The sequence below is a fragment of the Akebia trifoliata genome, chromosome 3 (genome assembly GCF_017979445.1).
Source record: "Akebia trifoliata isolate Shusen 1 chromosome 3, ASM1797944v1, whole genome shotgun sequence".
Taxonomy (NCBI): domain Eukaryota; kingdom Viridiplantae; phylum Streptophyta; class Magnoliopsida; order Ranunculales; family Lardizabalaceae; genus Akebia; species Akebia trifoliata.
The window spans coordinates 5,596,075-5,668,163 of NC_141377.1; the positions used below are offsets into that span (position 1 = coordinate 5,596,075).

A 72,089-nucleotide genomic window follows, 5' to 3' on the forward strand; every position below is an offset into this window, starting at 1 on the left:
CGTACATTGCTAGTACTCGGGGATTTGGGTGAGATATGGTACTCTAAGAGGCCAATTGCCTCGCTCTTGCTAGTTGGGCCTATGAGTCCAGAACCCCACCACCAAAAAAAAAAAGGGGGGGAGAAGAGCTTGATTTGTTCAAATGAATGTGATTTCTCTTGATTTGACCGACTGAATTAAAATCTCCTAAATTTTTTTTTTTTTAAGAAAAATTTTGTATAATGATATTTAGTAATTTTAGTTCCTGGAGGATATTTTGAATAAAATCAAAATTTCACTGTTAATTCAATGTCATTCAGCAACATTGATTTTTGATCAAGGGGGTAAATTCCCAAAAGGAGTGTGTGGTGCCATCGGTGTAACCCTAATTAATATTGCCATTTTCGTAGAAGGTAATACTAAAATTCTCTAAGTTAAGAATATTATGTGTCCATTTTCCAATTTTCGAATTTTGGTGCAACCCGTTATTTCACCTCTCACTCATGTATTCAAACCTACATAGAAGTTAGATATATATTGGGAGCCGTTCGGGTGCCAATTATTTTGACCATACATGGGTTAGAAGTTTCGGAATGGGCTGATTTTTGGTGAGGATGATCTCTAGGACGAGGAGATCATCTTTACCAAAAGTCAGCTAATTCCGAAACTTCTAACCCCGTGTTTATGAGTTGAAAGACCGCCAATTTTTTGTAAACCACTTTTTGAGGGGGTTAGAAGTTTTGAAATTGAGTGATTTTTTATGAGGATGATCTCATCATAGAGATCATCCTCACAAAAAATCAGCTCATTTCGACTCTTCTAACCCATGTAGGACAAAACATGGTGGCCAAAACGTTGGCACCCTATATATATTAGAATTTGCCCGCGCCTTGGCATCCTTTTTGGGAGTTAAAGGGGTAAAAGAGGAAAAAATTGGAGTATTATTAAAAAAATCTTTGAGGTTGAAGGGGTAAAAGAGAAATGATAGTAAAGTTAGAAGGATATATCATTGAAAAAGGGTGGGGGTGGGGGTGGGGGAGGAGGAGAGTAAAGACAATTAGGGCTGGCAATGGGTCAGATGAAGTTATTTTCACAATGTGAAAAAATCCAAATTTGATGGATCAAGTGGTTGAATTTTTCATTATGAATTTTTTTTTTTTTTCGACGGGCCAAAATTGTCAAATTAATGAAGGGTGGGAGAAATTTGACGGCTCTAAGCCGTCGAATTTGGGGAACACATCAAGAATTTCGACAACCCTAGATAATGAAAATTCAATTTCTAAAATTTGTGGGTCTTAGCCCGTCGAATTTTCTAGTTTGCCCGTAGTATTCCATATCCTTATCCAACTCTATATCCGATTATCCAATTTTTTACCCACTTATATTAAGGATATCCATATTTTACAATTTATTCATTTTTTAAAAGGATATTTGTATCCAAATTTTATGGGAACCGTTTGGAGGCAAAAATCAGCTCATTCTGAAACTTGTAACCCTAGTTTACAAGTTGAAGAATTGTGGACCGTCTAATTTTTGTATGTCACTTTTGATGGGGTTAGAATTTTCAGAATGAACTGATTTTTGGTGAGGATGATCTCTTCATCCTAGAGAGCTCATCCTCACTACAAAACAGTTCATTTGAAAACTTCTAACCCATACATTGAAAAAATGTTTGGCACAATATTTGGCTCTCTTTAAGGCTTTCGAATGCCACCTTATATATATATATACCTCATTGTGAAGATGATGGAAAAACCTTAATTTTGGGTTACACATATATTTTATTTTGAATTTCCCATATTAAATTCGGATAAACGAATATCTTGGTTGGATAGGATGTATATTCATATCCGACCCTAAAAATATTTGGATAAAAATAATTACAGTTAAATTTACCATAATTCTTAATAAGATGAAAAAATTGTACCCATACCTGAATAAGTCAAGTTGGATGAGTCGGGTAAGTGGATATTATCCAACCCAGTCCTAAAAACAATGAAATTGAAGAACAGGGGGAGGAAAGCAATTATAGTGGACCACTGTAGCTAGATCGGATGTTTATCCCCACCATTATATAGATATATTAAAACTATGATTCATTGGAATCAATTTCACAGAAGACCATGTAATCCTCTATTCCACTCGAAACTAGGTCAAGTTGACTTTGATTACGAACCATGGTGATTCAACTCAAAACTTGATGGAATCAACTCATTGAGTCAACTCAAATTATCAAATGAACTCAAAGTAGGACATTCTATCAAGTTATTCCGCTATCTATATAATGTTTTTGTGGTGTACAAAGAAATAAATATCTTTATTTGTTTCAAATACTAAAACCAATTTTTAAATATTTATAAATTTAATATATTTTTATTTGACTCACCTAGTTGACCCACAAGTTTTCAAATAGACTCGACAAAGTGCACATCCGAGTTTTAGAGTTATAATTAGATAATGACCATTCATCAAAGACTAATGATTTTTTAACTCAACTTGACAGCCAGACTCAAAAACTCATTGACATGTCATGTGCAAAGAATCGTAGATTTTTTTTGCTCGGGATACACAACGTACCCTTGGAATACACAACTGTAAATGACGGGTCGGTTGTATATCCCGAGCGACAGAATCTATAGTTCTTTGCCCATGCCATGTCAATGAGTTCAGGCTGAGTTAAAAAATCAGCACCTTCATCAAAACATAAAAGTTATTTATTTATTAAAAATGGGCCAAGCTATTTGCACTCACCATTTGTGGTAACCGCACCAACTTATAACACATTTAATTTTGAGGTGGGATGTACAGAGATGAGTGCACTGCGAATAGAATGACCCTACGGCAAATGTTGACGCTGCCCTACCTATCTTTACATGCACTGTTATCCTTTCTATAAGGACTAACCACTAAAAAAATAGACGAAATAACCCTCTTAACCATAAACCGTTTTGTTAGCTAAAAATAGTTTAAAACAAAAGAAGTGCTTGAACAAGAAAAAAACATGAACATATGGTAAATCGATCGATCAGTTAATGACTACGTTACAGAGATCATCAGTTTCATTTCGGAGGCAAGGCTCTTCGGGTCACATTTGGGATGATCGGCGTCAAGTCCTCGACTTGAATACTGGTGCCCAAATCTCCAATTTTGAGAGGCACAAATCGGAGAAATTTCACCAGAAAGAGAACGTCTCGCCTCATTCTTCTGAGCCTTCTACATCTTCGTCTTCGTCTTCTAGGCCTCATCAAGTCAGGCCACGTGGGTGTGCTCTATCGGCCGTGTTTGGGAAATGTTTGGGATCTTCTCCAACCTCCTAACGCCCGATGTAATAAATAGTACTATATATCATCTTTTGTATAATAATCATTTTTTTTCTTTGTTTTTGGGACAAGTATTGTTCTTTATCGTAATGTAATATATTCGATAATCTTTATCAAGGTTCATTCAACATCTTATTCTGAGGTATTGTCTAGGTCAAGAGAAAAATTGAGACGGTCTCTGATTGAAACATTTCAAGACAATCTAAAATATCCTAATATTTTCTTTTTATGAGAACGATTGAGATATTCTAAGATGGTACGGAACTTTAAATCATAATCCTTATTGCCTTGTCAATCCATGGCATTTTCTTTTTGGGATGGTGTCAAGTTCATGGTGCAATTGGTGTACCAATCCAAAAATAGAAGTGCTTGGTGCAAATGAGGGTAGCGTCGTTGATTGGATTTGACTCACCCTGGATTCGACCGATTAACAAGCTTACTCAAGAGGCCAAGTTTAAATTAGTATTAAATTTCTCGAAGTCATCCATGTTACTCTATTTGATTTAACCTCACGGGAGATCATAAGGTGAAGGTGGGTTCAATGGGATTTGCACCTAAGCCATGAGATCAACACTTCTCAAATCTTACCGACCTAGCTAATTTGACACATTTTAAATTTTTTGGTATTGTCATTGGGTAAGCCTATTTTTAATGAGATCAATAATTTAGTGTCAACGAAAATTGAACTCAACTCAATGGGATCATCACCCAAAGACTTTACCAATTAAACTAATTGGTACTTGCAGAGAAGGAGGTGGAAGAAAGTAGTTGGGCAACTGTATGCACGAGGGTACATTAGTATTCTGGGAATTGGCAACATTGACAGAAAGGTCCAGCCAAAAAAAGTGAGCGCTCCTGCGCGAGACGGAGCAAACTAAGGCCCAGCAAACAGAGGATCTGAAAGAAGCCGTATCTTGCTTGGCACGGATCTGAAAGATCAGCTAAAGCGAGGATCAATGTAATATGAGAATGAAGAGAGAAAGATCATAAGCTGCTGAGTGAAGTCTGATTCCACGCGCTAGCCCCGGCAAGAGTAGGCTCAGCCAAAAAGCCGTATCGCTATTGAGCGCTCTACTTCATCGATAGTGTAGTTCTGAATCATAATTTCTCTTTCTTATTTAATTTAATTCAAATTCTATCATGTTGAGGAGAGGTCTTTTGTATTCACTTTGATTTAGATCCCAGTGTTCAGATTGTTGAACATTAGGTTCTCAAGCGAGTGGGAGTACAGGGAGCATAGACCCTGGCTCAAATTTTTTAAGGAAATAGTGGGAATTATTTATTTTTCTAAGGGTATTTATGTAATCAGGTAGACGTGTAAATATATAACTTTGACCAAGGATTTTCTAGTTAAAGAAAAAAATTCATCTATGAGAGAGGAGACAAAGGCCCACGAATTTTAGAAACTGAATTTCGACGGTTTAGGACCGTTGAAATTCATGATGTTCCCCCGATTCATAAACCTAGAGCCGTTGAATTTCTCCCATCCTTCATTAATTTGATGGTTTCTGATCGTCAAAAAGAAAAAATTGACAATGAAAAATTCGATGCCAATTCAACAATCTTGGGTTGTCAAATTTGGGTTTTTTTTTTTCTTCTCATTGTGAGCTTACAGACTCTCACCACTCATTGGATCCAAAATTTCCATTGAGCCACCCCCTCTTGGTTGTAGTCTTTGCATCATTTAGTAAAGAAAGATTGTTGCACAGAAAAGGATGTACCTCTTAAATCTTTCTTTTTTTCATTGTGTGTTTGTTATTTTTCTTTGCAAGGCCATCCAAGGTACTAATGTGGGTGGTGACTCCTTCGATCTCATATCCCAACACCCCCCAAAACATAACACTTTGGGAGTTGGGAGGGGTAATTAAGGATGTACGAGTAATGAAACTTAATTCCCAAATACGAGGCCAAGTTAGTTTAATTTGGGAAATATTCAAAAATAATTTAGGTATTTCAAGACAACCATATAAAATTTGGTATTCATATATTTATTCTGACTCTCTCATCGAGGTCAAGGGATATATCATCATCAATTTGAAATTTCAAGGTATCTCAAATATTCACCCCAAACCTTGGGTGATAGTGATATGGCTAAATTATCCATATTATTAGTTAGGGCCGACTAGTTGCATACCACCCATTACCAATTGCACTCCATTTAGATGATTACAGTCCAAAAATAATAGTAAAAGATTGTATTAATTTTCTTCTTCTACTTCTAATCACCATATATCCGAATTGATAAATCAAGGAGGGTTGATTTTGACGATTTTAAAGACATCATGAGGCTTAAGAAACTCGTTCGAATTCATGTTGGCACTTTGGGCTGATGAGTGATCATCAAATTTCAGAAGATAAGATTGAAACATAGGCTTTTATTAATTTCTAAACAAAATTTAAATATGGATTAGAAAATCAATACCTTCAATTGATGCCAATGAGAACATGAGTAAAATCAATCACAAAACAAATAGAGCACGCACATAGAAGAAGCCCTGGGAAGATGAATAAGCCCCTAAATCATAAAGTTAACATAGTGAAGTGCAATTAATAGGTGAAAGTTGAGGGTTTTTTATTATTATCTTAAAGCATGTTTTTAATGTTAGAGTGCAACCAACCACTAGTGACGTGCAACTAGCCGACCTTTTTATTTATTTATTTTAAAAGGGAATGACTTTTCAATGATCAATAATCTAAAACATGTTAAAGTCTTTTATTTTAATTTCTAAATTATACGACATTCTGCAGTGCGCATATTAGCATATATGTTAAACATATATTTCTTTGACTACAATTTCATTATATTAAACAAAGTAGCAAGCTTACGTCATGGTTTTAAAAAATGTGTCGAGTCACTACATTTCGATTAATACAAGACAAGATGACTTGAGCGAGTCAACTCCATATCGGGGACAACATATTTTTAAACCATGGATTGATGTGCTTAACATCTTCCCCTCTCTTTAACCGAACCCTTACCTAGATCTTATGTGGATTGGTGTCCTATTCCGTACGAGAGTCACCACAATGCTAAAATGATATCTTTTTTTAAAAAATATTTTTCGAGTGACCATTCATACCATTTATAAAAAAATGGTAGTAACTCCAAATCCACGTAGAGGAGACATTCAGATTCGAAAATCACATATCTACATCTTGCCCGAGTCATCTTCATATTGATTAGCAACGAAATGGGTGTAAATGATTTCTCACCATCTTGCAAGATAAATGAAATGTCTCGAACGATATTTTAAAAGTCTTGGCTAAGTTAATCAAAGTTTTGATTGAAATAACTATTTTTTAAGAATTTAATTATTTATTATATAAATAAATACTAATGATAAAATGACTTTGTAAAATGGACACAGTTGATGTGGCAAGTGCACAGAACCGTAAATCTTTTTCTATGTGTATCCCAAAAAAAGATCTTCAGTCCTATACACTTGCCATGTCAACCACGTACAAACAACTTACATTTTAGAGTGTAAGTTTATCACGACTCAAAAATAAAACATATAAGGTTTTTCATTTAAATATATATATAAATCATTATAAAATCGAGTTATAAAAGATTCATCTTGTCCGACATAAATTGACTCATCCGAGACAACTCGGTCTCATCCACGTACGAGACGTCAAATCAAGTTTTGAAACCATGAAGCCAATAAGTGTTGAGTTTAACTTTGAAGAAATAGGCAGGTTGAAGGAACTTTCTTTATTACAAGACACGTAGTATTTTAAATTTATTTCATACCCTATATTTCCATCAAAATTGAAATCACCTCCTTGTAAATGCCACGTGTAATTCATGAGAGAGGGTTCATAATTTTGAAGCGGAATCCGCTTCAAAGTTTTTTTCCTCAGGTGTCGTTTACCAATCGGCATCTCAACTAAGGTAGGTAATTAACTGCCACACACAACAACCACCAATAACAGTTACTACATCCGACGTGGCACACATGATCCACAACTAAAAATTACCGAATTACCGGGTCTTCTTGTGCGACATTTCTACAAACGAATCAAAAGCTGAAACACAGAGCAACAATGGAGCGTCGAATGCGCGCAATCCTCCTCTGGTTATTAATGAGTTAGGATTTCTTAAAAAAGGAGAAAAAACGAACCGAAAAAATTGCAGAAAAAATCGAAACGAATCTTCTCTCCACTACACCTTGGTCCGAATTTTCAGTTAGTTCTGCTCTGTCGATCAATCGATTGGAGAAGGTTAGGGTTTTCTAAAATGAGCGGATGGGATAGGGTTAGGGTTTCAAGATCAGGGTTAGGTGGAGGGAGAATAGGGACGAGAAGAATGCAGAGCGAGCGACAGCCTTCCTCTCGAACTGTTCGGCTCGGTCGGGTTCAGCCCCAACCACCTGGACATCGAACCATTTATTGTAACGATCGAGAGGCTAATCTTCCTGTAAAATTCAAGGTTAGTATGTAGGATTTGTCTTTGATCTGTTGTTGTTCTAGTTTTTTTTTTTTTTTTTTTTTTAATTTTTTATGGTGATCATGATTTTTGAATGATTGAACTCTGTTGGGTTTTGAATTGGATTCGATGGTTTGAAGAGTTTGAAAATTTAATTGAAATTTGGGTGGGTTACTATGGTTAGGGGCAGAGTCAGGATTTCTTGTAGGGGGGCAAACTATAGACAATTTATAATGTTAGTAATTGATTTACTGTTGTGTTTTAAAACTAATGTGATGTTGCATTGACCTCGGTCTTATCTTATAGATTAATTCTAAATGATATAAATACCCTCATCTTCAATCTCTAGCAAAAAACAAACCCTCAATTTTTCTTCCCGAATTTACCATATTCAAGTTATTAAACCTCTATGATAAATTATTTTTAAATCTATTTAAGTCACCTTTTATTAGTATATGAAATTAACGTGATAGTACGCATTCCAAAATATTTACCAAATCACTTTTTACTATTGTGGTAATTAATTTTAAAAAAAAAACAGTAAGATAACAAGGCCAAAATATGTAAATCTCCATTATTAGGAGAATTTAACCTTTCAAAAAAATAATTTATTTACCAAAAATACTTTATACCAATTTTGTAAATAATTTGGAATATGTATTGTCATAGGTTTAAAAACAGAGGGATTTATCTCAAATATTAACTGCAATAAGTGTATGCATAACACTTAAAATTTTGATTATTGCCTAAACCACGTGGAATGGATGATTGGTTGCTGTTTATGTCAAGTGGACAATGAGTAAGAGGGTGTTGGAGCTAAGGGGCAAGGAGATAAGAGAGGACAGGTGAGTTGGCCTTATGGCTCTTCCTCATCCTCAGGTACTGTTTGTACTTTAAAATTGTACAAGTTAAGTGTTAGACGCAACAACTTTGAAGTCTCTAGGTAACATACTTGAGTGTTATCTTGTAGAATCCATTTTGTGAAAAAGATGTAAAACGTGCTAATTGGTCAATTGCAACCCATGGCTTGTGGGTTCTAGATTTTTTTGGGAGATATTTGAGTGGTGCTATTTTTTTAATTTTGTAGAGTGACAGTAAGGGTGACTTATCTGTCAACTTTTCCACTATCACCCCCAAAAAACCAAACTCTGCCTTACGTAAAGTTGCCAGAGTACGATTAACCTCTGGATTTGAAATCACTGCTTATATACCTGGTATTGGCCATAATTCACAAGAACATTCTGTAGTCTTAGTAAGAGGAGGAAGGGTTAAGGATTTACCCGGTGTGAGATATCACATTGTTCGAGGAACCCTAGATACTGTTAGAGACTCTGAGTAAAAGTTTGTCAACAAGGGTTTTCTGGTGCGTTATCCTTTCTTTATTTTCCAATCGCCTAGAAGGGACGAAAGAATCATTTTGTTGCTTCTTCACCAATTGTGATCTTTATTGGACCTCTTAGTAGAATTCAAACCTTAACCATCCGTCGGAGAAAAAAGAATGAATCCTTCTTGTACATTCCCAAAAATTCTTCGATTTCTTATGGAAGCAGATGATTATTAAGCATCTGCTTCTCATGTTCCATGAATAGCCGGGACATTGAGGAATATCCAAAAAGGCATTTTCGGGAATTGATCTGATTCTATCTCCTGTTTGTTCCATTCGAAGAAGGGAAAGATCCTAAAGAACTGAAAACTAGTTGAAAGCATATGTTCACGTCATTAATAAATGTTGTCGATGTGGTTGTTTTATGTTTATTTTCTTCATCGAGATGGTTTGATGTTCGGTGTACTGTATTGTATCGAAAAGAATATGTTGTTTTCCACCTAGTGCTGTGCCCAAGATCAAAGGAACATGGGGAAGAGTTGATGAAGAATCCAGAAATTCTCAAAGGAAAAGTGTGACGAGAATTATCAACTCAGATAAGTATGACGCAATAGGATTTTCTAGACTTTATTATTTCTATGGGATTTTCTATGGGAATGAGTATTGTAATTGGGATAAAGCCTAACGGCTTCATGGTCTCACTCAAGAGAATTTTGCAGAAAGGTTGACGATATGGCTGTTGATACCTTGAAGGAAAAAGTTTCAGAAATTTTTGAATCTTTATTTCAAGATGGGAGCATTGGCATGCTTCATCAGTGTACAATCCAAGATGTCACTGTGCCACTCCAGATGGACTCGAAGGATATGAGATTCCTCCACATCATTTGGGTCGATTTATCAACTAATGGAATGCAAAGTGATTATTTCAGCGAAGCCGTGCACTGTAATTTCTTTCAGGGGAGCAGGATGAGTGGCGGTGACAACTACAATTGCTTCAGCAGGAGCTGCTGTCTGTACTGGAAAAGTCCGTAGCAACTCAATCCATTCCGTGATGCGAAATCCATCATTGGATAAACAATCATTTGGTTATGCCATTTTGGACTTTTCTCTAACTGAAGCTATTGCCTCATTTCTTCCAATGATGGCATCTCTGATCTCATCCATTTTCCAATCAAACAAAGAAAGAAGGTTGAAGTTTCTTTGACCACTGTCGGCTGCTCTTCTGTAAAGGATTTTTCCTTATCCTGTTTTTGTCTATTTTCTAAATTAATTTCTCCATATTTAAACTTGAAAAAAAAAAATGCTTTTGCACTTAGGGCTCCTTTTTGTTGTTGCTGATAAGGCCTTAATTTCATGGTTGTTGTCAATCTAAAAACTGTGAACAATTGTATTTCTGGAGTTTATGACCTGTTAACTTTTCATGGAAGTGTGTTCAAGAATGCTTTGAAGGTTCTCGCATCAAAGATCTAAAGGTGATACCAATCAAAGTGCAGTTTTTATTAGTCGTGAAAATATTGGATGGATGGGATCATTGGTCCCCTGCCTATAGAACAATGCCTGATGGTTTGGTGGTCATGCATGTCTGAACAAAGATTATGATTGAAATGAGTAAATGTTTCTTGATCATTGTTAATGGAGAATAAAATCAATCTACTGTGGTCTTGAAAATGGCTGGGTCAAGGAGACGGCCTATTCTGGGTAGTCTGGTAATCCTGTCTTGGTGTTGAAATTTGTTCTAATGGATTGGAATTTTTCTACTTGCAAATTCTAGTCTTTTTTGACATGTCTTGGTTTGAGAAGCCACTCACTAGTTCCATATAATTGTGGTTCATCGCTTCCCTTTTTTTTTTTTTTTTTTTTCCGTTCATTAAATAGTAAAACCCTTCGTTACTGTGCTTTGACATTGATGCACAAGGTCATACCTTTTAATCAACTTTTTTTTTTTTTTGGGAGGGGGATTTTAATCAATTTTCTAATTGGCTTTGATCTTAGTTTTGTTCCCCTTGTGTTCTGACCCCTGTTGTCTTGGCTTGGCTTGCTAGATCTCTCATCAAATGATTCATCTTATCTTGTAAATCAATTTTGAATCACAATTTAGAATGGAATCCATTATATCCCTATGTGCAACACATCTCTCATGTCCATACTCTTCCATATTGCTTTAGTTTGCATATGTTTTATTTATATATTCACACACTATGTATATAAACTTGAATCTACTTTGGTTTCTTTGAATTGAAGTTTACGATCTACTCGCCGAAGATCATCACTTATATATTTTCCTTTTAATGTTCTATATGTTATCTTTTACTTTAGTCTTGCTCTTAGAGTAACAAAATTTGATAATTATTCCTTAACTACAGTTGTCACATAATTGATTTTTTGATTGCTCTTGGAACAATCTTTTTCAGGGAAATTCTATATCAACTACGAAGTACAACATTCTGACCTTTTTACCGAAGGGGTTGTTTGAACAGGTAACCCAGTGTTAATGAAATTACAGGCAATTGGAGGGATGAACCTAGATAATATTTGATTTGGAAGGATTATTTTTCTTGATATGTAGTTTATATACTTTGAAGGTCTTCACAATAGTAATCTGTCTTTGTTTTATTCATTATCTTCTAAAAAGTTTCCTTGTTTACACTGACAGTTCAGGCGGGTAGCTAATTTATACTTTCTTATGATCTCGATTTTATCAACAACACCAATCAGGTACTCTGTGGTTAGTTAATATCTTTGAACAACATTTATGTGCTGGAGCATACTTCATTCCAGTGACAAGTTTAAAATAGGTTTCTTTCTTTAAGTGACCAGTTCTTTATATCTAGAAAGGACTAGCGTATTGTAGTGTGTATTGCTGGAAAAAAAAACTGATTCGGAGATACTAACCCATTTTGGATTTTCTCATCATATCGAGCGTGTTTTCTTTTCCCCTTTGGTTTTGATCTTAGCAGATTTTTGGTATCATGTTGTGAGACAAACAGAGTGATAAATAGGCTTTTCTTTGTATGCTGTATATCTGAAAATCTTGTTTCTGCTGTTTTGCCATCTAATAATTCAATTAACAAGGATTCTTACACATATACTCAAAAAGCAGCATTGCGAGAATGAGGGATTTGTGGTTATTATTTTTGATAATTTTATGCAGTTATAACTTTTTTACTGAAGAATTGTTATTTTCATGCAGTCCTGTGCATCCTATTACAAATGTGGTCCCATTGAGTCTAGTGCTTTTTGTCTCTCTTGTTAAAGAGGCATTTGAAGACTGGGTGAGTATCATAAGCTAGTCCACAGTTTAATGCACTAGTGATCTTTTTGTTCATGTTTTGAGGTTGTATTTAATTAAGAGATTTTTTTTTTTTGGGGAAATTATATTGACACGCCAAAGAACTCTAAGGGCCTTCCAATTTTTAGGGACACCTCTAAAAATGCAAAAAATGTTGTGGGCACTCCATGTCAAAGGGCACCCCTCTCATCTCCAACGATTCTGACGACTCAGGTGAGGAGGAGGAGGAGAAGAAGAAAACCACAGAGAGAGAGAGAAAGAGATGGGAGGAGAAAAACAGAGAGAGGGAGAAGGAGAAGAAGAAGAAGAATAGAGAGAGGGAGAGAGATCGGAGGAGGAGAAGAAGAAGAAAAAAAACAGAGAGAGGGAGAGAGATCGGAGGAGGAGAAGAAGAAAAAAAACAGAGAGAGAGAGAGAGAGAGAGAGAGAGAGGAGGAGGAGGGAGAGGAGGAAAAGTGGCCGGTTTCTGGCGTGTTGGTTCACCAGAGAAGACGAGGGTGCCCTTAAAACAAAAATTAATTAATTTTTTTTATACTGGCCTGCCCCAAGATATTGTGGCGTTTCAATAAGATTTCCATTTTGTTTTTTTAATTTATAATTTATAATTTTGGGTCGCTGCTTTGTTTTGGTCTCGACCAAAATTGGAATGTTTCACATAAACATTCCAAAGCGGTACAAAACTTTGAACCATGATAGCACTCACCCATTTTAGAGAAACTACAAGTAGTAATTTGGAAAGAAGACAATTTATCAAACTCGTTAAACTTGATTACAAATGATAATCAACCCCTCATATAGAACTAAATAGGTGATATTGATGTTCAGGATGAGCCAAATGGCAATGATCCAACGATAATGGAATTCGTCATAAAACTTCATTAAACTCTACTACTTTAGATCCTTCTTAGGACCTTGTCGATAACAAATTTCACAAATCTACCTCGAGATTCATGAAATAAGATTGTAAATGATTTTATTGATTTTGATGAAATTGAGATACAGATCTCAACATTTTCCTTTGATTAAAAGTCAAGTACAAAAATAAAGATGACGTGTGTAGTTTTCTTTTCTCTGGACTTCGCGCTTGATTGACTGAGAAGGTTGCTTTGACGGTGGCTTTGTTAGTGCTTGATTTTCTGTAGATTTTCTTCTCTTCGGACTTCGCGTTTTATCGATTGAGAAAGATTTTTTGATTTTCGGAGAAAAGGCTTTAAGCTTGATCTTTTGTTCAATTAGAATTCGAGTCTCTTAAAGAGTTTTGCTTTGTCTCTGGAAGAGGGCTTGAGAATTTCTTCTTCTCAAGAGGGAGAGCTTGTATCTTCTGAGAGAAAGTGATTCAAATCCCCCCTCAAATGAGGGAGTCTTTGATATTTATAGATTTAAGATAATTTAACTTTCCAATTATGCCCCGACTTAAAGAGTTCTAATGGTTCATCTAAAGGTTAAATTCGTCCAAATCCAATTTTAAGGATTCTATGGATTGTTGGTGGGTCAAGCTCATTTACTTGGGGCTATGGCCCAATACTTAGTACATGGATCACTTGATTTTATTTTAGATCATAGGCTTTATCTGCCAAAACCCAAAACCTAAAGCCCACTCTTTAGAAAGCCTATTCCCAATCAATGGCCCCAATTTGTGGCTTATTTATGACTTTAGGGACCTCATTTTTTTATATAAAATTTGTGAAGGCGCTTTCATAAAAATTTGATGCCTACAAACCTATCTAGACTACTCTAGGAACTCACAAGACTTTATGTGCAACTCTAATGGTAAAGTAAAGGAATTCCTGAGGCTTATCCAAATTGAGCTAGTACATTCTTGAGTTTTACAGACCCTTTTGTAACTCTATCCTTCTCTAGACATGGTGAAGGGAGAAACTTCTTCCTAAACATTTTCCTTGTGACACTAAGCACTTGTGTATTATATTTTAGTTTTATTCATAATCACATCTCATGGTTATTTTGGGCATTACAAAGTGGAGCAATGGTTTGACATATTTGATTGTTTTTTTTTTTTTGTTTTCTACACCACAGAAGCGCTTGCTTAATGATAAGGTGATAAATAGGACACGTACAAATGTATTGCAAGATCAAAATTGGCAAAGTATTTCTTGGAAGAAACTTCAGGTTGGGGACATTGTTAGAGTAAGTTTTCCCAACCTTATACATTTTGTATGTAGGATATGATTTGATGTGGTATGAGACAGGGTGATCATTTGTTTAGTTATATATTACGGAAAAAAAAATTTTGTTGGGGCACATCATCGGATGAGGTAGATCATCCTGGTTAGGGTTTCGAATGTAAGCTACATGATCAAAGTGTTGGTTGGTTTTGCTGAGTTGCCATGCATTGGTCGTTCTTACTTAGGTCCAAGTAATTTATTTTTGTTTGGTACAGAATTTATTAATATTACTACTAATGATTTACTAAACCTAACAATTAATAAAAAAAATGAAAAGATAGGAAATACACACACTAGCTACCCTTCAATTTTTACAATAAGATCCCATTTGCAAGACAAAATCCTAGTAAAATAGCCCTTTGCATTCCCTAGATAACTTAAACTATAAGAAAACAAAAGCCTTAATGTTTAATATAATGTCTTAGGACTCTCTTTTTTCATCAAAAGTCCTCTTATTACATTCCTTCCGAGGACCTTGGCATACTGGAAAAAAAGAAAGCAATCTCCAAAGTACTTACCCTCTAGATGAGAAAGTTGATACATATCAGCTTTGGAAAAGATCAAAACATGGAACATGTCAAAACTTTAACAAACTTCAAATACAAATCTAACAACGTCACAATGATTGATCACTTCCTTAGAATTCATTGATCTAACAATGAATATACCATTACAATTATGTTCTTTTGTCGTCAACTGTGGAGGATATTTCTTGCTAGGTACCAAAGGACGACACGTGACACCTAGGGATTCAAGTCAAGTACAGAGATACAAGGGTAAGCTCGGTGACTCGGTTACAAACCAACCATGGGTTTGGGTCTTGGTTGGAGAAAAGTGGGGAATAGATCAAAATGAATTAAATCGTCCCTCATTCGGATCATCCATTTGCAATATCAACACATATTCCGAGGTAAACACGTGGCATCATTTGAAGAGGGTTCTTTTCCTTTTTAATGTAATAATAACTAATTTAGGTAAGGGTAATCTGGTCAATTGTATCCTAGTAAGGGTTAGAACTCTTTTAAGGCTTTTTTATAAATAGGCCTCGAGGGCATTGAAAAGGAAAAAGGAAGGTAGAGACAAAAAGGATGGAAATAGGCCATGTAACCGCGAGTTTGATAGTGGAACAGCTCCTCGAGCCCGTGGACGTAGGCACGTTTGCCTAACCACGTAAAAAATCTGTCTTCTATTTCCTTTTTTATTTATGTTTTTATTACCATTTTGCGAATAAAATGTGAAAATCGTGATGGAGGTTGATTTATCCCAAAATCGGCCTCCACAATTGGCGTCGTCCGTGGGAAATGCTACAGGAAAAACGACCAAACTTAGATTCTTTTGCTCTGCTTTACTTCGCTCTGTTGACTGAAAGCTAAGCAAGAGTGGAGAGTTCGCCATTAAAGCTCGATTTGAAGCTTTGGTCTCAATAAGAGAGAAAGAGAGATAAGATTCGAAAAAGGGAAAGAAATGTATGCAGAGATGGAGGTTATTTACCCCTATTTGCAGAACTTCTCGCAGGAATTCCAACACATGGAGGAGTTCTGTGAAATAGAGAAAACTAGTGTTTTAATGGAGAGGAGGGAATGCTGCCAAGGATGGTAGACGTTTTAATCAAGCCCCCTTTAGCAGTGAAGCAGCAATTGTGGCCAAGCCGGATGCAAGGAGGTGCTCATGTATAGGGAGTAACAGCTCCTTGGAATGGAAAGTAATAGGAGCGGTGGCGGCTATTGTTGCTCTCTCTATGGTTGAGGACGAGGTACTTGGTTCAGCTTCCATGCTGTCTTAACAAACCCAACTGGGGAAGGAGATCCATCGAATAGTACTACAAACTCAAATAACTTGTGTCGGACGATGTCATCGCTGGTTTTCGGTTTACCAGCTCATTTGGGGAAGAAAATGTGGGAGTTATCATTTCAGACCTGGTAGAATCAATTCCAATTGGGGAAAAATAATGGTGGTCTGTTGCTTACTTATCACGCAGCCTGCAAACAGGAAGGATTAGACGTTAGATAGTTTCAAACTTGACAAGCAAAGATTTGCTAGCAAAGGAAGGAAGCAAAGTATCACATGTGCTGTGATGGTACCATCAGGTATTTATTATTTATATTCAATTGAACTACTAATAAGTCAAATTTGGGAAAGAGTGGTTGGGTGTATTACATAGACATCAAGGTTGATGTGCATTGAACCCTCTTGACAGTGGGAACATTAAAAATGGATGGTAATTTGGTTGCTAATTACTTTGTATGAACATCAATTTTTAATGTTCATTACCTTGACATCATTTATTTGGAAGAATAATAAGGATTATAGTACGTGGTATAAAAGGTAGAGGTTTGGTATCAAATTTAATGGTCGTTGGGAGCCAATTGAACTAGTGAGTCTAATAAGTTCGTCAGTAACTCAGTTGAACCATAAAGTCTCAATTTGAACCAATTTGTAATTTCATGACTCGATCTAGTTGAATGAAATAAGAGGGGGTTTAATCCAAATTGGACTCGATGAGCCGAGTTACTTGTATGCCGACTTAATCAAGACAACTAGTATGTTATAGTAAACATTTAAATTGCTTGGCGGCTTAGTCATGGTGAGCTAATTTCTTGGTAGTTGAGTCAGCTTGACAAATAAGGCTTGAGGACCAATTTTGTGCCCAACTCAATCGAATCGAGGGTTTCCGTCATATCACGTGACAAATAATTGGGACTTTACCCGAGTTAGGAAACTCAAATGATTAAAATGGTAAATTTATGAAAGGTTCAATCCAAATTCGACTCGCCAAGTTGTACGGTGTAAGTGAGGGTCTAATTTGAACTACGAACGACCAATTTATTAATGAACAGTTGATCTCAACTCAGCAAGTCAATTGGTTTTAATTTAGGGGGTAAATTTATAATTGAGATTGGTACAATTTATGGAGTGGCATAGATCGACAACACCGGACTAGGAACTAATTGCCTTAGTGTTTTGTGTCCATGTTATTTTAAAGATGCAGGATGCAGAGGAACTTGACACACACCCGACTCATATGGGGAGTCCGGTCTATATCCTAAGTCGGTCATGCAGGACCACTTAGCGCCACACCCGACTCATATGGGGAGTCCGGTCTATATCCTAAGTCGGTCGTGCGGGACCACTTAACGCCACACCCGACTCATATGGGGAGTCTGGTCCATATCCTAAGTCCGTCATGCGGGACCACTTAGTGCAAAATCCGACCGTTGGGGGTCTGCCTACAAAGAAAGCCTTGGCCCTTCATTGATGCCGAGCCCAACCGAGGGGTTGGTATAACGGAAAGCCTTGGCTCCGACAGGGGAGCCGAGCCCGATCTGGGACTTCGATCGATTATTCTATTAATTATCAAAGTCTTGGATTGTTCTGGGATCCAAGCCCAATCTGGGATTTCGGTCGGTTCTTCTGTCAAAGCCTTGACCCGTCATGGGAGCTGAGCCCGATCTGGGACTTTGATTGGTTATTCTATTAATTATCAAAGTCTTGGATCGTTCTAGGATCCAAGCCCGATTTGGGATTTCGGTCAGTTCTTCTATCAAAGCCTTGGCCCGTCATGGGAGCCGAGCCCAATCTAGGACTTCGATCGGTTATTCTATTATTTATCAAAGTCTTGGATCGTTCTGGGATCCAAGCCCGATCTGGGATTTCGGTCGGCTCTTCTGTCAAAGCCTTGGCCCGTCATGGGAGCCGAGCCCGATCTGGGACTTCGATCGGTTATTCTATTACTTATTTAAGTCTTGGATCGTTTCGGGATCCAAGCCCGATCTGGGGTTTCGGTCAGTTCTTTTATTATTTAACGAAAGTTCTGGCTCGTGAGGGGAGTAAATCCCGACCGTAAGAGGGTTGGCACATAGTGAAAATCTTGGCTCGTGAAGGGAACCAAGTCCTATCAGTGAGGGTCGGGCTAACTCGTCTTTGTCTTTTTGTAATGACTGGTTCGTAAGAGAGGCAAGTCCAACCATTGGGAGTGGGTTTAATCGATTTCTATTCCAAACCCGACCGTAGGGGGTTATATCTATTGGCTTTGGAGATCGGGTTTATGATGGCACAAAACGCAATCAATAATCAGAAAATGACAATTTATGGGGTGCGTGACCACGTGTCTCATAGTACCATTCATTTATTCTCGACGCTCGGACTAAAAGTCCAAACCCCCGAGAAGGGGTATTGTGGAGGATATTTCTTGTTAAGTACCAAAGGAGGACACGTGACACCTAGGGATTTGAGTCAAGTACAGAGATACAAGAGTAAGCTTGGTGATTCGGTTATAAACCAACCATGGGTTTGGGTCTTGGTTGGAGAAAAGTAGGGAATAGATCAAAATGAATTAAACCGTCCCTCATTCGGATCATCCATTTGCAATATCAACACATATTCCGAGGTAAACATGTGGCATCATTTGAAGAGGTTCTTTTCCTTTTTAATGTAATAATAACTAATTTAGATAAGGGTAATCTGGTCAATTGTATCCTAGTAAGGGTTAGAACTCTTTTAAGGCTTTTCTATAAAAAGGCCTCGAGGCCATTGAAAAGGAAAAAGGAAGGTAAAGACAAAAATGATGGAAATAGGCCATGTAACCATAAGTTTGATAGTGGAACGGCTCCTCGAGCCCGTGGACGTAGGCACGTTTGCCGAACCACGTAAAAAATCTGTCTTCTATTTCCTTTTTTATGTTTTTCTTACCATTTTGAGAATAAAATGTGAAAATCGTGATGGAGGTTGATTTATCCCAAAATCGGCCTCCACATCAACCAAGGGGAAAAGGGGAATATTGTTGATGTGAGCAATCATACTAGCATTGGTATCTCTCTCTCTCTCCCTCTCCCAATCATCGGTTGAAGTTCAGTGGGAATATTGAGAGCTTTTTTTTAAGTGATCAATAAGAATAAATTGCTAAAAAGAAAAGAGAAGAAAATATGTGAGAGAGGGTCTTAGGGGAAACAACAATGCAAGATCAACATGATCTCACCATCCTATATTCAATTTGTCCCATCTAAACATGAAGTTAGCTATACAATGCCTTCTCAATTCCTAGATCACACCAGGAGCTATGTTACTAGAATATTTCAAAAGCAGCTCTCCTTACCAAATATTCCATTTTAAAGTGTGAACACCATACTGACACAATGCCAGTCAGTCATTTTTCCTTGCCAGATCTAGTTATGGTAGACCAACTGTATGATACAGTTTCTTCTGTGATGATATCTAGAGGCTTTCGATAACCTTGATCATGTCCTTCAAAGACCCTCCCATCTGCCATTCATTATGTTATTTCGAAAAGAGGAATCCTTAGCAATTTTGAGTAAAACCCTGACACTTGAGTTGATCGAGAAGATTAAAACTTCAAACTACATTGGTCATCCATCCTCAAAGAAGTCAATTAACCACCAAAGAAATTACTTAATAACCTTTGTTGAACAATTTTGCTTTGCACACTGCAGTTTAAATGGATCTTTAGGATGCTAATTCTAAGCATTTATTTTGTTTGTAGGTACAAGTATATTCACATCGATTAGAGCTTATAAAAAAATTGAAATTAGAAAGCTAGGTAGAATTTCTCACTTTCAAGATTCTCAACATACACCGACTCTGACTAAGAAGTTAGCCAAATTTAAAATCTAGGGACAATCATTTCTGACTAAAAATTTAAAATCTTGAGAATTCTTAATTTATAGATGAATGTTGATCTTGTTGTAGGTTAAGCAGGATGGATTCTTCCCTGCAGATTTGTTGTTCCTTGCTAGTACGAATCCAGATGGTGTCTGCTACATTGAGGTTTCTTGTCACATTTTCCTACGCTGTTTAGTTGAAACACTTTATTTGAATAATATTACATAATATAAGTATAATTGATTGATACAAATGACTGATTTTAATTCATTGTTTTTTTTTGGGTCAAAGACTGCAAATCTTGATGGTGAAACAAATTTGAAGATCAGAAAAGCATTGGAAAGGACTTGGGATTACTTGACTCCTGATAAAGCATCTGAATTTAAAGGTTCAATTTATTTATTTATTTATTTTTTCTTCTTTAATGTTGATCCACCATTGATTAAAAAATAAAAAAGAAATTCAGAATAAAAATTTCCTTGCTTGAGTTGTTTTGTTTATCTATTTTAGAGCATAGTATGTGACTTATTCCGACATCAACTGGTTAATCAGTTGACTTATTTTCTTTTATTTAGAGACCTTTGTTGCATCATGTGCAGCATTTCCCACGATCTTTAGGTTATATGGTGTTGTTTTTCTTTAGGTTATAAATATTAACTTAAGTACTGATATAAAAAAAATTAATTGAGAATTGACATGTTCCAAGGTGAAAGATACCTTACACAAAGTGTAAAAAATACCTATGTTTCATACCTATTTTTTTTTGTTTATTAAATTGTATTTGAAGGCCTTGAATAGTTCAGCTTTTTCCCTTTTTCAGCATTCTAATTTTTTTTTTTATAAAAAGAAGTATTTGAAGGCCTTTAATAATTGAAACATTTTTTTGATTGCCCTTGTTTTTGGTAACAATGCTACTCTTACCCTTTTCGGTCCCTCCAAGCAGCCATAAAATTTCAGTCCTAGACCTCATTAATAATCATCACGCCACAAACCCATAAATTCCACCACCTTAAATCTTAGAACGAGTCATCAAAACCCCAGACCCAATTTAAGCCATACTAGAATCAAGCCCTGTTGTCCTGCCTCACTTGCTACATTTTTCTTTCTCTTTGCTTTTGAAATTTTGTTTTGCTATTCGTTTTGTGTTTCTTATTTTTTTTATTTTTCCTTTGTCGATAAGCTGAGCTTCTCATCCTACTTATCACAATAACCATATTTGAAATTAATTATCCTCCCTCAACTAATGTTTAGAAACGTGGATGTATGGGGTGAGGTGCTTCACTATAATGAATCTAAGCCTCAAAATATGAGATGTAAGCCTCATGAACATGCCTTTCTAAATGTATTCTAATTTCTATTTTATTTATTTATTAATAGGATAACTTATAAAAAATAAAAAAGCATGTGTGAAAACCATCTACCCATTTCATATGTTGGAAGGACATGCTTTTTGTTGATGTTTTTTTTTACTTTAGAATACCTTACTATTATTTAAACAACGGTCATGGCGAAGACCAAAAAAAAGAACATTTTAAGCCATTACAACCTTCCATCATCAACATATGTTGGTAGGATGCACACCGCTTACAAGATGCATTAAATAAAGTTTTAGATGACATGAAGCATACATCTTTTTCAAAACCTCTCATCGACGAACCCATTCCTGAATTCCATCTATACTTTCCTTTTTATAATTTGCTTTCCCGTTTTTATTTGTTTCTCCCTATCTTTTCGTTAATAACCTTCATTTGCCTGAGATGAGCACAGTTGCTATATGTTCAAAGCAACAATAACCAAAATAGTGATGTTGAAAAAACATTAAAGATGTTCACAATGCATACATGATGCAAGTTAGAAGAATTCATTTTGTATGCTTTGGCTATGCTCTACCCAAGAGATGGTCGCATATTGAGTAGTACAAGGTGATGGGGCAGTTTTCCATGTATTAGATGCTGGTAGGATCCCCGTCAAAGATATGGTTTCTACTGCAGTTCAAGACTGAAAAACCTGAAATCAGCTAATAAGATCTCCAAACAGCCTTGACCTGTTGATCTGATCTTTCTAAATGATTGGCAATTCTCATAAAATATAGAACGTTAGATGAAATCATGATTTAGATAGATGAACAACTGGGCAATTCAATATCTAATGTCCCTCCATTGCCATAGGTCTTTGAGGATCTAGCTGTAGTATCCTATTCTACAGGAGTTATTATTCTGAGTAAGAATTCTTCAGATATCTTGCTATATATCACACTTAATTGAGAGAATTCTATAAATAGATGTTTGGTTTTATCAAATAAATCAATCTAATGCTCATTTTACCAATGCTTGCAAATTCATCTATTTTCTTGCTTACCTTTTTTTCTCATGAATATTCTTGTGATCGCAGGGGAAATACAATGCGAACAACCAAATAATTCATTGTACACTTTCACAGGCAATCTTATATTCCAAAAGCAAACACTGCCTCTTTCTCCGAACCAAATTTTGTTGAGAGTATGATTGAATTCTCTTATATCCTCATCATCGAATTTTATATTTCTGTAGTTTTTGTTTTCTAATTTCTGTGTAGTTATGTTTGAGTGACAAATTAAAGCATTTTTGGCATTTTCGACCTTTTCAAGATAGATTTTACTTTTCTTGGTCTAAAATATTATTGCAAATCTGTTAGATTATTCCTTTGTGTCGTCACTGCCTTAGGGTATATCAGATGGGTCGACTTGGCATTATCATTGTGAGGCTACTTTTTGAATAAGCATCAGAGGTTTATCTATAAAGAAATTGACATTTTGGTCATTTTCCAGTTCGTAGTACAACAAGCTTCTGCTTCTCTTGTCTGTAATTTAAATTTTTGGATCTTTATTTTTCAATATGCAAAATCATTGTAGCAATCCATATGCTTAACTTGATCCCCCCCATTTAACATTTGGTCTTGTTTTTTTTTTCCAGTGGTTAATCAGTTTAACATCTTCTCATTTTCCTAGCAGGAAATTTTCTTTTATAATTTATATTACTTTTATATAAGAAGTTTCTATCTGTAGTCCTTCATATCTATTAGTCATCAACATCGTAGACATCTTGTCAGGGATGCAGTCTTCGTAACACGGAATACATAGTCGGGGCTGTTATATTTACTGGGCATGAAACAAAGGTGTGTTATCTTTCCATTGTTTCACCTGCCATTTTCCTCACTTCAATTCTTTGAGCATTCATGAATGTACAGCATGAAGGGGTAAATGAAACCTTGCCTTCACTGGGAAACTAATGCTAACCATTGGTGTTAGGCATGCATCTTGATGCCTGTTTTTAAATTTCTTGAAAGCATGCATTGAGATGTTTCCTTTGATCCCAATAGATGGTATCCCCCCCCCCCCCCCCCCCTCCCCAACACACACACACACACACACACACACACACAATATTTATGTGTTTGATGTATGCAGATATTCTTTCTCTTTTAATATTTTTTTATTATTATTTAAATTCCCTTTGTAATTTGGTAAAGCTTTTTATGGCCATGTTAACTAAATTGTAGGTCATGATGAATACCATGAACGTCCCTTCAAAAAGAAGTACTTTGGAGAGGAAACTTGATAAACTAATTCTTACTCTTTTTGGCACTCTCTTCCTAATGTGTCTCATTGGAGCCATTGGCAGGTCTAACAGTTAGCAGTTTTTTTCTCCATTAATGATTCTGATCAATTGTAAACCCTCTTTTCTCTTATATTTGGCATTGATTTTATTCCATTAAGACTGGGAATGATACTGTTTATGGTTTGGTTGGAATCTACAGCGGTATTTTCATAAACCAAAAGTACCACTACTTAGGTCTTGGTGAAGGTGTGGAAGATCAGTTTAATCCAAAGAACAGATTTGTGGTACCCATCGCTCCAACAATGTTCTTTGTAGAAGTTTCAGTTGTATGTGTAGTTAAAGTTTTACCATCTAAGAATTTCTTTCTGACTCTCCAGGTTGCCATTCTGATCATGTTTACCCTAATTACATTGTACTCAACAATTATCCCCATTTCTCTCTACGTTTCCATTGAGGTAAGCGCAAACTTATTTAGTCGATGCAGCTGTCACAAGGAGATAATCTCAAATTTTGCTTCTAAACTTATTTAAATGGTGTAATATTTTGTTTGGAATTTTCAGATGATCAAATTTATTCAATCTATTCAGTTTATCAACAAGGATGTACATATGTATCATATTGAAACAAATACCCCTGCATTGGCACGGACATCTAATCTGAACGAGGAGCTTGGGCAGGTAAGTTGGTGCCATATTGTTTTTTTGAATGCAAGTGCAGCTCTTTTTTTTGTGGATAATTTATCCTTTCTGCATGATTTATATTTTACATAGTTTGGAGAAAATGTTCCCATTGAATTTTTTAATGGGTCTTTTTGTTCAATAAAGTGTGAATCAAATGTTTTGAAGGATTACATTTTCATTTCAGCTGCTTTTCATTGGATAGGTGGAATACATATTTTCAGATAAAACAGGAACTTTAACAAGAAATCTAATGGAGTTCTTCAAGTGCTCAATCGGAGGAGATGTATATGGAACTGGTATTACCGAAATAGAAAGAGGAGGAGCTCAACGGATAGGAATGAAAGTAGAAGAGGTATTTTTGCATATAATATGCAAAGAGGCTAATAAATCCTTTTATTATATAATTTTTGCATTTAATCTTGTTTCTTTTAGGTACCAAAGTCGGCTACCGCAGTACATGAGAAAGGTTTCAATTTCGATGATGCTAGGTTAATGCAAGGTGCTTGGAGGAATGAGAGAAACCCTGATATTTGCAAGGTAGACTAGTCAATGCAATGGGAATAGGCTCCAATTGTGGTGTTTATATAATTTTAGTTGTCGCAAACCACATTTCTACAATGAAGCAATGAAGTTAGCATTTAAGTTAAATGTTAGTAGAAAGTTGTTCTAATTTTTTAAGGTTTGTGCATGAAACAGTGTAATTGTTCTGATAAAAAAAAATTAGTGTTACCGATCCGGGTTTTGATTTACCCCAGCTCTGTATCTGGTATGTATTTGTGTTTTAAGATCTTCTACGGTGGTGTGTGGGAGAGGAAATACCTTTTGACTCCTCGGTTGCTATCTTTGCCATCACTATCCATCTAGTTCCCCATCAAACTCCATTTGTCAATTAATGTCTTGACCCCTTCTTTTTAGTGGTACTGTGATTGCATTGTCAACTGATTGCCATTAGTTTCTGTACTTTGGTCATAACAACTCTTATTTACGTATAAAAATAAAAAAAAGAATTAATTGCTTTGTGTTTCTTTTCCTTCGTGTTGCTTATTTCTTTTCTTTCTCTATGATTCATAAATCTTTCATTCATTTAGAATTGTGTTTAGGGATTCTAATTTGCTTCTTTTCATTTTTTTTTTCCTTTTTTTGTTATTGGCAATTATTTTGATTTTAGATATGAATCTGTGCATTGTGTATGAAAAATTCTATTCTGGTAGTGGAACCTAATATTTAATACATTCTTCATCTTGTTTGTTACTTTACATGCGCACATGATTTTGTGTCTATTAAACTATGACATACTCAGTTTAAGTTTTTATTTTTTATTTTTTATTCTCGATAGGAATTCTTCAGATGCCTTGCTATATGTCATACTGTGCTTCCTGAAGGTGATGAATCTCCAGAGAAGATTACATATCAAGCTGCATCTCCAGATGAGTCTGCTCTTGTTACTGCTGCCAAGAACTTTGGCTTTTTCTTTTACAGGTTTGGACTTTTATTTTCCATTGACTTAGTGAGGAGTGGCAATTCATTCTTGAATTCTATTTTCGTTTTGGGACACATAGAAATACTAGATATGACTGCATTTTTGTCTTTTGGATAAATAAGCATAATTGTTTGGATATGGTCGTGCTTTCTTTCATAGATGATTGATCGGTTACACGTGGATTATGTACTGCACCAAAGACTTATTATAATAATGTTATTGAAAGCTCAAAGCCCTTTCTTGCCACATGAAGAACTTTTAGATTGAATGCAAGCGTCTTTTTGAAGATTGGGTAACAATTTTTTTTTCAGACATACAACTTATCAATATTTTTCTTCAGGCGTACACCAACTACAATAAAGGTTCGTGAATCACATGTCGAGAAGATGGGTAAAGTCCAAGATGTGTCTTACGAGATTCTAAATGTTTTAGAGTTCAATAGGTGGAAGCTCTCATCCTCTGATTCTCATTTCATTATGTTTTTTGCTTTTTGTTGTTAATGACATTGATGGTCACCTTTGTCATATACATAGTGTAAGGAAGCGTCAATCTGTCATATGCCGTTACCCCGATGGCAGGCTTGTTTTGTATTGCAAGGTAGTTATGTCTTGAGTTGGCTACATTGCTTATGATGGTTAAAATTACACTGAGGAGGAAACTGTTCTTCACAGGGTGCTGATTCTGTTATATATGAAAGATTGGTGGATGGAAATAATGACATAAAGAACTCAACTAGGGAACAATTAGAACAGTTTGGGTCTGCTGGTTTGCGTACACTTTGCCTAGCTTACAGGGATTTAAGTACTGAGTTGTATGAAAGCTGGAATGAAAAATTCATCCTAGCAAAATCTTCTTTACGAGACCGAGAAAAGAAGTTGGATGAGGTACTTGATTTTGGGGACATGTTTCTATAGTTATTGAACATTTTATGAAGATACTTCATATGAAATATTCTCTACTGTAGGTTTCAGACCTTATAGAGAAGGATCTTTTTCTGATTGGGTGCACTGCCATAGAAGACAAGCTTCAGGAAGGAGTTCCATCTTGTATAGAGACTCTTTCTCAAGCAGGAATCAAGGTTTGGGTGCTAACAGGGGACAAGATGGAAACAGCAATAAATATTGCTTATGGTGAGTCAATGTTCAATTAGTACTTGCACTCTTATCTGTCTCCCAGCTGTTTCTTGCTTCCTTGGTTGGGTTCAAAATCTGTGTGATCCGAATCCAAATTTAGTGGGTTTGGACCGAATAAAACAATTGGTTGAGGTCCCTTGATTTGATTCGGATATGGATCCATCCCTATATCCGCCTAGATCCGAATGATATATTACTTTGAAATATATATTTTTATGTTTTCAAGATATCTTTTTTTTTTACTACTTTAATATAGCATGAATTCTTATAAAATAAAAAGAAATAGTAAAATAGAATAATATAGTAATTAGAAAAGAAATATAGCCAAAAATGTTGCACGGTCCGAAATTATCCAACACAAATCAAGTAATTCAGTCGGTTCGTATCCAGATTTAGTGAAGGCAAAATGGTTCAGATATGGTTTTTGCTTATAGGACCTGAGACGGATTTGGATCTGAATAAAAATTCAGATCTGGATATGGATAATACCCATATCCGACCCACACATGACCCATTTAAGCCCTATTCCCTAGCTGTTGTAGCAAATATTTTAATCTACGCTGTATTTCCCTTGTGTTGCAGCATGTAGTTTGATCAACAATAACATGAAGCAATTCATTATCAGTTCAGAAACTGATGCAATTAGAGAAATTGAAAGTAGGGTAAGCAACACAGTAAGGTGCCAAATCTTTTTAGGTTTATGTAAGAGGAAAGTTGTTCATCCAAACTGGTCAACTTTGTAAACTATCATTTTATAATTTATTATGATTAGGGTGACGCAGTAGAGACAGCATGCTTTATTAGGGATCTGGTGAAACAAGAGCTGAAGAATTGCCTTGAGGAAGCACAACGATGTCTGAATACTGTATCTGGACCCAAATTGGCACTTATAATTGATGGGAAGTGTTTGATGTATGCCTTGGACCTCGATTTACGAGGAAAGCTGCTTGACCTGAGCTTGAATTGCAGTTCAGTAGTTTGTTGCCGAGTTTCTCCTCTACAGAAAGCACAGGTAAATTTTTTCCTGATGGACGATTATGTTATTTCGGGTTAGAATTTGTCCAAATAATTATGTCCTTTAACATTTTGAATTTGGTGCATAGAGTTGGCTAGACTGAAAGATCATGCTTTTGCAGTTTCATTTAAAGTAAATAGTTTTGAATTGGATTTTTGCTGAGGTTACTAATGTGGTGAACAAGTTTGTTGCTTGAATTAAATATCTATGTTGTTAATCTTCTTGTCCCATGGATAGATTGCTACTTGTTTTCAAAAATATTTTTGTTATTCTGCTTTTATGTACACCTACCCAGAGCAAAAGTATCTTCTAAATTATCCTCGTCTTGTCATCAATGCTATCAAGTAACCTGCGTGAGCTCCAATAGGTTATTGATGTAGATTCATCAGACTCCAAACATATCCGACACTGCAAACACTATAGTAAAATTTCAATGAAGATTTACTAATTATTTGGATGCTTGGCAAAGGAAACACATATTCAACATTATCTTTCACCCAAATGATCCATTGTGAGAATCTTGTTCAGAGTGCATGCACACATAAATGATGATGCTTTAGAAGGAATTGATGCTCACCATATTAGGGGGACCATTCGAGAGATAGTGTGAAAACCAGACTGTAAAATTTCAATTATTGTTCTTTCCCTAAAGACTACTCTGTATGACTAGAAACTAACACATCATAAACAATAGTATGTAAATTGCTACCACTCAAACTATGGGAAATTGTATATATTGTTTTTTCCCGAATAAAATTTTATTATCAAACCACACAAGTTATTTTTTCACTATTATTTATGTAATTACTTGTCAATTCACTGAAGTGACCTCACATTGGCATGACCACATGATATCCTCTAATTTTGAGCCAATTTTAAACAATGTTTCTGGGCATTATGTTAAGTTTGAGAGAATACATACTTTGAATCTGAACACCAAAATTCTGTATGTTATGCAGGTGACTAGAATGGTCAAGAGAGGTGCACAGAAGATAACACTCAGTATCGGTGATGGTGCCAATGATGTGAGCATGATTCAAGCTGCCCATGTTGGCATTGGCATAAGTGGGCTGGAAGGAATGCAAGCAGTAATGGCTAGCGATTTTGCAATTGCTCAGTTCCGTTTTCTTACTGATTTACTTCTTGTGCATGGGCGGTGGTCGTATCTCAGAATATGCAAGGTTGAATTTTTTTGTACTTCCAGAGGACAGAAAATTCCTCTTTACTTTCAACCATAGTTTCAAGTTTGATATCCCCATCGCTATTAAAGTTAGACATATTTCCACTAAATATATCAAAATATTTCCATTTCCAAAGGGTTCGATAGGAAATTCAATTGAAATTTTCTTTTTGTAAATATTTTACTGGAAACCATTGTTTAATTTGTTAAATAGTTTGGTAGAAGGTAAATTTATATCGAAATATTCTTTTTAAACTTTGTGAAAAATATTGATAAAATAATGTGACAGCATAACATAGTTTAACTTAGTTGTGTGTTTTCATTATTTCTACAACTTATATTATTTTCCAATTTGATGGAATATTTTCATTTTGATTCTAACTGAAATAGGTTCTGAAAGGAAAATCTAATCCTTGTTTTCGAATTGTCTCACTTTGCAGGTTGTGATGTACTTCATTTACAAGAATCTTACTTTCACTTTGACTCAGTTTTGGTTCACCTTCCAAACTGGATTTTCTGGTCAGAGATTCTATGATGACTGGTTCCAGTCATTGTACAATGTTATTTTTACAGCTTTGCCTGTAATCGTTGTTGGACTTTTCGACAAGGTATGGCAGTCATTTTTCAAAATGCTTTTGATCCACGAGTATATATGCTGTAACATGGAAGTATTCTCTAGTTTGCAAATCTAAGAAAACTATCAATTTGAAATACCTTGTTAATAATATCATATATGGTTTGCAAACTATTTAAATGAATCTGGATTGTAATTGGTTGATTCTTTTTTTTTTCTTCCAGGATGTTAGTGCTTCTCTTTCCAAGAAGTACCCAGAGCTTTACAAGGAAGGAATTAGAAATACCTTCTTAAAATGGAGAGTTGTGGGGGTCTGGGCCTTCTTTTCTTTGTATCAGTCATTGGTCTTCTATTATTTTGTGACTACTTCAAGTCAAAATGCTCACAATTCGTCTGGCAAGATTTTTGGGCTCTGGGATGTCAGCACAATGACTTTCACTTGTATTGTTGTAACTGTCAATGTGCGTCTTCTTATGGCCTGTAATTCAATCACAAGGTGGCACTACATAAGTATTTTGGGAAGCATTTTAGCGTGGTTTGTATTTATCTTCATATATTCTGGAGTTATGACCCCATATGATAGACAAGTAAGTTCTTTTAAAATGTAAATGTCTTATTTTTCCCTCATTGAATTAACGTTTGGTAACATTTTTTATTTTATTTTATAACTTTTCTTGCAGGACAACGTGTACTTCGTCATTTATGTCTTAATGAGTACATTCTATTTCTATTTCACACTACTTCTTGTTCCCATTGTTGCACTTCTCGGCGACTTCATTTACCAAGGGTGGGATTTATATTAAAAATATCTTATTTTTTGTTAATATTTTTATATAACATTGCTTTTCTTATTATATCGAAAATAGAAAATAGAAAATTAAAAAAGTAACAAATTTTCTCATACTCATACCCAACTCTTTGTACCGGTGCAAGATTTCATTCATGTTTTTTTACAGTTCACTAGATTGTCTATGATTAGTAGTGTTGAGTTATGTCTTCTATTCCTGATTGGTGACTTCGGACTATGTTGCGGACAGACACGGGGGTCGAGTTGATAGTCAATTTTACCCCCGGGAGTGATATATGTATAGGGTAATGCTAATGTCCAATACTTCATGGATATGTTAGCATTGTCCAACACTTTTTTTTAATAATACCCCTCCTCTTTTTGTGTTTTAGTGAAGAAGACCCTGTATTGGTCTTTTACATAATAAATGCTTATTTATATAATAAATGCTATGAGTATTTAAGTATTTTGAATTAAATAATTTTTTTCGATAAATGTTTTGGCAATCAATAGCAACATAATAAATGCATTTATTAATGACATAATAAATGTATTTATTGTGTAAAAGACTAACATGCCCTTGTCTTTTTCACTAAAAGACAAAACAAAGAGGGGTATTATTGGGAAAAAAAGTGTTGGACAATGCTAACGTCCTCATGAGGTCTTGGACATTAGCATTTCCCTATATGTATATATTGTTTTTCGTGCTGTATAAGAAAAAAAGCCACATCATTAGAGAGATACTGGAGGCAGAGGAAGATTGTAACATTGTTCTTTGATTGGTTAATATGGTGAAATTGCCGCTTTCGCCTGTGGATGTAGGTCAATTTTTGACCGAACCACATATATCTTGGGTCTTGTGTGATTTTTATTTATTTATTTATTTTTTTGTGTTCATGTTGATTTTATACTTCAATTTGTGGTTTTGCTCTAACAAGTAGGTTTTTTTTCCCAACAAGCAACTCTGAAATTGCTGTTTCTTTTAATATTTAGCAAACTTTACGTCATCAATTGTAATGGTGTGTGAGTGTAATACTTGCATATGTTCTACTAAACCTAGTGAAACTGATTTCCAATTTATTGGCTTTTATGTGTTTTTATTTTCTTGCACATTTGAAACCCATACATTAAGGAGAATATCAAATGCATGCTTGCTGAGAAGGACTGATTTCCCCTTCTTTGGTATTTAAACATGTAATCCATTGATATATTTTAGAGTGTATGCTTCATATTTTAACTCTTTTTTCTTAATGTTTATGTTGTTAGTATGGCATTTGGTTACAAAATTCTGGTGACATTGCTCAGTAGTTTTAATACTATCCACGTATTTTCAGGCTGCAAAGATGGTTCTTCCCCTATGACTATCAGATTGTTCAGGAAATCCATAGAAATGACCCTGAAGTCAGCAGCAAGGCAGAGTTGCTCGAAACTGGGAACCAGAGGACACCTGATGAGGAGAGGAGCTATGCAATTTCACAGCTCCCAAGAGAGACATCGAAGCACACTGGTTTTGCTTTTGACTCACCCGGGTATGAATCATTTTTCGCCTCAGACCAAGGTATCTCTGCTCCACACAAGGCATGGGATGTGGTCCGGAGAGCCAGTGTGAGATCAAAACCAAGGACGCCCAAAAAGAATTGAAACAAATGAATTAATGTACATTTTTCACATTGAACATCACAAAAACATGTATTTTAGATGTGCCATATACTTGTAGTGGTTCTTTTATACATATTTTCTTCTTTGTATCTGCTTTATTTGTTGAGAGTTTACAGTGGTTTTTAATGTTAGACCTCCACAAACTTATGTATATTTTACTCTTTTTTTGTGTATTTATCCATTATATGTTTTTGAGCTTGCTTTTGGCTAAAAGGCGAGTGTTTATGCCATGACCTGGGTTTAAAACTTCCCTTCGCCATCTAATTGCTGACCACTAATCTCGCATGCCAAGCAAAATTAAATAAGAAAAAATAATTATCTAGAATTTACGTGGATAATTAGGGTTGGGATCCAGTGACTCAAGAAAAAACGTGAAATCCGTTATAATATAAAATAGAGTGGTCGATTTACGAGCTATTGTCACAGATAACAACGACGGACAAACAATTTGTCTCTATTTACCCTACATAAAAAATTCCCACTCTTTAGTTGACCTCAGGATTCATGTTTTGGGTTTCACATTTTTACAGTTGTTGGTTACATGTTTTTTCATGAGTCATAAAATCCTACCCTATTTATTATGAGATAAAAATGAATAATGCTGAAGTGATCTCAAGATTGTACCTCACATGGCACAAAACGAGTGAAAAAGCATCTATGATTCCTATAGGCTTTCACGTCACGATATGCGATGAGGTACAATCTTGAGATCACTCCAACACAACTCGATAAAATACACATCCGTTGTTTTACCTTCTTAAAAAGACTTTTTTTTTCCTCTTTTTTTACTTCAATGAGTGGTTTCATGGTACACATTGTATAGAATTTCGACGGCCCAGCTGTGCCCCTTCGGCATAAAACGAAACTTGAATCGGACTGTACCCAATATGAACTATTTTATACACCAGGGCCTTAACTTTAGACAGGCAAATTTAAGATATCTTGGATTCATCTTTCAAAGTAGGTCAAGGTCAAGGGATATGTCATCAGGGGTGTATATCAAACATTCACAAAAACATAGAGGGGAATGTCTAAATTACCTTAAATTATATTTTAATTTAAACGGTAAATTATCAAAAAAAAAAAAGAAAAATAAAAAAAAGAGTTAAAAGTCTTAGCTAATTACTCTCATCAAAAGATAGTAATTTAAATATATATATATCAAAAACAACTTAAATTGCTGGATTGTCTAGGGTTTTAGTAATTCGTTGGGCAGTCCAACATTTTATTTTATTTCATAATTGATTTTACTATAAAGACATACCCTATATAATAAAATCACTTGTGATGTTTATTCTTAGAATAATGGTGTGGAATAAGATCATCCAAAATTTAACAATTTTTAAGAAGTTGATTCACTAGTAACGAGATGGTAAATCGAGTTGGAAATCAGGATTCCCAAGGAATTCATTTTCAAGAAAATATGAATTACTTGAGAAAATGAATTATGTCGTTTTAATTGCATCTAAGAAAATGTGAAAAGGAGACAGGGCGGAGCTAGTAAGGAGCTGATGGGGCAATTGCCCCCACAAAACTTTGAGACACCCTTACATTTTCAACTAATTGCATGCCCCATTTGTCCTCACTCCCTCACCTCTCTTCCTATTTGCCCTCACATCCTCATCTCCCTCCAATTTTTGCCCCCACACCCTCACCTCCTTCCCATTGTATTTTCCAGCACAAATAATTTTCCCCCATTCAAGTTCTTTAATTATACAACTAACCATAGTTTGCCCCCACTATAAGAAAATCCTGGCTCCGCCCCTGAAAAGAGAGTTGGTTTTAAATTTTCGGGTAGGAATAATCATAAGAAAGTAAAATTTTAGGAGGTGAAAAACATATTTCCTCTGGAACTAAAAAAATTCTTTGGGCAGAAAAATGAATTCTAGAAAAACGCATTTTTCACAAAAATTCGTTTTCCTTGGGCAGTCAAACAGTCCCTTCTTACTTCATTTTATCACCCCCAACACACAAGAACCTGATCTCAGTTCTTCTCTCTCTCTCTCTCTCACCATCAACAACTTGAGCTCAATAACAACAATGGCGGTTTCATCATCTCCTCTCTCTCATCTCCATATCACCATCAACAACAACAACAAAAACTTGAGCTCAAGTTCTTTTTTTTCTCTCAATCCCTTCTTCATTGTCGCGTCACCCAAACCGACAATTCGAAGACCCTCCATTACAGTCTGCTCTTCGTCCTCTTGTAAGTCAAATAATTCTTCATGAATCTCCTCCACCAATTCAACTAAACTCCTTAAATCTCTTATCTCTCACTAAAATCACCTCTCCATGACTCCTTCAGATTCGTCGAATGATGGGTTGTTGAACAAAGATAAGAAGCTTTTACTGGAGCGATATGGCTTCAACCCAGATGAGCTCTCATCACAAATATCTTCAAAGGTTCCATTTCTGAACCCAATTCTCTCTTTTTTGTTTTTTTATTTATTTATTTATAATTTCTCTTGTAAATTGTTTCTGAATTTGGATTGGGTTGGTTTATAGACGAGGAGAAGAAAAGGGTTTGAGAAGAAAAGGAGAGAGAAACTGGTTCAGTTCGAGGATCCAATCCCGCCTCGGACTACCCATAAGTTACTTCAGGTATAAAAATCACTCTAATTATGAGTTTTTGCTCTTTTTGTAGATTTGATTTATGAATGTGTTAGAGAGTAATTATCAAAATCTATGTTACCTGGTTTGTCTGTTTGATTGTTTCGAATTTGGGTTCTTGGTTCACAGTTCGCCACTCTAAAATGAACCCAGTTTGTAGAGGTGTTATAAGAGATTACACGCTTTTGGTTCACCAGTTTGATTCGCTTGTGCATATATATCCAAGCATGCAAGTTATGAGTACAACTATAATGTTAAAAAATTATAAGAGTGGAAAAAAAGTATCATTGTATCTTTTTCTATTTGGTTCACCGAACCCAGTGAAACAAATTCAGCAATCCACGAACCCAATACGAACCGTACCACTAACATTTTGTACTTGTTCATGATTCGATCCAGTAGGAATGAATCTGGTAGCATACTCTGCTAAAATTAGGAGATTATGCTCTCTGGGTTGTGTGAATTCAAGAGTGAGTGTGCAATTTAAACATGAATATTGCTAATATTGTAGTTTCAATAAAGGGTTTTCTGTTTTTTTGGTGTAAAGCCTCTGACGAGTTCAATGGAATCTTTTTTGAGGATTTCATGAGGAGGTGGGATTGGGTGTGTAGGTTGTAGTAGCGTCTTCCGTGTTTGTCGGTGTTGGCCTTGTGCCTTTCTTTCTTGTACTATTGGTTGGTCACCTCGCCCACTTTTAATACAAATTGCATTTACTTGTTCAAAAATAAATAAATAAACATGAATATTGGCCTTACTAGTGCTATCTGATGTAGCTAATCCTAGTTAGGGCTCACATTTGAGAGGGAGAGAGTTTAGATTGGTTTACTTGTTGTGATGTATGTTGGAGTGTTTATGTTCACTGCATTGTTTATGCCTTAGGTATTAGGAGGGAAGGCGCGAAGAATGAAGTTGCTTTCACCTAAGGGCATGGATGTTCGGCCAATGATGGAAGTTGTGAAAGGGGCGGTCTTTGATATTTTGCAGGTATGGAGGGTATACAATTTAGGGTGTTTCATTATTTTTGTATTTCTTTGATACTTGCGCAATTGCTGATAACAGAGCTATTGTTTGTATTAAAGTTGGCTGTTGGAGAACTATGTTTAAAAATGCTTTGGTCATCTTGTTTAGGTGGCTGGTGGTTGTCCGGCTTCTTTGAGGCCAGGTCGCTGGTTGGATTTGTATAGTGGGACAGGATCTGTTGGGATCGAAGCTATTAGCAGGGGATGTTCTGAGGTGCTTTTTCAAATTGAGTCGCAATCCTAAAGCAAAATAAGGTGTCTACGTGGCACTTTTTTACTGGAAAACAAACACATTAAGCTGCGTGCCATACAGAAAAATGGCTCAATGAGTAGCCCAATGTGTCTTAAAACTACTACCAAAACATGCCACGTAGACATCGTTTCTATGTTATAGGAACAAGACACTTTCTGGATCCTAACTCTTAAATTTACGTATTTCATTTATTATTCTTAGATGCTACATAATTCCATTTTTTTTAAAGCCCAGCTCCACTTTGGCAAGTAAATGGAAAAACTTTTGGGTTCTTAAAATATTTGCATAGTAGATATTGACAGCTGCTATTGGCACCCCAACTATTACTTATTACACCCCAATTTCTTAAATTATTTATCACACCCTAATGAAAGATTAAACACACCCATCAAACATTACCAAGGTTTGGCTAAAATTATAATCTCAACCTTACAAAGCATTTTAATACTCGTTCAAACAGTTTCAGCCACTTATTTTCTTTATTTTTAATTGGGCTGTAATAAGTAAAAGTGGGGGTGCCAATGGCAGCCCTCTAGATATTAAGCCTTCTCAATCATTTTGAGTTCCAGTTTGTTTGTTTTTTTTTTACTAAAAGCATTCACAAAATGAATGGACTTAGATGAGCTTGGAGTTGTCTAACGACTATTTATACTTATCATAGTAGTATTACTGTTTCCTTTTAGTCATCTGCATATTGTTTTTCTAGTGTTGTACTCTTACAATACTTAAGTGTCTGAATTTGCTAATTTTCAGGTGCACTTTGTTGAGATGGATCCTTGGGTTGTCTCGGAAGTCTTGAGACCAAATTTAGAATGGACCGGATTTCTTGATGCTTCAGTCATACACACAATTCGTGTTGAAAATTTCATAGAACGGGCTGAGCAATTTGTGGGTATGTGGGTGCGTTTAAATGTTTTTCATGTACTTCTTATTGTGCTACGAGGGTATATTCATCTTCATCATCGTCTACTCCTTATCTCAATTAAATGTTTGTTTTTCTCTCTTGTTGTTAGGGGGCTATCTCAGCCTCCCCTTCTTCTTTTCTTCATTTATATAATTTATATTCATCAAAAAAAAATTACTAGGGCTGGCGACATGATTGCTATTTCGCCATCTAATTTTGTCATGAACCATATCGTTACTAAAGGCATGTTCCTTTATATCTGTTTTACTGCCTTTATCGACGTCATTTGAAGTCTTCTTCTTGCCTTTTTAGAATCATTGACTTGCACCAAAATGTTATTTTCCAGTGGTGTGATTGTTTTTTGCACATGCCCAAATAATCTCTATTTTTTCTTATTTTGTTTAATAGTGGTAATCTTAATTACCTCTAATATAGTCATTCATGATTTTGTCTTTCCTAGTCTTACTAGTTACTAATCATCTATTTCAACACCCTCATATTTGTTACTCTCATTTATGAAACATTGTTCTTCAACAGTTCTACATTAGCTCCATGAAGCTTGGTTGGTCTTATTATTGTCTTAAAAGAAAATTTTCCTTTAGTTTGATCTATACAAAATCGATCACCTAACACTTCAGAGGAGTTCCTCCTGTTTATCGTCCTTACACTAATTCTTTAGATCACATCCTCGCTGATATCTCCATTTATATGTATAATTGAGTCTAAATAATGGAAGACTAGGAAAATATAGGAATGGTCCAATTCCCATACAAAGAAGAAGAGGGTGCCCATCCATGGTTAGCCAATCTGTGACAAGTCTGCTTTTTGTTGTTGTGACTGCCAACCCAAAGTGCTTCATGTAAGTCGATTATTTCTAAGAGAATACTTGGATAGTCACCATAGCATGACGGGTCTTCCACTCATCCAAGGAAACTTCAATACAGGTGTCCTTTTTGAATTTTGGTAATCCTCAATGGCCTCTATTCTGTATACTGTTAGGAACATAAATTCAACCAAATCGCTTCACTATCTGAAAAGGTAAGAATATCTCTCAGCAGCATGTATAAGAGAGTAATCCACCGTTTGTAAATCCAAAAAACATGCTCTGAAGTCGGACAGCCATGCACAACTGATAGATTCTTGATTTTCATCTGATTAAAGTTGAATATGATTCATTTGGTTTCCAAACACTTCACCATTTGGTTTCTAGCATTACTCTAGCTTTGCGAAAGACATTGCACAAGTGAGGGGAACACTCACGTAATTCTGAATGGCTTGCAAAAACAACTAGGGCTGCAACTTGGGTGACCCAAACCCGAACCCGTTGAGTTGAATCCAACCTTGGGTTAGGTCCGGACATAGTTAGCTTGGGTTCGGGCATCAAAAAAAAAATGCCGGACTCAAATCAAGTTGGGTTCAGGCAACCCGATTTACCCAAACCCAAACTTAATATAATAATAATTTAAAAATATATCTTATGTCTAGGTTTCTTTCGCCTTCACAATTCATATTTCAATATGTAAGCCCGGCCAACCCAACTTGGTTTGGGTTCGGGTTGAGCATATCATGCCCAAGGTCAGGCTGGGCATATGGGCGCAGGCACAGATTGGTGTTTATCAAGTTTGAGTTGGGTGCGGGTTGGTCTCCAACCCAGCCCAACCAACCCAAGTTGCGGCCCTAAGATCAACATTTAAAGCTATAGCTTGTTGATTTGAGAAGCTCATTCATTTGTTCTGTACGACATTTTCCGCTTTCTCAGGTTTTTTTGTTTTTTTTGTTTCACATAGTTAACTTCTATGATACTTGGTTTGTGTAGGTAAAGATGGACCATTTCATTACATTAGTGTTACACCTCCTTATACTGCAGTAGATTATAGTGTATTGATGGATCAAATCTCAAAGTCAGCGTTAGTTGGAGAAGACAGCTTTGTGGTAAGTTTCTTTTATTTCCATGTTACAGCATGAAATTTTATCTCAATCCCTCTCAAGCTAATTTCTCTTATCTAATTTTCCTTGGATCTTAGGTTGTCGAGTATCCCTTAAGAACTGAGATGTTGGATTCATGTGGATGTCTAATAAAGGTGCTATCCCAGACCCCTCGTTAAAAGTTTACTTAACATGTTTCTAATCCATCCTACAAAATATTGCAGATAGCTGATCGACGATTTGGCCGGACTATCTTGGCAATATATGGACCCAAGTGGGCACAGAAGAAGCGGAAATCAGAAAGACCAGTGGGTATAATAGCAGGAAAAGTTCCATTGCAAGTGGAAAGAATAAGCTGAGAAAGAAAGTCTCACTCTGAAGTAAGATATAGTCCATCTTCAATATATCTATCTATATATATATATAAATTTTGTTCATGCTTAAGGTCTATGGTGCAACTTGGTTTGGTTTGGGGCAAAATCACAACTGAACTAACATAGGTTGGTTCCACTAAATAAGAACCATAACTGAACCGAACCATTCGATTTGGTTTGGTTTGGTTCTATAGATTGCCAATATCCTATAAACCTACCAACCAACTTGCACCCATAGTAAGGTGTACAAGAACTGAGTTTGGTTAGGGGTGTTTGGTTACAATAATTTTGATTTGCCTGGTTCCACCATTTATTCTACTTCAATCGATTAAGAATTCAGTTCTGTTTTCTTTCTTAATTGTCCGCTTCTGAGTGAACATATCCATTGCAGTTGTACCATTTTCCATGGCCCGGATGCTTGTGGAGCTTGAACTAAGGTTGAAAGGGCGAGTCAAATCTATGTACTTAGCTTCTGTTGAAGAAAGAGAAATCAAAACCAAAATTTCCTGCACTTGACATGTTTGATGAGTGCAATGCCATGTCTGTCACTTGTCCGAAAGAGCCAGAGTTGTATAAGTAATTTGACATTTCTGTTATGGAAAACATTCGAATTGCATTACAGAAGGAAACCTTTAAAAAAAAAAAAAAATAACACAAAAAATTACTAGGACACCAGAAACAAAGATTTTAATTACACATTGCCTCAGAAAGATAAGAATCTCAATGCTCGTTGAACGAATTTGTGAAACCCCAAGAAGTGGCTACCCTTAAATTGTCATCTCATCCTTAAGTTGCAAGAGGATGAGTGCTATGTGTTGCCCCATCAGAATTCAGAAGTGAAGTCAATTTTGTTTCCATAGTCACCAAATTTCCCAACTTACTAAAGAAGTTGCGATTGAATCATGACTATTTTTCCATTACAAATTTAGTCATGTTTTTTTCAATAAGATGCAATTTTTATGAATTTTTGGTTTAATCACGAACTATATGATTAAATTGGGAAATACGACAGATGAACAAAATGCACTAGTAAGAGAACATGAGCTTGATGAAGATCATGGTGACCATTTTAGTAATAAAGTTTAAGATAATAAAGATAACATCGATTTAACAACTTCCATTATATTGTACTCTCCAAAGTGTGTGATTCAAAATCTCAAAAGGTGCCGAGTTGGAATCCTATTCTAAGGATATTTGTGGTCCAAAGAATCCCCTAACAAGAGAATTAGACAATAATTGGACAATCTACAATATATACGCTACAGCCAGCCTGAACTAAGTCAGGCATCAATGTCATTTATCCAGAATCTTTTTGTAGGGGAATTTTGTTTTGAAGGGCATGAATTGTGGTAAGATACTAAAATCACAAAATGATTACTTAGGGCTTTTTTTTTTAATTATTAATAAATGAGAAATTACAGAATACAATAGGGAAGGTCGAGACAACCAACCCAAGAAAAGAAACCAAAAAACAACAAATGGAAAGCAGAATAAGGTTCTGAGATACTTATCAAAAAAAAAAAGAATAAGGTTCTGAGATAGTGCAAACACTGTCCCATTGAACTAGGAAAAAATCCTCAAAGAAAATCCCTTTGAACTCCTTGAAAACGAAACTGATATGAAGATGTCATGTCTAGATTGGACCTTGCCTTAAAAAAATGCTTGCATTTCTTTTCTTTCAAACACCCCAAGTAATCACAAGAGGAGTTATGCTCCAAATCAACTTTTTGAAAGATGGAAACTCACTCCCAATTGATTCCTTAGCGCCTTATAGTCCCAATTGTGCAGAAAAAGCAAACAAACAACACTGGGAAATTGAAAACCCATTAAAGAATAGCTCTAACCACTAAATAGGTAATCTATCCTCAAAAGAAACAAAAGGGATTCATTACATGGATAGGTAGGATTACTTTAAAGCAACTTTGCAGAATCATTGGCTGGCCCCAAACTATCATCTAATCTTTTTTTTCAGCCTTAAAAAATAATAGAGCACATCCAAACAGGCTCAAGGCATCGATCAATACGTACAAGTTGCCCAAATCAAACAATCTTGACAATCAATAACCCATGACAAGTGGACCTGGAAAGTGCACAGATGGGTTGACCAGGATCATGTGTACTAAATGCTCAAAAATAATAGAATTACAAAATCATTTCAGAAATAAACAAAAAAATACCCTTTTACATTATCTTCCATTCATTTCATAATCAAAATCTTGAAGGTCATGTCCCTGAGAGTTCAAGAATATTATTTGGTGACTTTTAATATACAACAATATAGTTGGTGTTTAGACACAAGTAAGCTGTAATTGGATGGTATAAAATGTTCCCACTCCATGCTTCCTTCTGTTGAGAAACTAGTGGAGTGGAAAAAACTAATTCGCCCGAAATTCTAAATAGAAGGAAAAATGGGTCATCGCCACTCACATGATCACATCCTCTCCTTCGCAGCTGGGCTTATGGGAATCACGCCAGCTGGGCAAACAAGGGCATCCACCTGAACATCATTTGGGGTTACAGAGATGATTCCCTCGTCCATTATCTGCCGATTGTATGAGAGTGCAACTGCAACCAAATCAAGGTAGAGAAGCATTAATATAACGATAAGGCTTAAAACATATTTGATGGAACAAGAACCATCATAATATTCGGTTATTTACCAAGGAGGGGCTGCTTCCATTTCCGCTCCATCGCAAGCTCTTGGTATTTCCTCAAGAACGTATCATAATAACTTGTGGACATTTGTGCCACAGTCAATGTCAGGAACCAAGAAACCAAATTAGACTGAAATTTCGATGTAAAATGTCAATGGAAACTCATGGTTTTAAATCTCGTCAGAAACCAAGATGACTCGCCTGAGTCATCTTAGTATCATCCATGAACGAGATGGGATAGACAAGGTGTCTCACTTGTGAAAAATCTTGCAAGACAAATGAAATAAATAGGACAACATTTTGAAAATCTTGGTCAGGTCAGTAAAATTCATCCAAGTCAACTGGGATTTTTTATCTTTTTATTAAAATCATTAAAAAAATTCAAAATTTAAAAATTTATTATCTATATAAAATTCGCTTTTATGCTTAAATATCTTATAATCTACCTAATTTTATAAATAGAAATTTAGAAGTATTGTCATATAAATATATATTAATAAATAATTATAAATCAAGTTACATGATTTATCTCGTCCAAGACAACTCGAACTCATCCATGAACAAGTCGATACGTCAAACCGAGTTTTGAAACCATGATGGAAACATTATAAAGTCAACGTTAGAAGTCCCTAGCAAAGAGTAAACAGTAGAGTTGAAAGTGAAAAAAAAAAAAGTGTGATTATTCCATGTTTTGCATTACTACTCAAATGGCAGCATGACTTGGTATGGATCATAGCTCACAGTAGGAAGTGAATACCGAAAGATATCAATAATTCGATATTTCTGTAAGGACTACAATGCTGATAGACTAATCAGAGATGAACATACCCTCCACCACGGCCCATGCGTTTTCCAGATCTATCGAAGGCAAGTCCTGTCAACAAAAAAGAATATAGGCGAAAGTGGGGTCCAATTACAGTTTGTTTCGAATAATGGGATCACACTAGATAATCAAAAACACAGGAACAAAGAATTTACCAGGTAGGAGGAACAAGTCAACCGGATCACTTGCCTTCATAACTGCAACAAAAAGAAATCCTTTAGATACGCATACATGTTCAGCATTACCAGCCTTCACCAATTGCACCCGAAATTAATTAGCGATTTACAGAGCAAACAATCATGAAAACTTAAAATTAAAAATTAAAAATTAAAAATTAAAAAAAATATATATTTTGTTCATGAGAAGGCTCCATTACATGAAATGTGTATTATACATTATAAATGTATATTCAGTTAATTGTTTTCTTTATAGATCCTCTAGACACAAATAAATAAAGCCCAAATATTACATAATTTGTTGGGGTTATGGGCGGCCTTGGTGGAATCTTGACTTGGTTATAATGGCAAGGACGTTAAGAAGTAGAAACAGTTTACAGGCGGAAGTTACAGAAGATCCTTCCACAAGAGTAATGATGAAACCTATTATATGATGTATATCTCGTTGAATTGTGAAACTGAAAACATTATTGCCAAACTGATTAGAGATTAATGATGCATTATTTATTCTTCATCTAAATAAGGTTGAAGTCCTAAGTCATTTTTTTTCCCACTTACGTATTAATTTGATGATCATCATCATCAATGGGTACCTTAGCCATATTTGTAAATTGAGAGTATGCTTTCATTTTAAAAATATCAAGAACACCTCATATTTGGTAACCAACTGGAGGTGAAAAAGGAGGAATGCCTTGTGTTTGGTCAATAACCTGGGTGTACTTCAATAGTAGGCCATTAGAATGATGTCCTTGAAGTAAAATTAGCAGAATTGCGAAGTAGCAGGATTTCATTAGTGATGATTACAGTAATGGTTCAATTTAAACCATCTTCTTAATAACAGAATGCTTCTAAAAGAGGAAGTACCACATCTGTGGTAGTAAGGGAAGAAACATCAAGTGTCTCAAAGGAACAGCTACAAGCAAGCGTGAACCCACTATCGAAACCAACAGTTCAGATCAGAAAAATGAAGAAATAAGAACAAAAACATTAGAATAAAAATTAAAAATAGATTAAAAAAAACATACCATCTTCACGTTCATTTCCATCACAGTCTACAGGGGCTGGCTCCAAAATGTTCATCGAGTTCGCAATTAGATCTTCAATACTAGAGATGTTGAGCATTCTCATGTGGCTATTCTTGTCCTCAACCCGTGGAACATAAAGCTTCTTCCTGATATGTGTATGACCCTCTTGATTTGAAAATGAATAGTAAGAACTTCTAGAAAGATTAATATAACTATAACATTGCATGAATCCACGGTGGGGATAAAAATAGTTCAAGATGGTACCGATTGGGTAGACTGTATGGACAGTCTAACAATCACACATATAGCTGTGCACTTTGCGAACATGCAAGGTAATGAGACTGGGATCCACCATTAAAAGTATCCCACTTAGGAGATCTCCCAGGTATAAGGTCAAACAGAATGATCCTAACCATCCTATTTTGCCATTTTTTTTTTTTTTTGAAAAAATAAGGGTTTAGTCTAGGAGATATCCTAAGTGGGACCAACCAAATGGTGGGCCATGTTCTCCTGCATCACTGCAGGTGCACTGGTAGACAAGTTGCTACTCATTGATTTTCCATAAGAGAATTGTCAGGTGAATTTGATTCCACCACATTTCATGAAACAAATGGAAGATACAAAGATGAGGAAGCAAGGAAAACAAGGAGGCAAGATTTTTTTGAAGAAAAAAAAAGGGAACAATTTTAACTTCTGGGATGGCTTTGAATGAAGGAGAAAACTTTGAAGCCCACTTCAAAGTTTTTAAGGAACCTCTTTTAAAGTAGCACACATGTTATCAATTAAGATTTATATCTAAACCCCTCCACCTTTTTGGTGAATATTTTAAATACTCCTTTCATTTCAACCGGTGAAATGCCCCCTCTGACCTAAATGCCATGCTAAAAACTGTAACTAAAATACCCGTGATTTACAAATCTGCATTTTCAACATCTTAGCCATTTTTGTTTGCTACCCTACTTCTCAACCAGATTCTATATACTAATTACTATTTAAAATTTAAGTCAATGGACATCCCAGTCGGATTTGAAAATTATGATTTTATTTATTTCGTTAGTTAGTTAAGGTGGGGAAACCTTTTCCTAGTGGATAGGATGGGAATTCATTTTCCTTCTCTGGGTGGAAAATCATGTAAATTTTATTTTATTGTATTTTTAAAAGGAAATTAGTATATAGAATCTGGTTGAAAAGTAGGATAGCAAACAAAAGGTGCTAAGATGTTGAAAACGCCGATTTGTAAATCAAGGGTATTTTAGTTACAGTTTTTAGTATAGGCATTGAGGTCATTTTATACACGATCTATTAAAGAAGAGGGGTCAAAGTGGGCATTTCACCGGTTGAAATTAAAGAAGTAATTAAAATATTCACCAAAAAGGTGGAGGGGTATAGATATAAATCTAAAAGTTAATTGAGGGGCACGTGTGTTGCTTTAAAAGAGGTTCCTTCAAAATTCTGAAGCGGCCAGACCGCTTCAAAAGTCCGACTCTTGAACGAAAGTGGTCTAAGTATTCCCAGAAGACATGATACCATATAAGTTCCTAATATCCACCATTAATAGTTTACTCTAAATATCACTAAAAAAAAATAACAGATTATATTGAACACTACAAATAGAAGCTTAACTTCTGAGATGACCATAGCATCACAGGACAAAAAAAATTGAGATGCAGCCACAGCACTTCACATGGTAAGTTAAAAGGAAAGCATTAAACTTGAAATACAAGGCCCACCTTCAGCTGGATCACATAAAATCTCCGTCAAAATTTTTGATGTATCAACTTCTCGTAAGGCACCACAACTTATATAAGCACATAATCTCTTACTAGATGTGAACCACGAAGATTCCAAAACAATATTCTGTATTGCAATATCTGAATAGAAAAATCATGTTAAAAATGAGTGATAGAATGAATCCTGCAGCCAGCAAAAATAAATAATAAATAATTAATATGCTGATGTTTGACACAATGTTATGTTCAACCTGCAAGGTAATTAAGTTTTTTTTTACTGTGACAGGGTGTCCCTACCCCTTTAGAATTGGGACTAATCCTTGTGGATACGCCCTGCCACCACAAATAGGTGTATCGATTAAAGTTGCAGGTAATGAGACTCGATCTCACAACCTTGGGGAGCATACCCAGGTCGTTGAAGCACTGCACCACTCAGGTTTTAAGTTTCATTATTGTACTTCAATTACCAGAAAAATAAATAAAACTATCACTTCTAAGCTCCTAGAACGGATGTGCACTTACTATTATGAAAGAAAGTTATAATAAAAATTGAATAATTTTGCAAATCATAATAGAAGTATGTAATTATTGAAAATAAGGGAAATTATCAAAAAAACACCTGTGGGAATAAATATTTATCGAAAATGTAACTATTTTGTTGAAATTACCGATAAGAACCTAAAACGCCACTTGAAGAGGAAATTTTATGCATTTACTAAACCATTGAGATGAATTTGTTAAAAAACAAGCTGTTGTGGTACTCTCCTATATATATAGACACATACAACCCCTCAATTTTTCCTCTTCATATTTCTCAACTCTCATCTCTCTAATTGCTATTAATTTTCTTTCAAATTCTCTCAACATCTTATTTGTCATATTTTTATTTAGGAGAAATTATCAAAAAAACAACCATGGGAATATATATTTATCAGAAAGGTAACAAATTTGTCGAAATTACAGATAGGAACCCAAAGTGGCGTTTTTTGCATATTTCGTAATTTTCGGACAATTATACCCTCAACCCTTTTTTGGACAAAAAAAAAACCACTTCCAACGGCATTTTTTCTGTTGTTTTGAATTTCATGTCATCTTCTCCTTTCTTAATGCCTTACAAAACCAACTAACTGTCCTTTCTTCCTCTTTCCTTAAAACACTTAAAAAGTATGTTTTTTTTCTACTTTTTTTGATAAAATTTTCGATATACACCATATTGATCTTTGTTAGATCATGATCTTGATTTAACAATAGATCTTAATCTTCAATTAACAAGAGATCATGATGATCGCAATCAAGCTCTAAAAATAAATCATGATCAAAATCAAGATCACGAATTATTTTTTATATTAGCCTAATTCTAATTGTAAGATAAATAATTTAAGATTTTGGGTTTCAATAACAGCTAAAGTTCAATCATAGATGAGAAGTAAATTTATGTGTACTGGTCATGCAAATAACCCGGACATTTTGCACCTCAATGTCCAAAGAAAATAACATGTCCTATGTGTCGTCAAGGAATGATTGTTTCTTTTATCGTGAAATCAGACACACCGATTAAAGGTCATCCATACAAGAAATGTTTGTCTGAATATCCTGAATGTGCATATTTTATATTTATCAACAACATAGATGACGTCAAGACATCATCAACAACAAATCACAACAATGTTGTAGTTGAAAATCAATCAAAACTCTTTAATATTAAAAAGTTTTCCGGTCTTTTTGGAATAACGGCATGAGTAACATCGTCTGAGACTATGGAGGTCAAGCTGAAAATTGGTTTGAATGCAACATTTAGGAGGCCTTGTGAATAGTTTTCCTCCTTTTTGGGATATTATAATATGTAATTTAATATAATTTAATATATTGATGATTATGATTTGTAATACTTTAATATTGACGTGATTTAAACATTTTGATGTATTTAATTAGATACTATTGTATCGTATAGGTTTTGAGTTAGTGAGATAGACTCAGATGGTAGAGAAATGCATGCAACAAAGGAACAACATATATCAAACATAGATCACTAAAATTAACAGACTCGTACAAATAGAAACTTAAAAAATGGAAAAGAAGCACCACTCCTAATGTTAGAAGGACAACTTCACTAAAACTCACTCTAACAACATAACAAACTTAAAAGACAAACAAACACAATAAGACATGAAAATTAAAAGACTAACAGATATAAAAATAAAAAAGAATAACCACATCCTGACTCGCTATTCATTAGCATCACTCTTAATCGGTATCACTAGTATCGCTTTCATTAGCCATATAATGTGGTGAACACAGATTATAATCATCTAGAATTTTTTTCTTGTTCAAGGTATGTTGAATTTGGGAAGTCACTCAATTTGTCAGACGAGTAGACACCTAGCATTTTCTTCTTCAAGTCGTTCAAGAGCTCGATCAAATGTAGATGGTGTGTTCTTTGACATCCAATAGTTTGTACGTTCCATTGCTTCCTCACGTTCTTGATCATTCAACATATCTGAAGTGTAGGAATTATTTTCCAAGTTATCATCCAAGTGACTATCATCATTGTTCGTTATCTCCATTTCTTCTTCTGATTGATCACTGCTAATAACAATCGGAGAGTTGGGAGTAGACATTATTCTACTCAACTTTAGAAGATAGATTGTACTCCAAAATTTTATCTTTTATGACTTATATAATGAGACCTTATATAGATATTCAGTTCAAACTCACTAATTTTCTAAAAGCCATTGCAACTGTGTCTTTCTAAGAAAAGTGTTTTTACATTCATGTTACAATTCAATTTGTCAATGTAAAAGTGGATTTCTGAAAAAGTGTTTGTACATTGATGTTACAATTTAATGTCATTCTAACAATGGATTTCTAATAAAGTGTCTGTACATTGATGTTACAATTCAATCTGTCATTGTAACAATGGGTTTTTGATAAAGTTTTGTACATGGATGTTACAACACATTTCACATGACCCGACTGGAACTAGATTCAACTAATCCAATTCTGAGGTCGGGTTTTGAGCCGATCAGACCCATTGTGGGTTGAGCTTGGGCTAAGATTTTGAGCCTTAATTAACACATCTTAAAACTATATTAAACTACATTATATAATATCTCAAAGAGGAGGACCACTATTCACGAGATCTCTTAAATGTTGCACTCAAATCAATTTTTTAGTTTGACCTCCACATTCTTAGACAATGCTACTCATGTTACTTCTCCAAAAGACGGGAAAAGTCTTCAATCTGAAAGCATTTTGATTTATTTTCATCTACAACTTTATTTTGATCTATTGATGATCATGTATCTCTGTTATCTATGTTGTCAGTAAACATAAAATATGCACATTCAAAATATCCATACTCCATACAGACATTTCTCATATAAACGACCTTTATTTGGTGTGTCTGATTTCACGATACATAGGATATGTTATTTTCTTCGGACATTGAGGTGCAAAGTGTCCAGGTTGTTTGCATTACCAACACTCATAAATTCGCTTCCCATACATGATTGAACTTTAACTGTTATTAAAACCCCAAATCTTAAATTATTTATCTTACAATTAGAATTAGGCTAATGTAAAAATAAATCATGATCTTGATCGGTTAAGATCTTAGATTAATATCTTATATCAAGATTAAGATCTTAAATCATGATCATCATGATCTCCTGTTAAATCAAGATCAAGATCTATTAAAGATATTAGATCATGATCATCACGATCTCTTGTTAAATCAAGGTCTATTAAAGATCATAGATAATGATCATCTTGATTTCTTGTTAAATCAAGATCATGATCTAACAAAAACCAATATAGTGTATATCGAAAATTTTATTAAAAAAACTAAAAACTTACCTTTAAGTGATCTAGAGGAAGGAGAAAGAAGGAAGAGTCGGTCAGTTCTGTTAGGCATTGAGGAAGGATGAAAGATGAAGGAGAACATGGTGCGAAATTTGAAATAATAGAAAAAAAGCCACTTTAAGTGCTTTTTTTTTGTCCAAAAAAAGGGGTTTATCGTGTTATTGCCCGAAAATTACAAAAAATGTAAAAAAGTGACGTTTTGGGTTCCTATCGGTAATTTCAACAAAACTATTACCTTTTTTATAAATATTTATTCCCATGGATTTTTTTTTAAATTTCCCTTTGAAAATATTTTTACAAGCTAGGGATTGTAAAGGAAATTTTTGTGCCACCTGATGATTATGTTCCAAGCCTTCAACAATACAATGCATCTGCTTAATTCCCTAGTTATTCTAATTTATACAAAGCACAAGAAATATGAAGGGGAAAGCTCCAAAACTAGGTAGAAGGAGAGGCCAGTACTAAAAGCCATCATTGTAAAGGAGATGGTAAAACTAGCAATTGAGTAGGGAAGATATGGTAGACGATGTTGAAAGTGTCATAGAATTTACAGATTTGTGTCAATTAAACTACTCTTAGGAGAAGATATCTTCTTAGTGAGACAATTTTGGCTTGACTTCATAGATGTCATTAATAACATAAATGTACTCCTTTGGAATCCTCTTTCCTTAATGCCCACCAAATTAACTCTCTATGGTGAAGTTGTAACTAAAGTTCACTTTTCAAATGAAAGTTGAAACTAGAGGTAGAAAACTGGTGACGATGGATCAGCACTAAGTCTGTATTTATAGACACATCAACTACTCACATACAAAGAGACACCCCCTAGAATATATTGTATTTCAATGTGGTAGTTGTTACAAAATTCTAGATGAGAAAATCATAAAAAAGCTTAAGACTTTTTTTTTTTTTTTTTTTTTTCTGAGAGAACGATGGTACATAAAAAAAGGAAAGGCTTTCTCAATTCACAATACTAAATCTAGAAGATACAAATTAAATAGAAAAATGAAGATTTATTGGTTTATATCAAGTCTCATGCCCGACACGATGTGCTAAAAGGAGATTGAGCACTGCCTCTCAATGGGATTGATGTATAAAAAACCTAGTTACATCCCTCCAACCAGGAATCAACAATCTTATTCTTAACATATCAGCCAAGTAAATAAAAATCCCTTGAATAGATGGTATTGCGAACTCCAAAAACAATAAATAAATGGAAGGTGTAAAAATAAAAATAAAAAACTAAAACATAGAAGTCTTGAACTGAATATTTTCTTGGTAATTTGGTATCATTTCTGATTCTGGATCAAACTGAATATTTTCTCTAAAAACTATATTTTCAAAGAAGATTTTTATGTATTTAAAGTTGTTGCTTGACCAAATGTGTCTGTGTTAGTATCTCAGTCTTCTTCTTTTTCTTGCTTACTTGTTTTGGATTACACAATACCATCTTTCAAAGGCTAACCAGTAAACAGTGCTAGTATACTAAGAATAAGTAGCTGAGCCTTGGGAAAGACACAACTAGGTTGTTTGCCCATCGAAAGGCAGCACGAAATCTCCTTTAGGCACGAGCCTTGATCTTAACCCATAAGTCTTCATTTTTCTATTTAATTTGGTTTTTCCAGATTCAGTATTGTGAATTGGGAAAGCCTACTCTTTATAAATTTAGCATTACTGGATCTAGTGCTTTTCAGTTATCAACTAACATCCTATGAGTAGTTAGAGTTATCTTTACATGATCTGAATTAATTGTTGCATACACCACCAAACTTTTCAATAGTAGTATTAGTAGATGGAACTAGAAAGGGACTAAATTCAAAACTAGAAATGTGGAGAGTGATAAATTTGGGGGTCCAACTCAGAACCAATTGGCAATGAGTGGAGAGGCCCAGGAGCTTATAAGGAGAGAGACAAGGCAATTAGTGTCCAATGTGGGACTAAACTCAACACACCCCCGCACGTGTGGGCCGGACTGGGCCAAAGCATGTGAAGATAATATGAACTGGGTGGCGTGGAGGAAAGAAAGGCCCACTCTGATACCATGATAAATTTGGGGGTCCAACTTAGAACCAATTGGCAATGAGTGGAGAGGCCCAGGAGCTTATAAGGAGAGAGAGACAAGGCAATTTGTGTCCGATGTGGGACTAAACTCAACAAAGAGTACATTAGAAAACAAGGGTTTTAAGACAAATAATAAGAAAGGCCAAGGAAGACTTACAAAAAATAAAAATAAAATAAGACCAAGGAATAATATATGCAATGCAACTTTAATCATGACACTTCTAAGGATGAGGCACAAACAAAGAGTGGGTGCAATTTTACATGAATATAGAGAAATTGGTGAAGATGTGATCTAGTCAACCCCAAACCTTTGGGATAAGATTTTGACAATAATGACATACATAAACTGTAGAAATAGCATTGAACTGGTAAAATGGAAGACCTCTTCTAGGGTATTATGTGATCGACATATACCAATCAAACTAAATGAAATTTTTTGTAAGACATAGATAAGACTAATCATGTTCTCGAAAGCTGAATGATGAACTGTCAAGAAATAACATCCTCATAGAATGAGTAAAGCAAATATGTGATTTGTGAATGGTGGGTGGGGGGTAGGTTGGATAAGAATGCACGACCTCGAAGTTGCATTGCAATTTTTATTTTTTATTTTTTGATTAATTTAGCTATGAGTCCAAACACAATGGAGATAATGATGTTGAGATTGATGAGCGGTTGGACCATGGAAGAGTGAGTACTTCTAGTGAAATTCGAATAAAAAAATTGGTAAGAAAAAAATAGAAAATAACATAGATAGAGATAGTACAAAAGATAAGAAAGGAACTTGTCTTGACTGAAGATATGTTACATGGTAGGGTCAATGGAAAAAATATGATTCATGTTGGCCACAAGAGGTGATTCTATACATCCTAGCATTGTTATTTCTTTGGAGCTAACTCTGCAAAGACTTCGAGGGGTGTTCTTCGAAGATTTTGTTTTCAAGAGGGATGAGCTTTGTTGTGTGTAATATTGCCCGAAGTGGATTTGTTGGACACTCTTTTTTATGTTTTGTATTAATAAAAGTGTATGACGCCCCCCCCCTCTTTATTAATACAAAAAATAAAAAAGAGTGTCCTAGCATTGTTATTTCTTTGGAGCTAACTCTGCAAAGACGTCGAGGGGTGTTCTTCGAAGATTTTGTTTTCAAGAGGGATGAGCTTTGTTGTGTGTAATATTGCCCAGAGTGGATTTGTTGGACACTCTTTTTTATGTTTTGTATTTAATAAAAGAGTCAGTGATCATCTGACGCCCCCCCCCCCCCCCCCCACACACACACACACAGAACCGTAGATCAGTTACCTTGGGATTCACAAGAAAAAGAGTTATGATAATGTGTATATCCCGAGGCAAATGATCTATAGTTCAGTGATGGGGGCAGAGGGAGCATCAGAAAATCATTACACTTATTTAAAAAAAATTAATTAATTTAATTTTTTAAATAGAGATTCTATTGGGACACCAACTTTTACTAATAGCACACCAATTCATATGAATTCAAAGAATTATCACACATCTTGGGGTGTTCTTAGTAAAAGTTAATGTGGCAATAGAAGCTCTCACAAATTAATACCTCGATAACTAAAATTTCAATAATAAATATGACTATCACTAGCACATAAACGGTTGCCTAAATTTCCATTTATAACTTTCCGTATTTCCCCATTTTAGATCAAATAAGCTAAAATGTACTGTGGTAATTTTCACTAAGTTCGTGATAAATTCTTGTAGATTTAAAGTTAAAATATCAGATTTGTTTGTAAAATTATCCAAATTCATTCTATTTTGCACAGATCTGTTCAAATTCACAAACAATCAAATAAAAATAAAACAAAGATCCAAAGAAATAGATTTAAAATATGACCTTCTTCAGATCTCTGTGTGGGGCTCATGTCCTTGAGATCCTTCCGTACTTTGGATCTGAGGATTCGCTTCTGCTGAAAGATTGCATCGAGATTAGGGTTTTGGTTCATCGTGACAATGGAGGCTTGTGTATGAGTTTGGGAAGATGGGCGTAGGATAGCAGGACGAGAGAATAAGAGGGTTTGAAATGCTGTTGATGCTATTGTGCACGCTTGGGTCATCGCTACCACATTTGCCCTTTTGTAATTCACCATTTCTTCTCATTTCTGCTACAATTATTAAAATTAAATAATAAAAATGCTTATAACAAGATATAAGTAATTTTTCCGTGGCCCACAATGATCTATGGCCAGAGATTTTCCACGTGGCAGATGTAGGGATGAATGATAGCTGGTTCGGAGTTCACCACTGTAGAACGAGTGAGTGCTTCTATTGGCACCTCAACGTTTACTTATTCTAAGCATTAAATTTTTTTGTTTAATTTGGGTGTAATAAGTAAAACTGGGGTGCTAGTAGCAGTTCTTTTTTCGAATTTCCATTGTGAGCTTGATTGGTTTATATGTGCAATTCAAGAAAGTAAAGTTAAAGGTAAAAGAAAAAAACTTGAAAAAAATTATTTAAAATAGAGAAGTTTCTTTCTATTAGTCCCTAAGTTTGAGGCAATATCTTAATAGTCCATTTAGTAAAAATATTTTTCCTTAATATTTCATTATCGTTGAGCTCACAACTTTTTATTATCTAGTTCAACATTTTTATTGTCAACCTCACCATTTTTTCTTGTCAAACTCAACAATAATTAAACATAACTTAAAAACGTAGAACTTATCAATAATTATAGTCGAACTCAAGATATTAATATTATGATATTTGTTATATTATTGATGAACTCAATGATTTTAAGACATGTTTAATTAATGTCGAGTTCGATAATATTTTCTTAAAAAAACCGTTGAACTTGATAATAAAAATTGGTGAACTCGACACTAAGTGGTGAATTCAACAATAAAAACGACTAAGTGGTGAGTTCAACAATAAAAATGTTGAACAAGAGAATAAAAAGTAGTGAACTCAACATTGTAAATATAATCCACATTTGCATTTTTTTTTCTTTTTTTCAACTTTAAAATTGGGTAAATGTCTTTGGCATACCAAAAATTCATACATCATTATTACAAAATAGACACTTGAATCAAAAGTTACAATTTAATCATCAAAAAAATTAGAATCTCAATTTTTTTCTTCAATTTTTTTTTTCTAAATCGTCGAAATAAAACAGAAAAATACATCAAAATGTTCAAAATTACGAGTATTTCATTTTCCATTCATCATTCATCATAAAGAATCGTCGGAAATAATCGCAATCGCTATTGAAAAATCTAATTATGTGAAGAAGATGAGAAAAAGACAATTTAGATATTTCAAAATCATTATAATAAGATATGAGGTTCAAAGACCATTAAGAAAGAAACTTTTTATGAAGGACTATTAAGATACGGCCCAAAGCTTAGTTTAAAAAGAAACGCCTTCACCAAGGTCATTTACATAATTTTCCCAAAACACTTTCCTAAGTTTGTTCGGAAAGTTGTTTGACCACATCCCATGTGGCATAAATAAAAAACACGATCTCATGCTGATGGCACATGGTTGTAGAGGCCAAAATTCTAAGAACTTTAAATTAATAAATAAATAAAAAGATATTATTCATAGTTGATGAATTTTATTTTTAAATTTTGCAATTGGGTAATTGTCCATTTTCAACACCTTGGAAAAAAATCAGAAAAGATTTGAAATCTGAGTTTTTCCATGAAATCTAGAAGACTAAGGTGTTGAATTATGATAATCCACGTGGGCCCAACGACATTTAGAAAGATTTGAAATTTTATTAAGCAAGTCAAGTTAGCTTGACTCAAGGAAAAGTCCTAACTTTAAAGAAAAAAAAAACCTAATAATATGGGGGGGGGGGGGGGGGGGATCATGAAGAATGATTCATGGTAAAAAAATCAATCCCAACCATTTAAATAAAAAAAATCCAACGTTTGAGATTTATCCTCGAAATAAGTATCTCCAAGATATTTGTTATGGAAATACATATAAATCCCGATTGTTGGATTCTGTCTTTACATGGTCAGGATCATGTGTTTTCTCATGAGTTGTTCTTCACAAGTCACTAGAGCACGACCCCATTATATGTATCTCTCTTTGTCTAAATCTTTATCTTCCCGTATAAAGGGATGGCATTTAATCTCACCACAAATCTTGAGAATATTTTTTATAATTTTATTGTCTTTTTCTCTTCTCCCCCGTTCATAGAACACCCCTTAAAATTTCATTGTCTTGAACCTTGTAAAATGGATTGCATGTTCCTCGGGACTAGTCCTTGGATAAGATCATGGTCTATGGACTGAGCGAAACCCAATTACGGATCTGATCCCCCTGTCTACAAAGATATCCGATTATCAAAAAAAATATATATATAAACTTATTTACATATAAAATGATGACCACACTTGAAAAAATGACACGAAAAATCACATAATCTCGAACATGTAAGTGTAAAATCCAATGATTGAGACCCCGAAAGTTGGATTTTTCCTTACATGAGTATATTTTCTTGAAAGATTTTTTGTGAGTCAATTGAACTCAAGCCTATGGATTTTGATCAATAGATTTCATGTTTGCAACATGGGGATTGTGTGTTTCTTTATGAGTCACTTTGTTTATATTTTTATTTTTTTATTATGATTTTTTTTTCTTTTGAAGCGAGGTAACTATTTTTTCCATAATGATGATTTACAAACACCCCCAATAACTAGTCTCTAACATGAGTTAATTGTTGTAACCAAACACACGCTAAAATCACAAAAGTAATTGTAACAAAAGTGATTTTCAAAAAACAAGAGAGAACGTACACGTGAAGGGAATCCTTTAGGCACGTGCAAGAGTTCTGCGTATCCCTAGGATTGACAGGGATTACTTTTTTTGATTGACTGAGATGAATTACTTTAATCTGCCAAAAGATTAATGATGACCATAAGAAAGTTTAACTCCTCTTAGTTTATGTCAATCTTAAAGATTAAGAGTTGTTTTTATTTTATTCCCTAAACATTAAAGTAAACAACATCACCACCAACACTTGTGATGCTACTTTATAATGCTTGAAGAGCACGGTTAAGAACAAAAGTATATGCTTTTGCTTCTAAATTAAATCTATTGGTTTGTGTAGAAAGGAATCAATATAGATGCCTTTATACATAAAATATAAAGCATAGTTTAAAAACTCGATATAGTTATTGGGTCATATATAACATTTTGTGGTAAAGGAAAAATAAATATTTTATCTATTCTTAAATATTAAAAACTATTTTTTTTAATATTTATAAATTTAATATCTATAGGGTCCGATTCTGGTGCCAAATATTTGGTTAATACGTTTTATCCTACATGGGTTAGAAGTTTCGGAATTGATTGATTTTTGTGAAGATGATTGCTATGATGAGGACATCCTCATCACCAAAAATCAGCATGTTCTGCAACTTCTTACCCTTTGTTTATGAGTTGAAGAATCGTGGATCATCCATTTTTTTGTAAATCACTTTTGATAGGGTTAGAAGTTTCGGACTGGGCTGATTTTTTGTGAGGATGATCTCCTCATCATAGAGACCATCTTCACTTAAAATCAGCCCATTTCAAAATTTCTAACCCATGTAGGCAGAACATGTTGGCCAAGTAATTGGCACCAGAACATTTCTTTGCTAACTAATTTCTAGTTTAAGGATATTGTTGGAATTTTCAAATTCCTTATTTTGTTGGTATTTATTTTTTAAAAAGTAGGTTGCAAACTACTAATTGTTTGTAGGAAAATAAAAATTATTTTGAGTATAATTTTAATATATGATGACTCAATTTTTAGTTAAACATTTAGTCCCATATTAACTGGAACAAAAGAAAGCCTTCTCAAAGATATAAATGACCTCTCTCCTTTAATTTTTTTCATTGGAAAATAAATCTTGTCTTGTGTCATTGGTTGTTATATTCTAGGATAATTGACTTGGGGTGACCATTGTGATTAATATTTGATAACCACTTCTATTTGTGATTAATATTTGAGATACCTTCTCCCTATGCCTTTAATTTATGAGTTATTAGGACACTCTTCTACATTTTATTAATATTTGAAATGCCCCTATTTTTCAAACTGAGGACATGCTCCTTTGACTTTCTTATTCTTTTTTAGACTAATAAAAAAAAAACTTAAGTACCCTCACTTTCAATCTCTAATAATAAAAAATCTTTAATCTTGATTCATAAATTTACTTTCAAGCTCTTTAACCTCTATGGTAAATTAATTTAATTTATTTTACCTAATCTTGAATCCATTTATTTCAAAAATCCGATATTCATTAGTTTGAAGATTAATTAGCATTAAGGTTGAAAAATGAAAGATAACTCGTTGATTTTAGTTTCAAATTGAAGGCAAGGGTAATGGGGTCATTTTGCATTCATCCATTAGAAAAGATTACGTGTTTTGATGAATATGTGAGTATCCTATGTTTTTAAGATCTAAATATACCCTTCCTTCAACTTTTAACCCGCAATGCTTGAAATTTCTTTCTCAAAATAGTCATTTCAAGCACTTCAACTTTACCCATTAAGTATAGTTTGCCCCCTGGAAGAAAATCATGGATTTGTCCTTATCCAAATTTATGACTTTAAGAAAATAGTCATAATGGTTTGTTTGTAGAGTGTTGGTTATTGGACGTTCATGTAGGCCGATCTTATATTCATGTACACTAGGACTCTTCTAGGAGTTTGAGTCCTAGTGAGATTGAGTCCATTTTTTATTAGGAGACTGCAATCTCATTATCTATTTATCCCTATAAATATAAATAAAGTTATATACGTGAAATACACCAAAAAATCAGAAATTCTCTCTATTCCTTCTCCTCTCTAAGTTCTGTAGGTTTCTGGTTTCACCTTAATCTATAAATTTGATTTTCAAATTATTTTTATAACAAGAAAAAAAATTAGATTTCTATAACATTTATAAATTAAAAAATATTCTTATTTAGTTGTTTTGGGATATAATTTTAACATTAAGATCTCTTAATGCAAGTATAAAAATGACAGGAGATAACAAAGACACTATGATCCATTGTTTCTCAAGAACACATCTGTAAGCAAATCATTTGCTATGAGAATTGATATCGAAAGAGAGTAAATAATTCTTAAAGATAGCATGGACTTTAACATGTATTCGCGATTGGTTCTATTCTTCTTTCCTTCTCTTTAATTTCACATCGCTTCCATCCGTAATGCGGATAGAATCTTTATATATATGGCATCTTTCGTAGGTGTTTGACACTAGATTATCATGTAAGTAGTGACAAATAATTTATGTGCATTAGAATCCATTGTGTCGGGAGAAAGTTAAGGTCACCATCAAGGGGAGGGGGAAATGAAGTGAATCAATTATCTGGAGGCCATGCAAAGGAAAATGTCTTTATTAGAACCTTCTTACAACATGCCTTCATGTAGGGATGTACAATTTACTTGAGACTCGAAAATTGAATCGAAACCTAACCGAATCGAACCCACAAAAAATTGGTTTGAGTTCAACTTGACCCCCCCCCCCTCCCCGACCAGACCGAACCTGAATCAAACCCGATTTGAGAACAATTACCCTAGACTGAACTTGGACCAACCCAAGACTTAAAACCTGAAATTTTCAAAAAAATTCAAATTTTTACCATTACAAATCCAATTTTTTGAAAAAAATAATAATAATAAATTTTGAAATTTTTTAACCCCCCCCCCCCCAATGGAATTATTACTATTTTTAAACCGCTGGAAGGGGGGTGAGGTAAATATGAATGTTTTATTTTTATAAATATCCCAAACTGAATTTCATTTTTCAGTATTCCAAATTCTCTCAAATTCTCTGAATCTCTCAATCTCTTTCATTTATTTTCATAATTTTGTATTAAATTCTCTAAGATCTTTATTAAATCTCAATTAATTTGATCATCAAGTGATCAATATTTTTCTATATGGCAAGATCAAGATCAAATCATTATCAAAGTAATCAAATCTTTATCAAGTGATCAAAACCAAGTCTTCATCAAGTAATTAAGATCAAAGTCATCATTAAGTGATCAAGAATTTTTTTTACATGACAAGATCAATTATTCAAATCGACACATGACACGATCAACCAATCAAAATCAAAATTTTCAATATAAAATGTAGTGGTTCTAATTATTTTTTTTCTTAATATATTAGATTATGCTTTTCCTCTTCTTTTTTTATTTTTTCTCTACTTCCAAGTGAAGTCTAATCAACCTCTATTAATTTAATTTTAGTATTAATTTTTATATAATGAATCCTCAAAATTTCGATCTGAGGTATGACAACATTTTACCTTAATAGATGTTGTAAACTTGGATAGAAGTAAAACAAAAAAGTAAAATGTAATTATTGTGAAAATTTTTTTAGCTTATTCCAATACATCTACTGAAACAAGTACAAGGACTAAATAAATACAAAATATGTGTCCAAGAAGAGAACAATCTGATATTACTTAAAATCTACTTAGTCAATTAACCACCAGCAACATAAGCACATGGTCATATGATATCGAAAGGGCACAATGGAAAATCGTTAAATTTTTTATTATGGAAGAAATGCTATTTCTTGTAATTAAAAAAATACATTATAAAGAATTTATTCAAAAAACGTATTTTCCTAATTTTGAAAGTATTTCTAAAAATACATTAAAAAGAGATGTAATGAAAATGTCTAAAAATAAAAAATAAAAAAATTTATTTTGAAATACACCTAGTAAAATATGTTTAACTTCTAATTTATGGACTTCAATTCAAGGTATATCATATATGTATGTTACGGCACATTTTATAGATGAAAATTGGAATTTACACAAAAAAGTTATATATTTTTCTTTACTAAATGTAAAATGTACTAGTTTAACAATTTTTGAAGCTTTGCAAAAATATTTTATTAGATTATAAAATTAGTAATAAAATATTTAAAATTATATTACATAATACTAGTAGTAATAATAATTTCGTAACATACCTTTAAGATGTATTATTTGACGAACCAATTTTAAAAGAATTATTACATGTTCGTTGTGTAGACATATTTTAAATTTAATTGTACAAGATGGTATTTAATGTGTAAATAATATTTTTGAAAATATTAGATAAATTATTAGTACTATAAGAGTATCATAAATTAAACAAAAATGATTTGATGAATATTGTATATTATTTGGTTAACCACTAACTAGATTATCATTAGACGCATCACATCGATGGAATTCCATGTATTACATGTTACAACACGCGATTTTTTATAAAAATCTAATAAAAAGATTTTTAGAAGACACACGTAGTGAAACACAATTAGAAGAAAGTAATTGGGAAAATACATATAATATTTGTGATTATTTTCAAAGTTTTATCGAAATTACAAAAAAAAAAAAATTGGGATAAAAATATGTTACATCTGCCGAATTTTATGTCATTAGCTCAAATTAAAGAACTTTTAAATTTGGATTTGAATAATAATAATGTTACACAAATGAATAATAAATTTAATAAATATTAGAAAACTATTCTACATAACTCAGCATTTTTTTTCAATTATAAACCTTATATTTAAAACTAAAGTTTTAGAACTTATTTTTAGTTTAAGTGGTGATCTTAATATTGAGATTGAAATGCAAAAAATTAAAAAAGAATTATTTTAAATTTTTAACATTTATGAAAGTAAGTATGATTTAAATAATAATACTACTAGTAAACCTCAAAATATAGTATAATCATCTTTTACTGCAAAAACAACTTTTCTTAACATTTTATCAAGAGCACCTATAACTTATAATAATAATAATAATTCAACATCTGAACTACAACGTTATTTGAATTCTGATCTCATAGAAACTAGGGATAAGAGTCATTATAATATTTTAGAATGGTGGAAAAATTATAGTAGGCATTATAATGTATTATCGATAATGTCACATGATATATTATCGATTTTTGTGTCTACTGTAATTTCAGAATCAACATTTAGTACATGTGGAATGATTATATCTCAATATAGAAGTCATTTAGTTTCGGAGATATTAAAAACTTTAATTTGCTTGAAGGATTGGTGGTCAGACGAAAGAAGAGAACAAGAACAAGAAGAAATCTAATTAGAACAATCAATAAAATAGTCATTTGAGGAATTGTAAATTTTAGTTTATTTTTCATTATTTTTTTGAGTTGAGTTGTGTATATGATTGATAGAATGAATGGGTGCCAACCTAGTTGTGATGTATTTAAACTATTGTGATGTAGTTATCCCCATTTTTGTAATTGTAATTTAATTTTTACAATTACTTTTATATTCAATGTAATGCACTTAATGTAATTTATAATTTCATCAATAAAAAAATAATGGTTCATTTTTTATCTATTTATTTTGTAATATATTTATAAGTATAAGTTATATGGTTCTATATAAGTAATATAATTTATATAATTACAAAAATAAAGTATTTATATAAATATATATAAGTTATATAAATATATCTAAGTTATATCAATATATATATATATATATATATTTGTAATTCATAAGTTATATAGTTTATTATTTTATATAATTATAAAAATAAGTTTTTTATATAATATATCTAAGTTGTATATATATAAAGTTATATAGTTATTTGTAGTTTATAAGTTATGTAGGTGTATATCATAAGTTATGTAATTTAAATGTATATGAATATAAGTTATATTATATGATTATATATATAATCATATAAATGTGAATTATTATAATATATATTTATAAATCTGAGTTATTATAATATATTAATAGCTAAAAAATTTAGCATAATAAGTCTCTTGGTTTGTTGGTAAAGAATTGTGGTTTGTCTCCATTTGTAAGATCATTGGTTCAATTTCTTCTAAAATCACTTTTTATAAATTTAAATAAATATTTCAAAAATGGGTTTATCCATACCGAATCTAAACCCAAAATTTACCCAAAAAAATTAGTTTGATCTGGATTCGATTTCAACATTTGTAATTAGAATCCGGATCGACATATTTATGTTGGTTTCAATTTCAGCCCTACCCAGACCAAACGTGAAAATTCGGTTCGAGTTTACCCGAATTTATATCCCTACTTTATGTTGAGATTGGCGCCACCACAATGATAGAGACACGACATATGGTAGAAAACAACTAATTGTGTTAATCAACATGTTTTAAAGCATATTATGACAGGTTGGGATTGGGTGACAATCCTAATTTGACAATCTAATTGATAACCCTATATCTTACAGGGTTTGGAAATTTGAAATGAGTTGATCTGTTGCGAAGATGATCTCTACGGTGAGGAGATCATCCTCATAAAACATTAGCTCATTCTGAAACTTCTAACCTCCTCAAAAGTGATTTACAAGTTAAAGAATAATCGACTGTCAATTTTTACTATAAACATGTAAAAAAAATTTGATGGGGTTAAAAGTTTTAGAATGAACTGGTTTTTTACGAGGATGATCTACTTACCATAAAGATAATCCTCACAAAAAAAAAAAAACCATTTCAAAACTTCTAACCCATATAAGACAATGTGTTGTCAACTAGATTATCAAATAAGAATTGTAACCTGATCCCACCTCTATTATGATAGTCGTATGAGGTATTATAATGGGTCTTAATGCCCACGATTTGCTTTTGTTTTCTTACATCACATGGTCTTTAGCTAGTGGTCAAATGGATTGATTATCCTCAAAGAAGTTGAGATTAGAGCCACCACTAGTTTTAGAGTATATGATGACACCCACATAATTGCTTCCATACTTATTTTCAAATAGAATCTTTATGAGGCCAACATCTTTGATGGACCTATGGCTCTAGATTACTACGTAGTGTGAAATAATATATAATATTTAGAATCTATTAGATCGAAGAAATTACGTTGGTGTCACCATTAACTAGTTAAAAAAAGACTTTAGACATCACCTTTGAAATGATGTTTATAGAAGTGATGTTTATTCTTTGGATGAAAAAGTGAGCACAAAAAGAGGTTTTTAGACATTGATTTTTCAAAAAATGATTTCTAAAAACTAAACATAGATCGATGTTTGAAGTCGTTCTGAAGCAATTCCTCTACCTGTGAAAACTACATTCTAGATGTCATTTCTAAAAATAAGAATGTAAATTTTAGAATAAAAAAATGATGTCTAAAGTCTTTTTGTAATAGATATTGGGAGGAGGGAAATCATGTGAATCAATAATCTTGAGGTCATGGAAAATCCTTTATTGGCATCGCCATAAAAACATCGTCTGCATGTTGACAATGGCGCCACCATAACCATGGACACTAGGTATAGACTTCATAGAAAATGCCGGTGTTTCATATGTATTAGCGGCACTTGCAAACTGCCGTTATATCTATTTTTATATATTTAAAAAATATTCAAGCTAATTAATGGCGTTTTGATTAAAACGTCGTTGTTTGAGTACTATTACCGGCGGTTCATAGAAAATGCCGGTGTTTCATATGTATTAGCGGCACTTGCAAACCGTCGTTACATCTATTTTTATATATTTAAAAAATATTCAAGCTAATTAATGGTGTTTTGATTAAAATGCCGTTGCTTGAGTAATATTACCGGTGGTTTAGTATAAAATGCCGCTGTTTCACATGTATTCGTGGCACTTTTTAACTGCCGTTATATCTATTTTTATATATTTAAAAAATATTCAAGCTAATTAATGGCGTTTTGATTAAAACGTCGTTGTTTGAGTACTATTACCGGCGGTTCATAGAAAATGCCGGTGTTTCATATGTATTAGCGGCACTTGCAAACCGTCGTTACATCTATTTTTATATATTTAAAAAATATTCAAGCTAATTAATGGTGTTTTGATTAAAATGCCGTTGCTTGAGTAATATTACCGGTGGTTTAGTATAAAATGCCGCTGTTTCACATGTATTCGTGGCACTTTTTAACCGTCGTTATATCTATTTTTATACATTTAAAAAATATTTAAACTAATTAATGGTGTTTTGATTAAAACGCCGTTGTTTGAGTAATATTACTGGCGGTTTAGTGTAAAATGCCGCTGTTTCACATGTATTACCGGCACTTTTGAACTGCTGTTATATCTAGTTTTATATATTTAAAAAATATTCAAACTAATTAACGGCGTTTTCATTGAAACACCGGTATTTTATACTATTACCAGCGGTGTTAAACCGTTGTCTAATATTTAACAAAATTTAAAAAATATTGTCGATAAGATTACCGACTATTTAAGAGCAAACATTGTTGTTGGTCTACAATTGACGATGGATTTTATAAAACGCCGTTAAATTTCTACCGTTAAAATCATCCATTTTTGTAGTGATAACTAGAGGTGGTGATTCTTAACACAACCTGTGAACACAAAACAAAGTTAGTGGATATGGGTTGAGTATAGTTGTTCACATGTCTAACCTAATTATTAAATGGGTTGTGTCTGGGTTGAGGACATCACCCTATTTAAAACATTTTGATTCATTTTATTATTGTTCCATTAATGCGTCTTATAGAGCCACGTACAACCTAACACTATATATATAAATATCTCAAGTATCAACCACTATTTTAAGTGTTTTATTTTTTAAATTACCTCTTTTAAGCACAGGTTATGCATGTCAACAAGAATGCGACACAACCCAACCTATTTTAATTAGATGGGTTATACCAGTCATGTTGTGTTACCTATTTAATAAACGGGTTGGGTAAATTTGCAAAATATAAGACCTCAACACAATGACACAAACACAACATGATCCATTGTCACCCCTAATTAAAACAAATAATTGTGTTTACTGGTTCATGAATATATTATAGTACTCACATTAGGTGTTAGAGAATAGGGAGTATCTTAATGCCTCACGTACATGCATGCAAAGAATCTATTGTATTAATATAATCATTGACATGGTTTAGGTGAATGTTGGGGACATCTCACTCGAAGTACATTTTACCCAACTCACTACCTTAGTAGCCCTTATCCACGTCTCTCATCTACATCACTACCCTATCTCATCATGTTAATTCATACTTTTTTAATTGGGTAATATAACTTTTCAATCAGAAAAATATTTCATTGATTCCTATATTTGGATTTCGTAAGAAAATAAAAAGGATACACGACGTGTTGTAAAACTTTTTCCAACCTAATTCCTCTGAATTATTCTTTTTCGATGAACTAACTCTTATCTGTATTCTACATATATGAATATTGCAATAAGGAACAATTGACCTCTTTTATGATTTGTTTCCTACTTTATTACCATGTATCTAAATAATACTTTCCAAATATATTATATCCTTCAAATTGCGATGGATTTAGTATATCTTACGCACGATATTCCGAGGTATCATATTCTATTAACACATCAGTACTGATGTGTAACTATTAGATCACTGTTGGGGTCATTAATTTGATTGTTTTGATTCTCACTAGATTGATTGAGTCCACCACAAATATGCTTTTACAAGCTTCAAAGAAGACAATCTTGAGTATATATTCCATGACCATCCCACTTCAAGATCAAATCTCCAGTATGATGTGATCCCCAATATCAAAGTGTTTAATGTTTGCAAAGTCATTTTTTTTTTTTTTTGGTCTCTCACTTAATTATCTTTTATTTTATTTTTTTATCAGTTCTCAATTATCTGAATTAAAAGGGAGAATAAAAAATACAAAAAAGAAACAATTTAGATCCTTGGAGTAAGAGAAAACATTACTTTTGACAATAATAAGATTTGTACTCAGCCAACCCCAAAAAGTTTGAGATAAGTTACAGGTTGTTTTACCAAAATGGCCAAGCATTTTACCTAAATTATTGGACCAATCATGTATTTAAAAATATTTATCAAAAGGGTTGTAATCGTATACCCTTTTTTGCAACCTTCTCGAGTGAACGCCATACAATTCAAGGGCATAACGGTAAATTAATCAGAATGGCACAGCTGTTTGGGAAGAGAAATAAAGGACATATTAATGATTGTTTTGGGACTATACCCTAAGTTTTAAGTTATATTTTCCCAACAAAACACCTGTGGCCTTAGTTTTTTGAGTCTACACTTTAAAGTTTGGCACCCCCAATGCCCCAAAATCAGTTAGATCGGTGACTTCTTAACTATTTGATTACATTACCATAAAAAAAATGCTCAAATCTAATGAAAATGATCAGAATGCATCCAATGGCATAAATCACCAATCATGTTAGTTTTTTTTATTTTTTTATTTTTTTTATTTCAGAAATTTAGATATACGCTTTGTAGTCACCCCAATTGGCACGAACTCACCCAAAAAAGTCCAAACTTGCAAAAATCTTAAGTATAGTTCAAATAAAATGCAAAGACCTTTAATGGGTCTATGGTCCATAATAAGTGTCATTTGACAATTTTCTTATGCATACATGCATCATTCATTTCTTGTACCACCCAAACATTGTCCTTTTCACTACATTAACCTAATCTCATTCAACCTAAAACCTAACCCATTTCCACTCTAAGCCCTATCCTCAACCAAAGTCCAAACCCATAACCTAAGTTGAAATCCAAGCCTTTTCAAAATCCATAAGTTAAATTCAAACCCTAACCAATTCTAAAACCTAAGGTCAATCTCTAACCCATACCCAAACATTCAACCTAAGTCTATGTTCCAAATCAATAACCTAAGTCCATTACCCATATCTAAACCCTAAGTCATGGTCTTACACTTTTTCTTAAAAAAGGACATATGTTACACTTTAAGAGAGTCCATTTCAAATTTATCTCTTTGCCCTTGTTTTTGAAATTATTTACGTGAGGATCAAGGTCAACTTTATACATGTCATTCTCTTATTTATCATCTCAAAAGTATTTTTTATTTCTTCCCATTTATCTTTGATTTATGTGTTATTTTTAAAAAAGTCAATGTCTACTTTTTACCTACTACATCATCTTTACACATATCATTCTTCTATTTACTTTTCCAAAAATATATTTTGTCCCTTACCTCTCTACCCTACTTTTAAAAATATTTAGTGAAAACTCAAAGACCAAATGTGTCTTTAAGGGTTCATCTAAAAATTTTCACATTTATCATCATAAAATAAAGCAAAATCCATGTCTTTTCCTTTTGTTTTTAAGATTGGACCATTCTACCTCCACAAATTCTTCAAAACCTCTATAAATAATCTCATTTTCATGAGAAAGCTATACTCTCAAGTTCCCTTCTCTCAACCTCATACTTTACCAAAATCCCTAATCAATGCAGTCAACTCTCCCAATCTTCTTTCAACCCTAAACTTCTTACAAAAACCTTCAACCATCTTCTAACCTTAAACTCTTTACAAATGAAAAAACCTTCAACTATTTTCTAACCTTCAGCTCTCCACAAGAAACTTTAAACCGTCAAAACTTAAACTCAACCTTTGAAGAACTCAAGAAAGAATAAAAAAGAAAAAAACTTCAAAGGACGAGGTAGGTTTAGGGTTTAGATTTATTTGTAAGTATTTGCATTTCTACCTCTCTCTCTCTCTATTTATTTTTTGTCTTAGAAAACTATTAGGATGTAATGGATACTCTCTCCAACATTCGGTAGATTGAGCTTAGGCTTGGTGGAAAGGGTGTGATTGAAATTTTCTTAACCCACTTATATCTCTAATGCATCATGTTGTATATAATGCACACACTATCATACATGTATAGCAATGATGGAGAATTATATCATTCATTTTAGGGTTTGAAACAACTAAATTTTTAACTGTAGCATACATGCATTAAGGTCATGACCCTAACAGAATTCCAACCATGGATTTTTTCCAGAGGCTTAAACCAATATCTCAACTCATGTAAAAGCGTGTAGATTCCATGAGGGTATCTTTTTCCGGAGGGTATCCTCTCATGTCTCACATTAACATTAAATCCCTTCCTCAAATGAGACATTTCTACTTTTATTGCACACACCACTCCTAACATATTATTCTACCAAGCATTTGTGTCTTATATTTAAATATTTTCAAAGAATGGCCAAGTTTCAAATGTAACCACCTTAAGGTGGAGAAAATGAGGTGCTTAACACATTTTCTATTATCTAACTGGACCTTTTTATCCAGATCTTGGGTAGATCAATCATTTTCCTTAAACAAAGAGTCATTATAATTTACAAAAATAATATTTTATAAAAAATCAATCTGGGTACCTATTCACACTCATTTTTTAAATGAATAGTGGCGATTCCAATCCAAGTAGATGTGAGATTTTCTCAATGAAACTCACAAAGATACACCATTTCTAGGTTTTGATGAATAGTACTTAATTTTTTTTATTTTTTTTTGAAAAATATTGAATTGACTTAAAAAATACACTAAAAGAGAAACTCACTGGCGTGGTAGTATACACAAAATCATTGATTTTTTGCATCCACTCCACAGATTTAATTACTCTTTTTATTCAAATACATGTGGCATCTTGTCATTGTTTCATCAACTTAGCACCAAATTTTGTCAACATCAAATCTCCATTTGAATATGAAGGGTCATAGGGAGAAAAGACTCATACTCATTGCCCCCTTCCTTCTCAAAACACATCTTAATTGATAATAAGTTATTGAGAGAAAATGAACTCACTTGACAACCTGTTATTATTGGTTTCTAAATAGGTTCAATAAGAAGTTATCAAATGGATCCAATAAGTTTTTAATATATTTTTTTAAGTGGGTGCATTTTGATAACATGTGTCGTGCAATGAGTGCGAGTCATAGAAAATCAAGGGTTTTTGACATGGAGTTGAAGATGAAGGTATTCCAGTCATTTTCTATTTATCTTTCATAAAAGACCAGATCAAGAATCATGTCAATTATAAAAATCTAAGGGCGTTTCTCAAAAATTCATCAAAACCTAGAGTGGTATGTCTAAATTACCCTTTTGGATTTTGTGGGGGCCACAAAAGAATGAATTAAATTAATGGACCCCAAAAGAGTCCTCAGTGTAGGTGCATGAAAAAACACACACCAAAGCAAAAGGGAAGTGGTGATAATGGACCCAATCGGTATAAAGCAAGGAGGGTACCCTCCATGCCACGTTCAAAACCAGCTAAGCTTTCTTTGACCCTTCTATCTCTCTTCATCAAGACCCAAGAAAAGTGCAACAGAATCTCTCTTCTGTTTATAAAGAAAACCACTCACTCACACCAATTTACTTGCCTTAGCATCTCTCCCTTCTCTTCTTCCTCTCTTTTTTCTTATTTGAAGACAACTCATTCAACATAGAACAATAATATGGTTGTTTTGATATCTTCTTCATATCTCTTTTACAAGTAATCTTCTAGAGAGAGAAAGGTAGGGGGAGAGGAGAAAAAAAGAAGACAGAAGTATGGGTAGAGGTGGTGAGTTCTTGGGAGCTTTCTTTGCAACTGTTTTATTTGTAGGGTTTTTGCTTGTTGGGGTGTTAGCAAATGGAGAGACCCAAACACAAACAGTAACAACAGGAAACTTAAAGTATTTGAAGGAGATTGAAAGAGGGAGGCCTGTTGTTCATCAAGATATTGATCACAATTACATGATGAGCAAGAGAAAAGTTCCTAACGGACCCGATCCCATTCATAACAGGTGCATATTTCAATTTGATTTATTTTACACACATGTACATGATAGATATAAATATAGATGGTGTTCTGTTCCTATAATAACATATGTACGTGGCACATTTTGGTCAGAGATTAAACACATCGTCTGCATGGCTTTGTTAGGAGCATGATGTGTTTTAAACTCCTACCCAAACATGTGCTACGTACGTATATTACTTGAAAAAAGGGATAAATTCGATGCCAAGGTTTGTTGAATTTGACTAAATTCAATAGACCTTGACGTCGAATTTACCCATTTTTCACATAGATACCGTTCGTATTCTATAAAACAGGACACCTTACTTATCTAGATTCTATAGATATATCTAGAGATACATGTTCTTTGAATGGACAAATTTCTATTTTCGTGTAAGTTATATATTGGATTGGACTAAGGAATGACAATACATAGAACCTACTTTTATTGAGATAAATTTTTTATTTTAATAATTTTATATATTTGGGATATATAATGCTTTGATGGTGATGAAAATGAATGGATGCAACTTTAATACATTTAAGAACCTATCTCCAATTATACTCTCGTGTAATAAACCTACTATTTTTGTAATCATCATCATCAGGGTCTTACTCGAAATTTTTGTTACAAATCTTGAGGATATATAAGACTTTGTCGTTATTTTTGTTGGTGCTATTGCTTTGGTTTGTTGATTTTATTGTCTATTACTAGGAGTTGTATCATCCAAAATTATAATTTATACAAAAAAAATATTTAAACACATTCAAATCCCAATTTAACATGGCTTTTCATCAAGGAATTTAAGAAAATGATACATAAAAAAATAAAAAATAAAAAGGCGAAACTAAGGTCATGGTGCACTAATCAACATATTGATGAACATGATAAATTATCGTTTCCGTAAGAAAATAATTTTGCAAAATCAATAAATTGTATAACCTACCTTACTACCCTTCTTTCTTTGGGGGAGGGGGTTAAATAAATCCCACTATGAAGATTTTTATCTAGTTATTATACCATTTCATTTAGATCTCTGTCTTAGTTTGTCTGGGGTGTAGTGGGGGATTGAAAGTAGAATTTGAAGCTAATTAATTGGTACTTAGTTTTTACCTATCGAGTCATTAAATAAAGCTGAAAAAAGAGTGTCACTTCACTTTATTCATACAAATCCCATAATTATTTAAATTCAAACTCTCCATCTCCTCTCTTATGTATCACTGGAATTAACTTAATATATATAACCTCACATTCGGTTATGTCTTGGTTATGTTTGTGTTTTCAGGCGAGCCGGGGACTCTACACGACCTCCTGGTCGAGCTTAGGCTTCAGAGGATTGAGAAGCTTTTATACACTTGTGTACAAATTGATTTACAAGATGTGTGTCATCTTGTGTGTATTAATTTTGAATGGGACTATAAACACTCTTAAGACATTAGATTAGCTGATGAATCCCAACTCACAAAGTGTTCTACTTTACATACATTTGTAGTGGGGGAGATGTTGGTGGAAATTAAAGAAAGCCCAAGCTTCTCTCACACAAAATTCACTTAAAAAGAATCCAGAGAAAGAGAATACAGCTTTGCAGACATTGTACTTCATTATTCCACGTTCCTCCTCCCTTTATTTTCACACACAAACACACACACACAGTGTGTGTGGATATAGATTATATTTGCATGAAAAGACCAAATAATAGAAACCAAACAAAAAAGAAAAGTATATGAAACACAACCCAAGAAATGTTCTAGTAAAAGTAAAGTATATGAGTGAAGACAAGTAAAAAAATATACCAATCAAACATCTTTTTGGCTTTGGTGCCTGCGTTGCCAAACTAAAGCACATCCCACCCCTTAAAGTTATTTTCGTTTGTTGGAAACTGTAGCTATTATTACATTA

General features: G+C 33.8%; 3 protein-coding genes across 12 annotated transcripts; 2 read left to right on the forward strand and 1 right to left on the reverse strand.

Moving 5' to 3' along the window:
* Positions 1–2,964: 2,964 nt before the first annotated feature.
* On the forward strand, positions 2,965–32,333 carry LOC147405724 (phospholipid-transporting ATPase 3-like). 10 transcript variants are annotated; one of them, XM_086433555.1, is made up of 28 exons: positions 2,965–3,227; positions 7,627–7,731; positions 11,464–11,529; positions 11,706–11,767; positions 12,243–12,324; positions 14,376–14,486; positions 20,228–20,305; positions 20,432–20,528; positions 22,532–22,638; positions 23,228–23,293; positions 23,678–23,799; positions 23,936–24,020; positions 24,114–24,191; positions 24,297–24,413; positions 24,619–24,768; positions 24,849–24,953; positions 25,753–25,895; positions 26,237–26,338; positions 26,430–26,493; positions 26,568–26,780; positions 26,861–27,026; positions 27,612–27,691; positions 27,802–28,041; positions 29,004–29,225; positions 29,665–29,832; positions 30,023–30,385; positions 30,479–30,585; positions 31,920–32,333. In XM_086433555.1, exons 1-28 carry the CDS (start codon positions 3,012–3,014, stop codon positions 32,224–32,226), a joined length of 3,822 nt encoding a protein of 1,273 aa, XP_086289681.1. In that variant the 5' UTR covers positions 2,965–3,011; the 3' UTR covers positions 32,227–32,333. The 10 variants fall into 10 exon arrangements, with proteins under 10 accessions (XP_086289681.1, XP_086289680.1, XP_086289674.1 ...); XM_086433551.1 differs by lacking the exons at positions 2,965–3,227; positions 7,627–7,731 and adding exons at positions 8,664–9,652; positions 9,772–10,240 and having other exon boundaries at positions 23,216–23,293; XM_086433546.1 differs by lacking the exon at positions 2,965–3,227 and having other exon boundaries at positions 7,249–7,731; positions 23,216–23,293.
* Positions 32,334–34,221: 1,888 nt separating this feature from the next.
* On the forward strand, positions 34,222–39,978 carry LOC147405725 (methyltransferase). Its single transcript, XM_086433557.1, has 10 exons — positions 34,222–34,450; positions 34,550–34,647; positions 34,750–34,845; positions 35,734–35,838; positions 35,983–36,087; positions 36,880–37,018; positions 38,847–38,962; positions 39,055–39,111; positions 39,181–39,336; positions 39,722–39,978. Exons 1-9 carry the CDS (start codon positions 34,285–34,287, stop codon positions 39,313–39,315), a joined length of 1,017 nt encoding a protein of 338 aa, XP_086289683.1. The 5' UTR covers positions 34,222–34,284; the 3' UTR covers positions 39,316–39,336; positions 39,722–39,978.
* A 1,484-nt stretch (positions 39,979–41,462) lies between these two features.
* 5-FCL (5-formyltetrahydrofolate cycloligase) lies at positions 41,463–53,806 on the reverse strand. Its single transcript, XM_086433558.1, has 7 exons — positions 53,522–53,806; positions 45,739–45,879; positions 44,009–44,173; positions 42,963–43,004; positions 42,813–42,858; positions 41,991–42,061; positions 41,463–41,895 (listed from the first exon to the last, which is right to left on the reverse strand). The coding sequence occupies exons 1-7, from the start codon at positions 53,772–53,774 to the stop codon at positions 41,762–41,764; spliced, it is 852 nt and encodes a 283-aa protein (XP_086289684.1). The 5' UTR covers positions 53,775–53,806; the 3' UTR covers positions 41,463–41,761.
* Positions 53,807–72,089: the final 18,283 nt, after the last annotated feature.

Coding starts and splice junctions, on each gene's coding strand:
- LOC147405725 (XM_086433557.1), top strand. CDS start 34,285: ATGGCGGTTTCATCATCTCCTCTCTCTCATCTCCATATCACCATCAAC. Junction 34,648..34,749: donor CATCACAAATATCTTCAAAG/GTTCCATTTCTG, acceptor GTTGGTTTATAG/ACGAGGAGAAGAAAAGGGTT. Junction 35,839..35,982: donor CGGTCTTTGATATTTTGCAG/GTATGGAGGGTA, acceptor CATCTTGTTTAG/GTGGCTGGTGGTTGTCCGGC.
- LOC147405724 (XM_086433555.1), top strand. CDS start 3,012: ATGACTACGTTACAGAGATCATCAGTTTCATTTCGGAGGCAAGGCTCT. Junction 20,306..20,431: donor ATGGTGTCTGCTACATTGAG/GTTTCTTGTCAC, acceptor TTTGGGTCAAAG/ACTGCAAATCTTGATGGTGA. Junction 29,226..29,664: donor CGTATCTCAGAATATGCAAG/GTTGAATTTTTT, acceptor CTCACTTTGCAG/GTTGTGATGTACTTCATTTA.
- 5-FCL (XM_086433558.1), bottom strand. CDS start 53,774: ATGGTGAATTACAAAAGGGCAAATGTGGTAGCGATGACCCAAGCGTGC. Junction 43,005..44,008: donor TGGAAATGAACGTGAAGATG/GTATGTTTTTTT, acceptor TTTTTGTTGCAG/TTATGAAGGCAAGTGATCCG. Junction 42,859..42,962: donor TGACTTGTTCCTCCTACCTG/GTAAATTCTTTG, acceptor TTTTGTTGACAG/GACTTGCCTTCGATAGATCT.